At 38.9% G+C, this 67,500-nt stretch overlaps 6 protein-coding genes across 7 annotated transcripts in view; 3 read left to right on the forward strand and 3 right to left on the reverse strand.

Moving 5' to 3' along the window:
• LOC129456253 (melanocyte protein PMEL-like) overlaps positions 1 to 5,071 on the reverse strand; it is a 7,731-nt gene extending 2,660 nt beyond the window's left edge. Inside the window, 6 exon segments of the mRNA XM_055221853.1 lie at positions 492 to 653; positions 1,413 to 1,463; positions 1,466 to 1,537; positions 2,000 to 2,146; positions 2,401 to 2,496; positions 4,994 to 5,071. Coding sequence (XP_055077828.1) covers positions 492 to 653; positions 1,413 to 1,463; positions 1,466 to 1,537; positions 2,000 to 2,146; positions 2,401 to 2,496; positions 4,994 to 5,057 — 592 coding nt within the window. The 5' untranslated portion in view covers positions 5,058 to 5,071.
• Positions 5,072 to 10,933: 5,862 nt separating this feature from the next.
• LOC117371157 (cyclin-dependent kinase 2) lies at positions 10,934 to 18,431 on the forward strand. The gene is made up of 7 exons (XM_033966781.2): positions 10,934 to 11,342; positions 12,464 to 12,541; positions 13,163 to 13,283; positions 14,098 to 14,268; positions 14,835 to 14,936; positions 15,349 to 15,552; positions 16,732 to 18,431. The coding sequence occupies exons 1-7, from the start codon at positions 11,227 to 11,229 to the stop codon at positions 16,834 to 16,836; spliced, it is 897 nt and encodes a 298-aa protein (XP_033822672.1). The 5' UTR covers positions 10,934 to 11,226; the 3' UTR covers positions 16,837 to 18,431.
• Positions 18,432 to 19,353: 922 nt separating this feature from the next.
• LOC117371156 (olfactomedin-like protein 3A) lies at positions 19,354 to 24,729 on the reverse strand. Its single transcript, XM_033966780.2, has 3 exons — positions 24,553 to 24,729; positions 20,889 to 21,174; positions 19,354 to 20,246 (listed from the first exon to the last, which is right to left on the reverse strand). The coding sequence occupies exons 1-3, from the start codon at positions 24,655 to 24,657 to the stop codon at positions 19,465 to 19,467; spliced, it is 1,173 nt and encodes a 390-aa protein (XP_033822671.1). The 5' UTR covers positions 24,658 to 24,729; the 3' UTR covers positions 19,354 to 19,464.
• A 4,168-nt stretch (positions 24,730 to 28,897) lies between these two features.
• On the forward strand, positions 28,898 to 45,842 carry LOC117371379 (advillin-like). The gene is made up of 20 exons (XM_033967047.2): positions 28,898 to 29,006; positions 29,084 to 29,161; positions 29,269 to 29,343; positions 30,206 to 30,402; positions 32,656 to 32,764; positions 32,862 to 32,972; positions 33,892 to 34,097; positions 35,508 to 35,586; positions 36,692 to 36,790; positions 36,935 to 37,088; positions 37,922 to 38,022; positions 38,680 to 38,817; positions 40,073 to 40,231; positions 40,863 to 41,042; positions 41,474 to 41,622; positions 42,337 to 42,481; positions 43,115 to 43,303; positions 43,381 to 43,449; positions 43,784 to 43,897; positions 45,475 to 45,842. Exons 2-20 carry the CDS (start codon positions 29,102 to 29,104, stop codon positions 45,586 to 45,588), a joined length of 2,448 nt encoding a protein of 815 aa, XP_033822938.1. The 5' UTR covers positions 28,898 to 29,006; positions 29,084 to 29,101; the 3' UTR covers positions 45,589 to 45,842.
• A 323-nt stretch (positions 45,843 to 46,165) lies between these two features.
• LOC117371001 (leucine-rich repeat flightless-interacting protein 1-like) lies at positions 46,166 to 52,959 on the reverse strand. The gene is made up of 6 exons (XM_033966576.2): positions 52,741 to 52,959; positions 52,413 to 52,487; positions 52,164 to 52,199; positions 51,048 to 51,209; positions 50,194 to 50,277; positions 46,166 to 49,373 (listed from the first exon to the last, which is right to left on the reverse strand). The coding sequence occupies exons 1-6, from the start codon at positions 52,837 to 52,839 to the stop codon at positions 49,008 to 49,010; spliced, it is 822 nt and encodes a 273-aa protein (XP_033822467.1). The 5' UTR covers positions 52,840 to 52,959; the 3' UTR covers positions 46,166 to 49,007.
• Positions 52,960 to 55,051: 2,092 nt separating this feature from the next.
• LOC117370723 (growth/differentiation factor 11-like) overlaps positions 55,052 to 67,500 on the forward strand; it is a 19,561-nt gene continuing 7,112 nt past the window's right edge. For both annotated transcript variants that reach the window (XM_033966245.2, XM_033966246.2), the window contains exon 1: positions 55,052 to 55,875. In XM_033966245.2, coding sequence (XP_033822136.1) covers positions 55,461 to 55,875 — 415 coding nt within the window. In that variant the 5' untranslated portion in view covers positions 55,052 to 55,460. The remainder of the gene's footprint in view (positions 55,876 to 67,500) is intronic.

A 67,500-nucleotide genomic window follows, 5' to 3' on the forward strand; every position in this document is an offset into this window, starting at 1 on the left:
GTCTAAACCAGGTCTAAACCAGGTCTAAACCAGGTCTAAACCAGGTCTAAACCAGGTCTAAACCAGGACTAGAGCAGGACTATACCAGGATAAACAAGGACTAACTAGGTTTAAACTATGTCTACAGCACCTTTTAACCACAGCAGACCAGAAACACACCACAAGATCCCCACTAAACCAGGGACCAAACCAGGACTAAACCAGGACTAAACAAAGACTCAAGCACCTCTGGTAGATACTAAGCAATGCAGACCAAAAATGCCCACTAGAGCTGTAATAAGTAAACCAGGACCAACCTAGGACTAAATCAGGACTAAACCAAAACTAAACCAGGACTAAACCAAGTCCTGGTTTAGACTTAACCAGGTCTAAACCAGGACTAATCTAGGACAAAACCAAGACAAAACTAAGACTAAACCAGGTCTAAACCAGGACTAAACCAGGACTAAGCCAGGACTAAACCAGGACTAAACCAGGTCTCTGAAAGTTACCGGTGATGGTGAACCTGGAGGAGGCGTAGCCCAGGGGGATGAAGTTGGACTTTCCTCTCTGGTGGTAGATCACCAGCTCCATGTCGTAGGAGCCCATAGGAATGTTCTCTGTCCCGATGGAGAGGGATGAGGAGGGCCCGTCTGCTACCTGCCAGAAACGACCTACAAGAAGAACACATCTCAGTCTACTGTACAAGAGATTTTAATATCCATCCAACAATAATTTATACAATAATAATAACTTTAACATTTCAAACTGAAAAACTTGTGTCTTTACTCTGAGCAGGTTTGCATCTCCACAAACCTGACTCATTTTTAGCCTTTAAGAGGGCCTTATCCTGTTAGTTTCCATGGAAATGTTGTTCCTTTGGCTATAATATTTCACAGTATGGCTATCTATCTCCACAAAGTACTGTATTCTGAATGCTTAGAATACTTTAACACTGAGTTGCTTTAAAATGATGGTGTAAAAACGTAACATAGAAACTGCTTTATGTTTGTTTCACTGTTTGTTATGCCTTTCCTATTACTAATTGGAGAAAGAAAAATCACACCTGCCTCACCATAAGATTGTTGTTGTGTTTTTCCATTTGTCTCATTAATATTGTGGAGTTTGAAGCCTAACTTGCATGATCAAATACCTTAATGTATTCCTTTGAGTTTTGAAGAATAACTATACACTGAAAACCAGCAGATGAAAAGGTAACTGTACCAGAATTCAGTTACTCAAAATTAGTATTCTGCTTTCCTCCATGGAATTATGTGATGACAAGCCACCTCCAGAAAGTTACATATTGTACCTTTAAATAGTATTGGCCTATAAAATGTTCTGATATCATACGGAAACCCAGCAATGACAACACAAATGATACAATCAAATGTGTTGTGCTAAACCCCCTCATGTGACACTTCTGCTCTCACCCCATGTCTTCCACACATAGACGTATTTCTGAGGGCGTCTCTGGGCTCTGATGGGGTCCCGTCGGGGAACATGGCTGTGCCCTGAGTGTCTGGGTACACGGGCTGCCCTGCCTGGTACTGCTGCCCTGGAACACACAGGCAACGGGAGGGTCAGAAACATAGTAGTAGCAATAGTAGTTGTGGCAGTTGTGGAGGTAGTAGTAATAGTAGCAGTTGTGGATGTAGTAGTAGTGGAAATTGTGGAGGTAGTAGTAGCAGTGGTGGAGGTAGTAATAGTGGCAATTGTGGAGGTCATAGTAGTAACAGTTGTGGATGTGTAGTAGCTAGTGCTAAATCAAATAAAATATTATAGAATACATATTATTGTACTTTATTCGTATTTGTCGTTTTACTTCAAGTTCATTTTATTTTAATTCCACATTTATGCCTTTAGCAGTAGTTGGTAGCAATGCAGCAATAATAGTGGCAGTAGTAGTCGCAGCAGCAGTATTTGTTGTAGTAGTAGTAGAAGTGGTGGTGATAGTCATGGTGATAGTAGTAGCAAGTGCAAAATCAAATGAATATTATATTTTTGTAGTGGCTGTTACCATCCACAGTGCAGTTCTGTGCCCACACCACTGTCCCGTTGGAGAGCACAGTTTGGTTTGAGGGAAAGTTTAAGTTGATGTTGAAAGTGGCTTTGGCTCCACTCAGAGTCGGGGCATCATTCTTCAGCTCAAACGTCACATTACCGCCTGAAAACAGACACAAAACAGATTATATTCAACATATAATGAAATTACATGAAATCACAACAAAAGCAGCTCATATAGCATAAAATAACATAGCATTTACTGACATATTAAATAAACCTCTTCCAAATCATTGTTCCATTTTACAACTAAATTTGCTTCTTTGCTGCCCCTTTGTCAAGTCTAGTAAATTAAACGTCCTGTATAGTAGTGGTAGTAGTAACAGCAGAAGTAGTAGTATAAATGTAATAACTCACCTTTCCAGCAGTTTCTGAACCTGGGGTCTCCCTCTTTCCAGGCTGGGTACATCCGAGTGTTCCAGGAGCGAAACCGAGTGAACTGTGACCTCTGCCCTATGACCGGAAACAAACAGACACTTCAGAAACACAGATACACACCAGAAACAGAGACACTTCAGAAACACAGAGGCACACAACAGAAACACAGAGAAACACTTCAGAAACACTGGGCTTTCTCAATGAAGAACTTTAACCAGGACAGAAGCTGTGACCCTCTCACAGTCATTCATTCACTGATATGGTATGTTTTTTCATATAATAATAATTCCTTAGATTTTTACATTGCTTTTTAACACTTAAAGACCTTTATAAACTTCACATTATGCACACTTGATACTTGGTTCAATCAATAGGGCAGGCTGGCTCTATTGACTGAACAAGATTTTCATATATTATTATTATTATTATTATTATTATTATTATTATTATTATTATTATTATTATTATTATTATTATTATTATTATTATTATTATTATTATTATTATTATTATTATTATATAGAAGAGTTTATACAAAGAGCAAGAGAAACGTCTGTGTAAGTAAATATCCATCGTACAGTGAAGGTTAATGCTGCTTTTACATTTGGTTCGTTGTATCATTTTGTAGCAGTGCATATTTGAGTGAGGTGTGTCTGAGCTGTGCAAGTCACACGACCCTCAATCCCCCACAATCCTCTTCATGTGATCGTCAGCTGAGGCCCTCGGTAATCCAACAGAGACCAGAGGAGCCAGAAAGAGAGAGAGAGATCAGGAGCCAGAGAGAGAGACTAAGAGCCAAAGAGAGAGACCAGAGGAGCTAAAGAGAGAGAGAGATCAGGAGCCAAAGAGAGACAGACCAGGAGCCAGAGAGAGAGAGAGAGAGAGATAAGGAGTCAGAGAGAGAGACATACCAGGAGCCAAAGAGAGACAGACCAGGAGCCAGAGAGAGAGAGAGACTAGGAGCCAAAGAGAGAGACCAGAGGAGCTATAGAGAGAGAGAGAGAGAGAGAGAGAGAGAGAGAGAGAGAGATCAGGAGCCAAAGAGAGACAGACCAGGAGCCAGAGAGAGAAAGAGAGAGAGATCAGGAGTCAGAGAGAGAGAGAGACCAGGAGCCAAAGAGAGAGACCAGAGGAGCTAAAGAGAGAGAGAGATCAGGAGTCAAAGAGAGACAGACCAGGAGCCAGAGAGAAGAGAGAGAGAGAGAGATCAGGGGTCAGAGAGAGAGCGATCAGGAGCCAAAAGAGACAGACCAGGAGCCAGAGAGAGAGAGAGAGGAAGCCAGAGAGACAGACCAGGAGCCACAGAGCGAGAGAGAGAGATCGGGAGCCAAAGAGAGCGACATCAGGAGCCAGAGAGAGAGAGAGACAGAGAGACAGAGGGAGAGAGAGAGATCAGGAGCCAGAGAGAGACAGACCGGGAGCTAAAGAGAGAGAGATCAGGAGTCAAATAGAGAGAGAGAAACCAGGAGCCAAAGAGAGAGAGAGAAATCAGGAGCCAGAGAGACAGACCAGGAGCCAGAGAGAGAGACATCAGGAGCCAGAGAGAGAGAGATTATGAGCCAGAGAGAGACAGACCAGGAGCCAAAGAGAGAGAGAAAGACCAGAGGAGCAAAAGCGAGAGAGAGCCCAGGAGCCAGAGAGAGAGAGAAGACCAGAGGAGCCAAAGAGAGAAAAATCAGGAGCCAGAGAGAGAGAAAGAGAGAGAGAGAGACCAGGCAGTGCCCAAAGAGCCAGAAGGGGAGCTGGGTGGCCAGGTGTAACCAGTGGTTTGGTGGTGACAGGCAACACTTTGTTGTGGAAAAATAATACTCCATTTGTGAACCCTGGTGGTTATGAAATACAGAAGGTTTATTCTGCCTTGCCACAGACCGGCAGCAAGTCTCTCCTCAGTCTCCTTCTATATATCTATACCAGAATTACAAAGCTACATACATATCAAGTTAATATAGAATCAATCAACTTGAAGACAGGTAAAACAGCACAGAGTTTCCTGTGGGACAGGGACATGGGGGCAGAGCCTTTACACATGTCAATGTCTGGTCGGGTCTGACAGACTGACACAGATCAAATGCATTTACTCAAAGACCTATGATAAGAAATGAATGCCACATAAATTTACATCACAACTCTAACCTCACAGTAGGAAGGTTCTGGGTTCGACTCCCAGGCAGCCCAGTCCTCCATCAACTAAAACCATGCACATTTCATAAAATCTTGCAGCTAAGACAGTCCTGACCAAGACGTTCCACTGCTGCTCCAAAGATTCCCCAGTGGCATTGAATAAAAGCAAGTTTAACTGTAAAACTAAAGTATAAAAAAGGATAAAAGTTTACAGTACTGGCAGAAAAATCCGCAAAATACAAATAGGACCACAGCACCTATTGGTAAGCGTGTTCTATTGGCATATAACAGCCATAAAATCAGCAAAACCTCAAACTGATTACAGAAGGTTGTAACTAGTATTAGTGAGAGTTATTTACATCCAAACACACATTCATCTTATCAGTCCGGTCACGCTCTTAATCACTAAACACACAAAATTATCCAGAACAAACTGATTTCTTTCACTCACTTCCATGGGAGGCAGTCACGGCCACAAGCACCAGCAGTTGTAGTATTAGAATCCTAGTCGTCATTTTTTAAGGATTTTGAGTCCGAATCTTCAGCGGTGTGGACCAAACCAGGACTAAACCAGGACTCGGGCCCGTCACGCTCTTTAAGCACCCCACTCTCCCAAACTGTGACATCATGAGGGAGTCTGGAGACGCCCCCTGGACCTGAAGCAGAGACAGAGAACAGTGCTGTTAGTAATATGGGCTATCATTGTACTTGGTTTTATCACTGTGAACTTTTGTTAGGTCATAAAATATGCACATTTATTTATTTATTTTAATATTTTTGCAATTTTCTAATCCTGTATCCTTGTCCAAAACATACATGGAGTTGTGTATTCCAGCATGTTTAGTTCATCTCCCTTTTACGAGCATCCAAAAGTATAGTTCAAACATAGGCTACTTTCTGTACAGTATCTAGAGGTGGAAACAATATTGAGCATTTTCTATTATCACTGTGGTACTGGAATTGGTGTTGAGTATCAAGTCTATTCCTTGGTATCCAAATCGAGTTCTGTGCACTGAAGCAGAGTTATGGAATGGGACAAGAACAAGATGCATTTTTCCCCCCAGGCTGCAGCCAAAATGTTACTATACCTGAGACTGCTATAAGAGTTTCGAAGGGTGTTTGAGTGTTTAAAAGTCTGTTTCTCCCATCACTTCATACTGTATACTGATCATTGTCCTTCCTCTGTTCTATCCTACATTTAAATGGCCAATTGATACTTGACATCAGTGACAGTGACATCATGCCGGGGGTGTTCTACATGTATGTCTATGGTGGAATGTTAAGCAGTTACCATGGAAAGACAATGCACATATTAGCAAACACTTCCAAAAAAGTTTTAAGACAGTCCTGAAAACTCAAGAAAACATTTCAGGAGCGTTCATGGTTCGGTTTAGGAAAAAGGTGAGAGTGACTAACTGCAAAACTGTCAGCTAATGCTAGCTATCTTGTGACTGTAATGTTATGAGTGAGAGACAGCACAAATCTTCTCACCTGTTGTAGTTCCACATAAGTCAACTCCTTCTGGTCAGATTGTGTTAAAATAAAACTCAGATTAAAGTAACAGAGCTTCAGACAGAGCAGTCCCTCCGGTTAGCATTGCACCCCCAGGGAATGTAGATGACATCAGCTGCAAATTATCAATAAAAAGGTGAACTCAGGTGTTGCAGTGTGGACTAACAGTCTTTTGACTGTGGTCTATACAGTTCTGGATTATTATGTGATGTTGTGGACGGTTAATTTAAGTATACAATGTTCAACTGAAATAAAAATGAACAAAAATATATATTGATTGGACTGTTTAAAAATCTGATAAATGACTGTTTGATTTCAAAATGGGAGAAAAGTCCAGCTGCCTCACGAGACAGTGGATCTGACTGTTCAACCAATGATGTTTTTTAAACGTCGAGAGCGGGATTTGAACCAGCAAACTTCAGATTAGAGGACGAACACTGTAAACTTGACTTTACTGTCCCGTAGTAAAATGTGTCCTCTTGGTCCTCTTTCAAAATCGTCATAGTTTTATTGATTTATTCATTGTACGTTGTATTCAAATGGCGTCTTGTTCTTGTTGATTCAGTCGCGTGTCGGGTCTGGGTGTCTCTCCGTAATAACACACGCTATGTACAAGAGAAACGCTCTTTACCTTAAAACACAATCATCATTTTTATATAATTTTACAGTAGTTTGCGCTCGAGTGCTGCGGGTCATGTGGCTCTGACGTCTGACCGAGCTGCAGCATCACAAGACGACACTGTTCTTTATCGTCTCTCACCTCCTTAGGGCTCCAGGAATTCAAGATGGACGCCAGAAACTCACTACAAGACACTGAACATTTGTTACTCAATAAAAATCACAATGCTCATGTTATAACTTCTTTTTACAACTTAATTTGAAATATTTTGAGATGAAAGTCTGATGGCAACGTTTTAATGCTGTTTATTTTAGGAAATAGTTGCGACTATTTTTAATCAGTAATTGGTCTAGATGTTTTCGTAAACCCGGGTGTCAAGGAACAGAAATATTCCAACATCTGGGCAAAAATTATAAACTAATTGGAGCCTATCCCAAATTGGAAATGGATAATGGCACCAGTAGGTCTATAAAAGCATTTTGCTCATGTGAAATCAAAGGAAGAACTGTAGCAACAATGACTTATATTCATTTAATAATAATAATACTAGTGTACACTGTAAAGGTCCTATATTACACAAAATTGACTCTTGTGAGTTTTAGGCCACGTTATAATGCTATTACCTCTTCAAAAACACACCTGGAGTTGTGTTTTGTTTCATTCACACATGTTTGAGTAACAATTTATTATTAGTCTATCTAAATCTCTAAAGCTCAAATGCTCTGTTCCACCTTGTGATGTCATGAAGTGGTAGTTTTCAAATTAGCATCTACGTTTTACCTTTTGTTCAGTAAAGATTGGAAATATCCAGAGCTGAAATGATCCAAATGATTCCAATGTATGGAGTTTAAAAACACAGTGAAGTACTTCCTGTATTACCACATGATGACATCACAAGGTGGAACAAAGTATTTTCTGTGTGAGAGAAGAAAGTGGGGTATGTTTTTGATGAGGAAAAAACATTATAACATAGATCAGAAAATAGAGTAATATAAGCACATTAAAAATCACAAAGGTTTCAATTTTAGTGCCATAGTTTCCTTCACAAACAACTAAATGTCCTGTCTTATTCTGGATTTAATCTGCTAACCCTGTAGTTTAGATCTGTACAAACATGTTCTGAAATGTCCTTGTGTGTCAGATGCCCTCCCTTTGTGTCTGAAATGTGATCTTTTATGACTTGTCAATTCATATTTCTGTCTTTCATAAGTGCTTGTGGACATGTTTAAAACTTTGAACTACAGAATGCTTTTATTAAAACATAAATCACAAATGTAATCAGAACCACAATGCTCGTCTGAAAAAAAACACAATCAGATATTTTTCCCAAATCGTTCATCCCTATAAACTAATATTGAATCACAGCTGTCCTGGGGCAGAGTGACAGAAGTGAGACTGCCAATCGGTACTGTCGGTGCTATCCAACCATGACCAACACTTAAACAAAACACATTCCTAACATAACAAAGGCTAAGGTTGTGAAGCGGGAATCAAACCTCCAACCTTCACGTTAGTGCCACTGTCAGACTATAACTAAAATAAGTCTTATCTCTGCTTAGACCATTTTTTAAAACTTCCCTTAGCATTTTAAGGTAACCAGTTGCACTATAAGTAAGGCAATCCCACGCATTAAAGGGCAGCGGATGTGACATATGCACAGGTAAATCCATAACTGTTACCTAGCAACCATGATGTTAATAAGGGTCAATAAATTAAACAATAGTAATCATTAAACAAATAAAAAGTCCAAAATATCCTTGGGTGTAAACTGTTCCTGCATTTAGGATCAAATTGTTCTGCATTGATGACAGATAGAGGCATTCCTTCCTGTATTTTTGTTCTTTTATTCAAAATTTTTCCCAGAAACTTGACTGATGTAAAACTATGATGTATGCACAGGTAATTGTATAACTGTTACCTAGCAACCATAATGTTAATATGGGTCAAGAAATTACACAATAGTAATTTTTAAACAAATAAAAAGTCACAAAAGTCCTTGGGTGTAAACTGTTCCTGCATTGATGACATGGATAGATGTATTCCTTCCTGTATTTTTGTACTTTTGTTGAAAATTTTCCCCACAAACTTGACTGATATAAAACTATGGTAAATATGGAACACAGGTAATATCCTACTAAACTAAGTCAGAATTAAAGAAATATGAAAACATATGCACTCTAAGTCTATGGGAGGTCACTGCTGCTTCATTCACTCGAAACCTCCAGTTCTTACACACGTCTCCAGCAGCACACGTCTATGTGGAGTTCCCATTGTCTCTGCTGTGAGGCTGTTGTACATGTGACCCCTCATGTGCTCACTGCCGTTCAGACACAAATCCTTCCCACTCGCCCCATGACCAGCACACCACTCCACTCAACTATTTCACTCACCCAACAAACGATTTCTCTTAAGACCGTTATTTTTTGGTTTTAACCAGATTTGGGGATTAACTCAAAGGATTCAGTTTCAAAGAGTCCTAATAAGTTTGAGAACATTTACAAAGTGTTTTGATATGAGATGATGCAGAAAAGTAGTATTAGAAAACGTAATTTGAGTGGATGCAATTAGAAAATCGTGAAGGCTGACATTTTTACCATAATTTCCTCCACAAACAAAAAATGTCACATTTTATTCTGCATAAAAACTGCTAACCCTGTAGTTTAGATCTGCACAAACATGTTCTGAAATGTCCCTGTGTGTCAGATGCCCTCCCTGTCTCCATGGGGTCTTATTCTGCATAACAATGGCCAACCTTGTAGTTTAGATCTGTATAAACATGTTCTGAAATGTGATTCTTGTATTAGCTTGGCAGGCCATATTTCAGTCAATATTTTCATTAATTCTTCTGGACGTGTTTAAAATGTGAACTTTGAATAAAATCCTATTATTAAAACTCAAATAGAAAATCCAATTGCAATAGCTGTCAGAAACATCACAGTTCCATATTTCAGGCCTAATTTGTAGTAGTAGTAGTAGTAGTAGTAGTAGTAGTAGTAGTAGTAGTAGTAGTAGTAGTAGTAGTAGTAGTAGTAGTAGTAGTAGTAGTAGTAGTAGTAGTAGTAGTAGTAGTAGTAGTAGTAGTAGTAGTAGTAGTAGTAGTAGTAGTAGTAGTAGTAGGCATGTTATAGCTGGCCTAGTGGAAAACAGAAGAAGCCTACATACATTTAACAACTCAAGAACCTTTAGACCTCAAACTATGAAATATAGGGATTGCATTTAGTATAATTTTTATATAGGAACCAGCAAAACTAAGACATTAAGCTGATGTAGTAGTAGTAGTAGTAATAGTAATAGTAGTAGTAGTTATCAACTAATAATCATAGTATTAGTTGTAGTAGCAGCAGTAGTAGTACTAGCAGCATTTAAAGAAGCGTATTTGTAAGAGCATAGGCAAAGTAGTAGAAAGGAAAGTACATGCAAATCAAGCATCTTTAGACCTCGAACTACTCGCATTGCATTCATAACAGCTTTTTACAAAAAATACGTATTCTGAAAATAAATGTGAATAAATATTGTATGATTTGGGAGTGGAACATGTTACTTAGCAATATTGAGGAAAGATATCAAACATTGCGAGTCAATACAAGTGCCACCAGAGGGCAGAGTTGTGCTCTCTGTAAATTTCATTCATGAAAAACTAAAGGGAACAGTCTGTCAGTTGGTGCATGCATGTATTCTTATAACGCAAATCCTTTAGCCCAGACTTGATAATTTGTCAGTTGAAATCATAGAGCTTAATACTGAAACCAAACCAAAACTATTATTATTAAGAATCTGGGTCACAAGTTGTTTGTTTTTGTTTTGTTTTGTTTTTGTTTTACTTCTTCCCGATGCATTATAAATTCGTATATAGTTTTAAAAACCTGAAAAGTTTATCAAAATTAAATAAAAAAGTAGGGCAAAAAACTCTTTGCCTGATTTGGTGTGCGTACGTTTACGTAAAAGTCGTTTACGTATAAGGTCACCCTACGTTTCCAGCGAGGTACGTTTCATTATATCCATTATATCCTTATATCCTTTCTTATTCAGTAACGTTTTTCCATTTCCGACTACTGTTAGCTTTAATTTTCACAGTTTTATTCACAAGTAGGGACAATTCTCAACTTAGCAGTTCTATATATATTCCTTAACGATGTTTAGTGAAAATAATAGCTTTAATAATTGTGAAAAACGGATAGAAAACTGTACCCGCCCGGTTCTAACGGACTGCCTCGGTCACACAATCAAACGCCTCTGTGGTAACGCGGGAAAGACCAGTGTGTTGTTTTCAGCTCCAGAAACACCTCGCTAACCCACGTCCCCAAAAACTACCGTAAACAAATGATTTAAAGGCGTATATTTACCTAAATCCTGACCGACTGAAGAGGTCAAACGTCGGACTCATTTCTCCAGCTTTACCGGGTCGGAATGTCGCGATTAAGTTGAGTTTTATGCCCGGTTTCTCTGTTCCGTTTGCCGATCCAGCGTTAGCTTCATCCCGCACAAAGAATCAGAGCAGGGGCTAAGCAGGGAACAACAAAACAGAAAGTTATTTTATTTTGAACTTTTAACAAATGGATACGTTTCAGAAAGTGGAAAAGATTGGAGAAGGCACGTACGGAGTGGTTTATAAGGCAAAGAACAAAGTGACCGGTGAAACTGTCGCGTTGAAGAAAATCAGACTTGATACGTGAGTTACGCCTTTGAGTTTCACAATTAAAAATCTGCTCAGTATTCAACTAAATGCAGCCAAATTTAGCTTTTTAATTAACCATGTAGTGTTTCATTGTCTCGTCTATGATTTTGCTGGATGGATTCACTTTCCGTTGATTTCCATTTGTACAAAAGAGTCTTTGTTTTGGCCATCTGTTCGTTTTTAAGTTCCATATGGATGTGTAATGCAGTCTTGGGTTTCTTACTGATCTGTTTCTTTGCAATTTGATCCTGTATTTGTTAAATTGGTCCAAAGTTAAAATATTTAAGACAGATCTAAAAACGTATTATTCTTCCTTAGACTAGTTCTCAATGAAAGCAAAACAAAAGCAGTGAGTAAACTTCGACCTAAACATGACTCACATAATCACTTTGGGATCATGGGGACGTGGTTTAACCCAGGAAAACACAACAAAATCAATGCACAGGTCCAGATATGCATTTTCATAGATTTAATCCCACGTGAGCCGAAAAAACAAAGATTACACTGTCAGGTTTACTTGCTGCTCTCCTGCCAATTTATAAAAAACATAGGCCCACCCAGGTGCATTCTGGTCTATCTATTCCACCCACCTATGTACCCTAGGTGCCCCACAGACTAAACCAGAAACAGTAAAGATGCTATTGTAAATGGAAAATTAGACGAAAGACCCTCGCAAAGACATATTCAGATAGTAAAATATGTATTAAACATGCAAATTATCTCCCCACATCTAATTTCACATAAAAAAAATAATACACAAATCTTAGAACAAACAAAAATGGGCAAATGACTCCTACACTAGTTATTAGGTTCATCTGGTTGAGTCCTGCTCAAACAGATGAATGCATTGTCCTGGTTTTGTTATGATTTAGTTAAAAGTTTAGAGATAAAAGGTATTCAGTTTTTATTTATTACTTAATTTTTGTTTATTTTGTTTATTACTTAATTTTTGTTTATTACTTAATTCTTATGTCACATCTGGAGAGTTGTTTTTAAAGTTTGTTCAGTTTATTTTACCAATTTTTCAATTAGACTTAGCTACACATTTGACACAAACTAAATCCGTCTCATTCTTTTTTCTTGTTTTGTAATAAAAGTGAATGTGATTCTTTCAGGGAAACAGAAGGCGTCCCCAGCACCGCAATAAGAGAAATCTCTCTCCTCAAAGAGCTCAGCCACCCCAATATTGTCAAGTAAGTTTTGCTTTTATGCGACAAGTGTAGTCTCCATATACTATAGAGTGAGGTTTATTTTTTTCCGTAAATATTCTGTTTTAATCAAAGTGTAAAGTGGGGCACTGATGTCTTTATGTTCTAGAGGACTGGAGACTTTCTGAACAGTTTTTAAAACACACTTAATATCGGTAACATTTCATTTTGTAATATACCTTTTGGATAGGGTCTGCCACCTGCTTGCCTCCATGGAGATGTTTCTGCTTTGCCTGAAATGTTTCTCAGTGTTGGTTATTAATTGCTACTTGCTAAAAAAAAATAATGAATGCATTCTTACTATGTCTGGGGTTGCCTTTCTGTAGATCTGACCTGTAACTTGGCTCTGTGGGGTCACCTACTTTCTTGTCTTCATGAGGATTGATAAGTATAACGCTATACTATGGAACATTCCAGGAAAGAAGTAACATATTCATGGATGGACAGAGCAGGTGGTGGACCTTGAATCAGTGTTGCACATTTTAATAAAGATGGAATAATGTCCAATCCTGTCCATCTTATTTAATCCATCAGAGAGGCCGTTCTTGTTAAATATTTTACAGATTGAACTGGTTTAGAACTTCATGTTAAATGTGTGTTTTTCAGGCTTCGAGATGTGATCCACACAGAGAACAAACTTTACCTGGTGTTTGAGTTTCTTCATCAGGATCTGAAGAAGTTCATGGACTCTTCCTCAGTCACAGGGATCCCTCTGCCTCTGGTCAAGGTCAGTTACACTTTTTCATTAATATTAACCATAACTTCACAACGAGTTTGCAGCAACAAGAACAAAAAATAAATATTTGGATGACTTGGTACCACAGACTTGGTGTCATTGTACATCTTTTTTTTTTTTTTTTTAAACAGTTGTAATCCTTCACTATTATATTAAAAAAAGGCATTCAAACCTAATTGAGAGAGCCTGTGCTTAAAGTTATGTTTATACTCCTAACTCTATAAATAAATATCATGACATTTTACTCCTACCTCCAGTTCTTCATGTAGAGTTTTCCCTTCCCTGTATTAATGTTTGGGGTTCCCTGTGCAGATTGAGCTTGTAGGGCTTTGGGCCTTTACTCCATTTACTTGATGGTGTCTTAGTCGAATAATTATTTTATTTAAATTAAAGGATTTATATGAGACAACAACAGAAGGGTCAGTAGGTGAGCGAATTAGCTTTTATTATTATTATTATTATTATTATTATTATTATTTATGCAGCATTTATGAAAAGATAAAATTACTACATGAAGGTGATGCATTCATCCATGCCGAATAGTTGTTTTAGCATGAACTCCCCCTGGAGGTGTAATCTTGTGAGTGCAGATCAGCTCAGATACATAAAGATACTTAGTGTGACAAAAGCTCTCAACTGTCTCTATACTACTGCCTTTTTAGTTGACTAATCGACCAGCAGGATATCTCTTTAGTCTGCCAAGAGTTTCTTAAGTCAACTACAGCCCTAGTTACTCATCTCTCCTGTATAAATGCCTGTTCCTCCTCATGCAGACTGTTAACATGTCTTTGTCTCTCCGTTGCAGAGTTACCTGTTCCAGCTGCTGCAGGGCCTGGCGTTCTGTCATTCTCACAGAGTCCTGCACAGAGACCTGAAGCCTCAGAACCTGCTCATCAACGCTCAGGGAGAAATCAAACTGGCCGACTTCGGTTTGGCCCGAGCTTTTGGGGTCCCTGTGCGCACATACACACACGAGGTGAAGAGGGCAGCTGGGAGGGTCTGAAATGAACAGCTGCTGATGTCGTGTAAAATCATGAATCATGTACTGCAAATAGAAATGGACACATGACTGTATAAATATGATTTCTTTATTTTTTAATAATCACAAAAATACCTATTCATTTTGGTGGTGACAAATTTCCATAAATGTTTTCTAAGACTAACTCTTAACTACACATTTTGTAGGTCAAAGCTCAAATCAGTGATGGGTGATTGATTAAAAATGTACTCATCATAAAGTCACAGATGAACACACCACTATTAGCGTCTCCCTGAATATACACCAAGTGACATCAGCAGAACTTGAAGACATTTTTTGTGTTGAATTGTTACCACCGATACAGCAGAAGTGCATTCTTATAAAAAAAACCAACAAAAAAAAACCCCAAAACAAATAAACAGAAGATGTTTTATACACATGGTTTCTCAAATAAAATTCTGACAGAAAATTCACTTTTTTCCAGTGTAAGTGCCCAGTGTTTTTATCCTGGTTAAATGATTATTGTAAAGGTTCATTGTTATAACCTCTTTCCTTTTCTCCAGGTGGTGACCCTGTGGTACAGAGCTCCCGAGATCCTCCTCGGGTGTAAATATTACTCCACAGCTGTCGACATCTGGAGCCTTGGCTGCATCTTTGCTGAAATGGTTAACTGCACTTTACATTTTTAGTTATTGCCCATAATCAGTCAGAATTATGTAATTTGCTGTTTTAACTGTTAGATAGCAGATGTTTTGACCTGGTTTATGATTAATATCTGTAATTTCTGGGCCTTTTCACATGAATCAAAAACTAACACAAAGGTCAATGCTGTCTCTGTCAGCATAAGTAAAGAAAGTGAATATATTTTTTGTCAGTAGCTTCAGAAAGTGGTGCCATTTTATCAACTCCAAAGATGTGATCATTATCAGTTTAGTTGACTGAAGCCCATAAGATTAATGGAGCCAGTCTCCCATAGAGTCATACAGGCCCCTGCCCTCTATCTAAGGTTACAACATCATCGACTTGTAGAAGTTGAACATGTACACATAATCTAACCTCCCCTGTGCCCTGCCTCAGATTACCAGGAGGGCCTTGTTCCCAGGAGACTCGGAGATAGATCAGCTGTTCAGGATTTTCCGGACTTTGGGGACTCCGGACGAGACGGTGTGGCCCGGAGTGACCTCGATGCCTGACTACAAACCCTCGTTTCCCAAATGGGCGCGGCAGGATCTGGCCAAAGTGGTGCCTCTGCTGGACGAGGACGGAAGGGAACTGCTTGGAGTAAGTGGATTTTTCTCCTAACCAGTAAACTGAGCAGTATTTTCCATTAATTGATCATTTGCAGCAACATTCGCTGAGGGTGTGAAGCTAACTGGAGGCATTTCTCTGTCAGAATCTCTGTTGAATAAGTTAGACGTTAGTCTTAGCATTGTTTTAACTCAGTCTAACCAAAAAGAACTGATTTAGTCATTTTCAGTCACAAGGCTAGTTAGCATTAACAGTTTTTCAGTTAGTCACTCTAATCTTTTTGTTGAAAACCAAATCCTAAACAGGACCATGAAGGCCCAGACAGATCAGACCCCTGAAAATCTGCAGTTTAAATCCATTTTCTATTTTTTCTTGTGTCAAAATGTTTTGTACATCATTTCATTTATTTATTTATTTATTTCGAGCACATATATCAGGTACACTTAAAGCACATTTCACAAATTTGTTCTTGTATAAGCTCGGAAAGGAGTGGGAAGAAGAAAACTCCACCATACAGATGCAAGCAGAACACCCACAGTGTGATGTCACTGCAGAGTATCATTAGGCGGAGACTATAGTGTCCCTCCCATTGTCTGTTTTCTACCCCCATTGTCTAAAAACTCCCTGAACAAAAATGATAATACAAATTATGCCTGTGGTTTTGTCATAAACATATAAAAGTAACTATATCTAATCTCTTATCAGGTTTTTTATCAGCAGTAAGTATATTTATACTCCAAAATGAGTATTAAATAAACTGAATATTGGATCACTTGTGCCACATACGAGTACAAACCTGTGGAAAGTCGCTTCACATAATTTAGGCATTAACTGTATTATTTTTGTTTGGGGCAGAAGTGCAGATAACAACAGGTACGTGCATTAAATCTACAGTATAAAGCCTCCTACTGTTTTAAAAAAGGTACTTAAATCACAGCTGAAGCTGGGTTGCCAGTGTCTTGTCTCTGAACACATAGAAGTTTTTCTCATTCTCAGTATATGGACAAGCCGTGCCTCAGGGGAAAGCTCAGAGCCTCCAGAATTCACTCACTGAGCTGAGTCCTTTTTAGGTTTGAACCAACTGGATTTTGTCCTAGGACCTGGCAACCCAAATAAGAGCCTAATGAGAAGAGATGACCTGTATGCGCTGTTTTGTAAAGGGCTGTAGATAGTTCATGATCGCTAATGGACTTAAAACTGTTTATTTTTCAGGAAATGTTGACCTATGACCCCAACAAGAGGATATCTGCCAAGAACGCTCTGGTACACCGCTTTTTCAGAGACGTAACAATGCCAGTGCCGCACCTCAGACTCTGAACTCAACAAAACAACAACAAAACTGAGCTTTAATCCCAAAAGTTTGAGCTACACGGACCAGTTTAAGAACCCAAGACCCTCTGTCAATCCGGACCAAAACTGACCACTCCAGCGGTCCAGCATTTTGTGGATTTTGTCTCTCCAGTTTTGAGAATATTTCTCACTGTTTTTCCAGCAAGTGCCGTCTTTGATATGGATTACATTTGGAGTTTAGTGAACCTGAAGGTGCATTATGTAACTACTGCTACCGCTTAGTTTAAAATAACCCACAGTATGGCATTGAATGTATTTATAGCAATGGCGATGAGCAGACGTGTGATGCCACCAGCCCAAGTTACAGGTCAGATCTGTGGAGAGGTGACCCTGCTCACAGTAACAATGCGTGTTTGTCAAGTTATTTTTGAGCCTGTACTGGCATTTTGCAAGATGGATACATTTAATGCCATGCTGCGGAACATTCTAGAGCTTGCATATCTATAGAGCCAAGCATTTGACAGCCTCCGCCAGAAAAGCTCCATAGTGCACCTTTAAATGAAATCTTTATTAGTTCAGATGTATTAGTGTAGATGTTGGTTAGTTAAGGTTAAGGGATAGTGCAAATATCAAAGCCAATGGGAAGTCTAAACCTCTAAAAACGCAGAATATCCAAGTAATGATAAAGATAGAAGCCATATTCTATTGTGAAATTGAACACTTTTTCATATATCATTTATTTTTTCATATATTTTTTGGCATAGTATTCACTTAAACAAGACAAAAATCCGGATTAAACATGGACTACCTTTTTAGTGTAACATTTTTGAATTTAAAGTCGCTGTACCTGATTTTTACTGTTTTGAAAATGTGAAAAACAGCACTAATTCATTTTAAACGGTTTGCAGTAATTCAGAGTTATTCCTCACTTACTTTATGCATTCTGAGCATGCTAATTGATGAGTTTATTAGTGCTTTTTACAACTTTCAGAGTTTTGCCGTGACGGTAAAGCTAACAACAACTAGCATACTAACGTGCAGCACTTCCTGATTATCAGACAACATAACGCTTTATAATTAGATGCAGACAGTACCTATTTTGCTTATACGATATATGGGGCAAGACCATTTTTGTTCAAATACATGAAATAAATTGAGTACAGGGACTTTAAAATCAATGAAATAACTTGAAAGTCAAATTTTTATAAAGCAGTTTACAAAGTCACTCATAGACAGAAAACTTTGAAAGGATGTCCAGTTTCTCAATAGTTCTATAGAATAATATAGTGATCTAGACCTTTCCAAGATGGCGGCTCCCCAAATGGAGTATTTTCATTTCTTTTAATGCCTTATATAAATTAAACTTGTACATGAAGATTTCTCAAAGTGGCACCTTTCTGTAGTTAGTCCCGACTCTGGCTCGGCTGTTTCCTGGCAGCGTTTTGTGCCGTTGCGTCATTTTTCCACAGTTTTTCCTGTACATATTTGTGACTCTCCAACGTTCCCGAAGTGATTTTACTGGAGTTGAAGTCGTTGAAAACTTCTCACTCCATAAATTTTAACAGTTTTATAAATGTTATTTACAGTTTGAAAAAAATAAACTTGTTTAAATAACTGTAAAAGGCGTGATAACTACATTCAGGGCAATTCAAGGTGTTTGGTAGATATATTTTTTTTAAAAGTGGTACACGGGCCACAAGGGGTCAGTGAAATGATAAATTACAGTGAGTTCTTTTGTGCAGCATGACAGCACCAACTTCTTCAGGGCAGTATCCCAGGTGTGTGAGAGTAAAAAGACCCCCTTATCCCAGTTTAATGTCCTGTGGGCAGGTGCTGTCCTGCCTCCATCAGTAAGAAGACAGTAGCAAAACCTGTTTAAATCAGGTGAATGGACACGTCACAGCAACATCGCATGAACGCAAACTAAACCTTGGTCTGGAAAAAGAATCTATTAAATACAGTAACAATAACTGACTACTTGCATAGAATAAGATGTCATGTATTTGTTACAGTGAAGGCCTAAAAACCTAAAATATTTTAGCTTCACACAACTAAACATTTTATCATATTTTTGCTTTGTTTATTTTAGTTTTCCCAAAACATGGTACTGCATTGAATTGATATGCAGTCATTTTTGGACATAAAAGTATCAAACAAACAGAAAAGTGAAGTGAAAAGAGTATAATTTATTGACTTTATGTAAATATCCTTGTTCTATTTCATTTCACACATTTCCGTGCTGTGTCAGAGTTCATGGTGCTAGCCAGCTAGCTTCTGCTGCAGCTCAGAGAAGCAACACTTCAGGAAGTCTTTAAACAGAATCTAAACACAGTCTAAACAAAAATTCGCTCCATGACGAACTTTACATCTGTGTTTACTATAAACTTTTATTAGTTAAAATACACTTCTTGCTTTTCTAAATTCCATTTTTCATTTGGTCATATGGACTTTATAAACCTTTATTTATACAGATGATTTCAACTTCAGAACAGGACTCCCTGACACCTCTGGCGCCCTCTATAGGAGGTCATAGACTGAGTTGAGAATCATTCATTTATTTAAATATACATGAATGCAAAACTGTTATGTGGTTTCCAACTGCATTTCCACATAGAATTTTGCAGCATGTTTCCTTGGCTTTAATGTGTAACAGTTTTAAATCTCTAGTTTTTTCTTTAGCTCCAGTTTGTAGAGGATCTGGTACCCATCATCCCACGCGTACAGCAGAGCCTCCTGTGGGTTGTACTTAAGACTGGCGTGTGCTCCGTAGCGTTTGGGGAAATAAACAAGCGGCGCTTCATCACTGCTCACGAGTCCGTTCACATCGAAAACGCACTGCACTCTGGATCGTCCTGGCGTCTGCGTGTTATAAACCACATAAAGAGTCCCACAGATCACAAACCCGGCCTCCGCATTCTCCCTCGGGCAGTTCGTGTCCCACATCTGCTCTATATCCAACGATTTCACATCCATTTTAGCTAAAGAAATATACTGATCAGCTTGTCTCGTGGCATAGATCGCCCAAAGCCCCTCTTCGTCCACTGCCAAGTCGATGAGCGTTTCAGAATTTAAGGTGTACACGGGAATGAAGTCTTGAAATGGTAAAATTGCGCTGTCCGTCATCAGAGCGCTAGTCAAGTCAAACTTAACAATTTTATCTTCCGTTTCGCTCACATAGTAGGCGAAATTCTTGTAAACGACCTGGCCAGTTCCTTTGAAAGCCATGGGGAGTTTGAGTTTTTTGGACAGGGTTAAACCAGTGGAGCGGGTGAAGTCTTGCACAGAACTGAACTCGTAAACAGTGTCTTGATCAGTGCTGTTGAATATATAAATTTTACCCGAGTTTAGGCCTGTGTCTTTGGTCCAGACTCCCTTAGGCCCGCCCACACGCTTCAGGATCTTCATGGCTTTGATGCTGGAGATCATGTCAGTGCAGTCTGAGGAGAAAAACACATGGTTACAGGTCTGTAATCCAAAAACATTCATTTTGGCTTCTTTTAACATTAGGTTCTTTTTTAAGACAATACATAGATGTTATTTAACTTGTCTACCTGTTTTGGCTGCTAGCTACAGTTGTAAACATGGTTAGCATTAGAAATATCCCATTAACACAGGAATTATGTGCGGGAAATAATAAGTCAATCTAGGTTTTATTATTATTGTGGTAACTGTTGGTCTGTACGTAGATAGTCGGCAACTGATTTGTCCAAATTAAAGCAGACCTGTTGCGATTTAATACAAAAGTGTAGTTTAAAACCTTTGTGAGTTTGTTTTTGACAGAGAAGACACTGAACGTTAAGTCTGCCCACAATGCTCAGTTTAGAAAGTTGTGGTGTCATGTAAACCAACCTATTTACTTCATGCGGCCACAGCACCTTCAGAAGTTAAGCAGGGTTGGGTCTGGTTAGTATTTGGCAAGACACTTACCCAAATTGCCTGGTACAAATGTGATGTGTGTGTGAATCACTGGTGGTGGTCAGAGGGGCCGATGGCACAGATTACCACCGCCGAGTGTGGAGTGAATGACTAAGGCGATGTAAAGAAACACTATATAAAAGCAGCAAAACTTTCTGTCCCACCTGAGAGCTGGTAGTACTTGTTCTTGTGTTTCTCCTGCACTAGAGACACTTGTTGCTCGATGAGTTTGTCGTCGACGTCGACACAGGGCTGTGCTCCGGTCTGAGTCTCCAGATAGTCCAGCTCTCGCTCCACGCGGTCCACCCTGGTCCCCACAGAGTCCAGGTGGATCCTCAGCCCCTCCTTCTCTTTGTCCAAGGCCTCCAACTGAGACACCATCTGCACCTTCAGCTCTCGCAGGTCTGAGGCATAACGCGCCGTCTGCTCCTGCCACAGTGAGATGCGGTCCTGAGAAATACAAAGATAGAGGAGAGGGTCAGTGTTAAACTCAATTATACTCAAGTCTCAGGTAATGTGCTGTATTGGATTGTATAATAGGTGTCAAGACACTATATAACTCCAGTGCATTATCATCACTTAGAGAAATGGAGATACAGGTCGAGGGTCCCAGGATTTTCAGAATGGGCCTTTGTGTCAGGACTACTACAGAACACTCAGGGGTTATGAATCTTTTGATGTGCACTTTGCATTTATAATGACCAGTGCAGCACTCATCCTTATACGGAATAGTAAATAAATATTTTCAAACTCAAAGCGTTTTTCAGTAGTCCCACAGCTGCACTTGTCCGTCTGTGCCACCATGACCCCACACAATCACACTAATACTAAAGTAGGCAAGATGTGGAACTGGCTTGCTCAAAGACACAACAGCGCAGTACAATGCTGATAGTGTGGATTCATCTGCCAACCTCTGTGTATTGTGGTTTATTTTTGCAGTGGCAGCAGCTTTACACACATATCAAACCGAAGCTGCTCCTGTGAATCGTAATGTGAGCTCTTTTCAGCGCAAAGGAAAAAGTCTGAGTGAACTGCTCTGGAAAACTGTAATCAGCCGTTTGTATGAGTGTAAATAGACAGAACGTAATGAGAAGGAGCTGTGTCCCAGAAACAACCAGGGACAGATGTGGTGAATCCGCCCAGATCAGAGCCTTTAATACAGAGAGGAGTCTGCTCCGATCTGACAACATGTACTTTTAACCCTGGGGTCATTTACAACAACAACAAACGGTTTTCAATTTTCTATTTCAAATTCTTCTACGAACTAAGGTGTCCACATGCGCTCTTGGTGACAACTTTTTAAAGCTGATTCAGTGTTCTATTGGGAAGCTTAATGATAGATAAAAGAGAGATACTTAAAAGGGGACATATTATACTATTTCTTAATCTATGTTCTAATGTTGTTTCCTCACCACAAACACACCTGGAGTTGTGTTTTGTTTCATTCACACATATTTAACACACAAACCCTGCATATTTAGGTAGAGTTATTTTCTCAAATGGAAAATTCTCTGTTCCACCTTGTGATGTCATCATGTGGTAATACAGGAAGTGCTCCACTACGCTTTTAAACTCCATACACCTTCACTAGATTTGGATAATTTCAGACCTGGAATTGCCAATCTCGACTGAACAAAAGGTAAAAGGAGCTGTTAACTTGAATATTACCATTTCATGACATCAAAAAGTGGAACAGAGCATTTTGAGCTCTGGAGATGTAGGCAGACTAATAATAAAGAGTTACTCAGACATGTGTGAATAAAACAAAACGCAACCCCAAGTCTGTTTTTGAGGAGGTAGCAACAGTATAACATGGCTAAAAGTTCACACGAGTCAATTTAGCATAATATAGGACCTTTAAAGAGGACACATTATGTAAAATAAACATTGTTAAACTTTTAATCATGTTATATTTTTTATAACATTACAGTGTTCCCTCATCACTAATTTACCCAAAGTAATGATGTATTTCTATTGATTTATGCATATTTGAATAATCCTGTATTGTCCTGTGTATAAGGGTTGATTGTTCAGAAAATTTCAGTTTTCACCTACACCCTATCTCCACCCACTGCTCCGTACTTATCTTACAATTATTCAAAAAACTTCCAACAAGAAAAAAAAGTGCATTGCTTGTTAGAGAGAATACCATTATGAAGAGGTGGGGCTTCTCAGTTCTGCAGTTTTGAAAAGGAAGTAAATGTACTGTTTCTATTATTAAGCCATTTTAGATCAATATGTTGATCAAGACTCCATCGACTAAACAACAGACCTATTGAAATCAAGTTTAAACTGTTAGTACTATGACGACACAGGACGGCAGAGAAATCCAAGTTTACAAAGCTTAAAATATGCACAATGTAAACGCTTAAAGCCCATTCACAAACGGCTGGTGTCATATTCCACTCTATTTCCTCAGTATTTTTGAACCTTCAAAGCTGCGTCTTTGTGGGGAGCTTCAGACCTCTCACCTTCCTCCTGAAGGAAAAACATTTCTTCAGCGATGATCCGTGAAGAATGAGCCATTCAGACGAGATTATGAAGAGAAACAAGTCCAAACAGTGAACAAGAGCCTCATACAGCACCTGTACTGTACGGCCTAATGTGTGCACATTTACACATTATAATATAAAAGAAAACAAGACTATGTTAAAAGAGGATACACTACTCATATACCTGTAACAAGTTATACTACGTTTAAGATCTTTAGCAGTTTATTAGCTGCTATAAAATAAAATAGAGACGTATTACAAAATTATACCAAAAAAGTAAATAAATCTATGTTAGCCCAAGTGCTGCAGCTAATTATTCAGGAGGATGTAGTGATTTTTTTAATTAAAGACACATTTAAAAATTCCCAGTGAAATTCCAAATGAAATTCCAATCTGTTTTGTGTTGATTGACAGCACATAATGAGGAGTAGCTGTTCGCAATAGTAGCACAGTAGCACAGTATTTCTAGCAGTCTTTTTAGGAATGTACTTTCTTTACTCTTTACAATATTCAAAATAAATAACATAAAAATTGTAATTATTTTGAATATTATATAAACTTGGCTGAAAAATGTATCTATAATTTAAAAAATAGTATCATATAATAAGTAATAATTATAATTTTACGTCCTGGTTGGACACACGCAGCAGATATGACACACGTAAAGGTAATTCTAGTTGTTACCTAGCAACCATAATGTAAACAAGGGACAAAACATGTCTAAATTACATAATAGTCATAATTAGACTCATAGAAATAAACGTCAGCACTTTTATTTTGTTACGTGAATGTTCAAAGTGCCAGAAAAGTGGCTTCCCTGTGTGTAAATTGTCCCTGCACTTTGGAGTTTTTTGATGACATAATTAAGAAAGACTGTGTTTTAGAACTCAGTGCTACTTCCTGTATTTTTGTACTTTTCTTCTAAACTTTTCTTCACAACCGGCCACTTAACTAATGTAAAACTACTATGAATATTTACCACAGGAGCTATTCCATCAAACTGAGTCAGAATTAGAAAAACATGAGAACTTTAAGATGCACTTTAAGATTCTGTATCTTGTAATATTGTAAAAAACAACTTGTCTTTCTTTAAAACTGGCCAAAAGAAAAACAAAAGTATGTAAAATATAATGATTTGTGTTTTCAGCTAATCCCACATAATGATCACTCCACATTTACAAGACTGTTTTACAACTGTGGCACTTTCTAGCAAATTCCCTCAGATTCTCCACATCTGTGTTTGATTGGTCCTGCCCTGGCTGGAGTCCTGGGATCAGACCCGGACTAGAACAGAACTAAACCTGGACTGGACAGAGACTTTGGAGGGTGTTCTTACCTCTATGGCCAGCAGCCGTCTCTCTAAGTAGTCTATGAGAGCCTGGTGTTGAGTGTTGGCGAGGCAGGCTAGACTCAGCAGCAGGAGCAGCAGTGAGGGTCTCATTTTGGGACGTCCCGCGTGGACAGAGGGCTGAGGGGAGATGAGACACAGACAGAGGGGTTTTAGAGGAGGCAGAGGCTGAAGCACAGTCCCGGAGGTGGGCTGGAATTTGAGCAGCGGAGTTTGGGAGGAGCCACAGCTGCGGATGGAAGTCTGGAGAAGCCATTTCCTCTGGAGTTACCTGCTCCGTCCATGATGACAGCACACACAGGCGGAATATATTACACAGGCAAAGTAACTCTATAGGTCTATAGGTCTGCTGCTGTGCTGGTCAGAACATTTTGGGTTTGTGTGGTTGTGTCATTACATTAAAATCTCACTCACTCATTCGTAAAGCCTACCTCTCACAAATGCTGCTAACTGTACTGCTGTGTTAATGGATTTTTCTGTCTTTCTTATTGTGAAACCTTGAGTCTAGAAAGGCACCTGTAAAATACAAAATACATCATCATTCTTATTTGTTTATTCCCTTTAGAAGCCCCACTATGCAACTTTTTTTGCCAGAATAAAATAAAAGCTTTTTCATAGCAATGAAAAATAGAAAAACATGTATCCATACTCTGAGCTGGCTCGCATCTCCACAAACCTGACTCTTGCTTGGACTGGAAGAGGAACTCCTCCTGCGAGTTTCCATGGAAACATTGTTCCTTTGCCTATATTCTTCCAGAGTATGGCAGTGCCCCTGTCTGCATGGAGAATGTTCCAAAGGATTGCAGTAACTTTGTTTCTGTGGAATCCTGCAGGTGATGTGAAACATCTAGAAAGTTACACTGTGCTGCTTTACGTTTGAGACATAACTGATGTATGAGTTCATTACAGGTGCACATTCTTATAAAAACGTTCTGCCCTGCACAGATGGAGAGCTTCATATTCAGGGCAGTTTGTCAATTGTCTTTCCAAAGTCTCCTCATTTCCTGTCCTGAAAAAAAGAAAACAAAAAGAAGACTGTGCTCATCCAAACCGGATCAAACTGCAAACTGAGCAAAGGTTTTAACTAAACCTAGAAAGTTCAATAGTTCTTGAAAAGAAGGAGAAGGAAGTTCACACCTTATGGAAGTAATCAGATACACAAACATTATACAAAAAACAAACACAAAAAATGCAAAACAAAGCCTCTGAGAATGATTTACTGTTAATCTTTTAAATAAAACAAAGCTATGAATATGTTAAACTAACACTGGGTGAGCTGTGCTCCTTCTAATTCATGCCTTATGTTTGGTCCTTGGTTTAATTTTAGCTCCAGGGGCGACGTGACGTCAGTGGTAATACACAAGGCTGTGATTAGCTCTGATACCTGCTGTTTGAGGACGTCTGCCTGTGGCTCTTTGAACCATAAGTCACGCCAATAAATACAAAACTCATTCATACATATTCTCAGAGGTTTCAGAACGCGAGCCTCTCCAAGAGCAGAGCGCACATCCTGGGACAATGTGAGCCAGTCATATAAAGAAGATTTACCTATTGATTACACAGTATTATATCTATGTCTCACTGCAGCAGGCGAATACGGACCAGTGGATTCACTCGGACACTGCATCCAACAGATCAGTGTGTGGATGCAACACAACTTTCTCCAGCTAAACTCAGACAAGACTGAAGCCATAATCTTTGGCCCAAAGAAACACAGAGAAAGTATCAGCAGTCACCTCCAGTCTCTCTCTCTAAAACCTTCAAATCAGGATAGAAATCTAGGGGTAATAATGGGTTAGACTACTGTAACGGCCCACTGACTGGCCTCTCCAACTGAGCCTTAAGACAGCTGCAGTACATCCAGAACACTGCTGCTCGGGTCATGACTAGAATCAGGAAGTACGAGCACATAAGTCCTGTGCGCAGGTCTCTGGTTCCTGTGGGTCAGAGAATAGACTTTAAAGCAGCTGTTTGTGACAAGTCTCTCGATGGACCAGCACCAAAGAACATCTACCACATGAACCATCTCACACTCTGAGGACTTCAGGGACCAGCCTCCTGCTGGTGCCCAGAATCAGGACTAGACATGGGGAATCAGCGTTTCAATTTTATGCAGCTAAAACCTGGACAGTCTTCCTGAAGATGTGAGACAGGCTTCTACTTTGACAATGTTTAAATCCAGGCTCAAAACAGTTCTGTTTATCTGCGCATAAGAATGAAAGGGTTTTATTCTGCACTTTTCTGTTTTAATGTTATTTTTATGATGATTATTTACGATTATTTATGTTTTGTGTGATTTTTTTGTCTTTCTTATTTTGTGAAGCACTTTGAATTACCTGGTGTATGAATTGTGCTATACAAATAAACTTGCCTTGCCTTTCCTATGTTATTAAGAAATATCCAAATATCCAAACCAAAGGCGGCACAGTGACTATTACCACAGAAAACTGGTTATGGGTTCGATTCCCAGACACGTTTCCTCATTAATCTAAAACATGCACAATAGATCAAATCCTCCAGCTGAGGTAGTCCTGACCCAGCCCGGCTCAAGATCTGCACAGTCCCACTGCTCCAGGTGACAGGTTTAACCCACTGTCAAATGCAGAGGACAAATTTTCTTATGTTACAATGAAGTAAACCTTAAATGAACAGAGGAATAAATCTAAAGAAACTCAGCATGTATCCTTTGAGCTGATTTGTTGCTGTTCTTTGTGATTTGTTTTCATTTGTCCTTCAGATCCTGTCCTTATTTGAGAAGTCCCTGGAATCACTTTGCATGTTCATCAGAAATCCTTTGTGATACAAACCTGGACTGTCTCAACTCTGGCTAAAATCTAAAATCTATATTTTTGTAAGTGATAAAAAAAAAGCTTCCTGCATTAATCACAATTCATCAGTAGCCGATAAATTCTAGTTCCTCTTTGGGATAGTGCTGCATTGTTTGAAGTGGTTCCTGTCAGGTTACTATGACTACTACTGCTACTACTTCACTATATTGTTACTAATAATCTATTAGTAGTATTTGAACTTAATACTGCTATTACTACTGCGAGTGCTAAATCTTAAGTATAATGTTTACTACTACTGTTACTGCTCGGTGCTTATCATTGTAACAGTAACTACCACAATGAATAATGCACATTGTGAAGCAACTTTGAGAGTAAAAATAAATAAAAATGTAAAACTAAATAAATAAATAAAAATAGAAAAGTCATTATTGGCTCAAATTGAAAAAAATATATATAATAATAATAATAACTTTGCTGTGATACATAAACTGTAGAGTACAATCAGACCTGTTGCAAATTATTTTTAAGTTTCAGTTTGTGATGAAAAGTATAAAAGGAAACTTTCAAACAGAATGTGATCAGTGTAAACTCTCATCCAAAACACAGGGACAGTTTGTGTTCAACATGTGTTATGGATTTATCACTTGTTTTTATTGGTTAAATATTGTGTATTGTGTATTGTTTATACGGTTGCTAAGTAGCAGTAATGCAGTCACCTCTACCACATAATGTCATCTGGGAAAATTAGGAACACATTTTAGAAATTACTCAAGTAAGAAAGTATTTGGGAAAAGTACTACACAAGTACTCAAAACTTTTACTCAAGTAAGAACAGTGATCCAACATTACAAAGTAAAAGTAAAAAAGCACTATGGTTAAGTATACATTTTAGGTATCTGTACTTTGCTTAAGTAAATTTTTAAATGTATACTTTTTACTTTTTTTTAACTTCACATTTGAGAGCAGTATCTTTACTTTCTAATTCACTACATTTTTTAACAGGACTGAAAAGTATTTTTTATTTATTGTTTGAGATCTGCTGAAAACACCAAGGGTTTATTTTTTAAACACATTCACAATTTGAGCAAACAAAATTATACAAATGAAAACAGCTAGGAAAGAATATGTGTAAGCTCTCAGTCATCCAGGTAACAAAATGGAGTACTTCTTCCACCACTGCGTAAGAATACTGTTACTTTAATGAAAATGTTAATTAAGTAGGCGTAAAAGTACTCTGAAAAATATAATTTCATTTAAAAGTGAATCAAATAAATGTAAGTTCTGCCCATGTCTGTTGTCAATCAAAAGTATGAGATGACTTCAGCGTCTGACTTTGTCCATATAAGGTGCAGCGGTGCAGAGGCTGTGGGCAGAGCTGAGATGAGCTGCTCTGTTTGAATAGTCAATCCCTTTTGTTTGGCTTATTTGCATGATTCTGTGTGCCTCACTGTGATTGGCTAAAAACACAGAGTGGAGTTCGCAAATATGCAAAAGCACGCAAATCCGTTCCATGGAGATGACGGGGACACAGACGAGGGCCTGACTGCTCTCAACCAGAACAAAATCAACCCCAGGCAGAAGATCAGAAACTGCACAACAAGTTATTACAGAAAACATAAAGCCAATCAGGAGTTGGAGCCAAAATAGTCGTGGGTGTGTATATGAGTACAAGCTAACACTGTGAAGTAGAAAGAGGGATGCATGTTTATTTTTACGCTTTATTTTTGCAGGGAGAATAGAGCACTACCATGGAGGTAACATTCAAAGCCGTAAAGAAAAGCCCTGGGATCATCATTTGGAGAGTGGAGGTGAGGGAATTTGATATTTAAATATTAATTGCATTGGTAGAAATATACAAATTAATTGTAAATGTTGTGCAATATTTAGAAATGATCATCTTTTTCTTGTAAATTAGAAAATGGAGCTGGTGGTGGTCCCAGAAAAGTCCCATGGGAACTTTTTTGAAGGAGACTGCTACATCCTTCTGTTGGTGAGCGTGAAATGGTTTTATTTTCCTCTTTAATTTGGAACTACATCCCACATTTTAAACGTTTCAAAAGACTTAAGATGAGGTTAACTTGATGTGTGACAAATTTGTGCTATGTTGGAATGAGTGTGAGCCTAGACCATGAACACTACAGAGAGGTAAGGCAGCATCCTGCTCAAGTCCAGGTCCAAACATTTCTCTGTGCCATCTCAGCTTGAACTGGAGTTTACTGTCTGTACTGTTACTGTATTCATCGGTTAGACACGTGAGTTCTTGCTGTTTTAAAAGACTTTTGCCCCATTCAAAACATGATATAATATTCTGGTGAAACTGCTTCATTAAATGTTGTTTGAGTTTCTATGAAAACTTTCAAACTGTTCACTGAGAATCTCAGGACAAGTGCCGCTACGGCGAGGTTTAGAGCCCCGCCCCGGTTCCTCTTGGGGCTCATCGTCCAGTAAAAAGCCAGAGGGACAGGTAGACATCAGCTAAAGGCAGAGCTGGTCCTGGGTCATATGTTTAGGAGTTACAATATATATATATGTATATCACAATAGTTTTGGAGAAATGCAAAATAGTAATATGGTCTATAATATAAACTCAAAAAGGCAGCGTTGCAGTGAAATATTGCAAATGAGAATAAAATAATGATGTTTCTGCACTTCTGTGTTTACCTTTACAGTTCATTAACTTTTTGTGCAATACTTCTACAACTACAACATTTACAAATGTCACAAATTTCTGCATCGCAATTATATTATTTTATTTGAATATTGTCATTGTGATAGTTTTTCTGTGTGGAGTTTGCATGTTCTCTGTAGGTAACATCTCATTACTGTATGCCCTCTCTCGTTCCCCCTCTCAGACGCAGAAGGTGGCCACTTCTCTGAGTTATAACATTCATTACTGGATCGGCTCTGAGTCCAGTCAGGATGAGCAGGGGGCGGCTGCGGTCTACACGGTCCAGCTGGATGACTATCTGGGCTCCAGTCCAGTGCAGTATAGAGAAGTGCAGGGACACGAGTCTGACACCTTCAAAGGGTACTTCAAAACAGGCATCATGTGAGTTACTACTAGTCTACTTTCACTATTACTGCCACCACAACTGCTAAAAACATTTAAGTCATATGCACAGCTAAACAGAACTGTTTTTAGCCTGGATTTAAACATTGTCAAAGTAGAAGCCTGTCTCACAACTTCAGGAAGACTGTTCCAGGTTTTGGCTGCATAAAACTGAAACTTTGATTCCCCATGTTTAGTCCTGACTCTGGGCACCAGCAGGAGGTCAGTCCCTGAAGTCCTCAGAGTGTGAGATGGTTCATGTGGCTCTAACATGTGGGAGATGTTCTTTGGAGCTGGTCCATGGAGAGACTTGTTCAGAGGCAGAACTGCTTTAAAGTCTATTCTCTGAGCCACAGGAGCCAGAGACCTGAGCCACAGGACACATGTGTGAAGAACTTCCTGGTTCTAGTCAGGACCCGAGCAGCAGTGTTCTGGATGTACTGGAGCTGTCTTAAGGCTCGTTTGGAGAGGCCAGTGAGCAGGACATTACAGTAATCTAACCTACTGGAGACAAATGCATGAATAAGTCTGCCATGTTTTTTAGATGGTAAAAAGCTGCAGATGTTACTGATTTGATGTGGCTGTTAAAGTTCAAGTCTGAGTCCATTATTACCTGTAGATTTCTAGCCTGATTTGAAGGTTTTAGAGAGAGCGACTGGAGGTGACTGCTGACACTTTCTCTATGTTTCTGTGGGCCAAAGACTATGGCTTCAGTCTTGTCTGAGTTTAGCTGGAGAAAGTTGTTTTGCATCCACACACTGATCTGTCCGATGCAGTGACAGAGTGAATCCACTGGTCCATATTCACCTGCTGCAGTGAGACATAGATCTGAGTTTCATCTGCATAGTTGTGGCAGGACACATTATTGCTGTGTATTAACTGACTTAAAGGCAGTATGTAGAGATTGAACAACAGGGGTCCCAGAATGGACCCCTGGGGCACCCCACAGATCAGGAACATTTTATCTGAGCCACATTTTCTAATTTCAACAAAGAACTCCCTGTTTTCTATATAGGACTTGAACCAGTTAGTGCCGTACCAGAGATGCCCACCCAGCCCTCTAGTCTTTGTAAGAGGATCCCACGATCCACAGTGTCAAAGGCAGCACTCAGAGAAAGTACTACTCCAAATGCTACCACTACTACTACTACTACCACAACTTCTACTGCTACAGCTACTTCTACTTTGTGAGATCCTAGCCCAGAGTTGCCAAGTGAAAAAAAAAACTGTGCCTCAAGGTTGACTCCAGCAGAATCCTACTTGCTTACATGTGCTTAGACTGTTACTACTACAACTGCTACTACTACTACTACAACTACTACTGCTACATAATAATAATCATATTTATATAGCCCTTTTTGGACACTCAAAGATGCTTTACTGTGCATTATTCATTCACTCTACACTTGGTGGTGGTAAGATTCCCTCGGACCACCACCAACATTTGCCTCAGTTACACACATAGCAGTAATATATATTAGTGCTATTATTAGGGGACTTTTTATATTGAAAGAAATGTTTTATTTAACAACAGCAGGACAAAGCAATCCGGCTATCCCTGTTCCTAACTTTGTGCCACTGCTGCTCTGACTAACACTAATAACTAATCACTTCTCCATAGTGTTAGTCGTGTTCTATCAAAAATGACAACTGGAATCGGTCAGTTCAAATCATAAAAATGTATTCCCCTGACAAATACAATCTAATACAGAGCTCTGGGTCAGACCGTTATCCCTAACAGCCTACGTACGCAGGACTTAATCCAGGAGCTCTGACTGCCTGCCTCTCCCTAGACCCAGAGGTAAAAAACAACAATTATGTATATGCAAATAGTATGTTGAGCAGGTGCATGCCTTGGTTCCTCCTCCAAAACCTCTTTATCTCTGTAAAGGAGTTTCTGCAAAGCACCCAGCTGCCTCCCATTATTCAGAACATACAATGTTGCCTTTAAAGGGAACTATTACAATGATTTCAGCGTTTAAGCATCAAAGCAGTGTTCAAACCAATGTGTGACTTCAACAAACAGAATTCAAACTAATATATGAATTAGTATAAAAACAGTGCTCAAATCAATGTGTAACAGTATTCAAACAAATATATGAATATAGTGTTTTGATGTAGACGTGTGATGCACCTAAGAAGCTTTATTACTTAACATATCCTTCAGTAGACTATGACTTCTCCAGTCTGCTACTACACGAGCATTTCTTTTTCTCACTGTTGCTGATATTCAAATATTGTGTGTTTGTGTAGCTATAAAAAAGGAGGTGTAGCATCTGGAATGAGACATGTAGAAACCAACACGTATGACATCAAGAGACTACTCCAAGTCAAAGGCAAGAAACGAGTCTGCGCCAAAGAGGTCAGTCCTGTTTAAGACTGGGGTTCACTGTCATTGTTATGTTTAAGACTCATTTATCTGTACAATTTGGTTAACATTTTTCTCTGTGTGTTTTCAGGTGGATATGAGCTGGGAGAGCTTCAATTCTGGGGATGTGTTTCTTCTGGATCTTGGTCAAACCATTGTCCAGTGGAATGGACCAAAGAGCAACAGACAAGAGAAACTCAAAGTAAGAAGTCTGCTAACATCCAGTCTCTCCTACTTTCTGTTTGAGTCTCCAGTGCAGATAGCCTAATTTTCATCCCCATAGTCTAAAAATTAGCTGAGCAATAATTTCGTAAATCAAATGTATGCTTGTAGTGTTATCATTCAGCTTGTAGTGTAACACATTTGAATCTATAATCAGTGCTTTTTATTGAGTAGAGGCAAACAGTGGCATTTATGCTCCAAAATATGGGGACAACAGTATTTCAATTGGAACTGAGTCTTCTGATTTGAAGGTTAGCAGTTCGAATCCCACTCTCGATATGAACGTCACTGGTTGAGCGGTCAGATGAACTGACCCACAGGTTGGTTAATGAGATTTTAGGTCCCACAGGTAAATGCTGTCGTTGTGTTCTTGGGCAAGACACTTAACCCACCTCGCTTCCAGTGTCTGCGTCCACTGATGTTTGAATCTGTGTGTGAATGGGTAAATGGTTCCATGATGTAAAGCATTTTATTTAATATTAGATTAGAGAAGATGTTTTTTTAATATATTGTAAAAAGTGTGGCTGGCCAGGCAACTAGCCCTCTCCTCTGCCTCCTCTTTTCTCCTGCCAACTTCACTAATTACTGTTTCCCCGTAGTTCTAACCACAGTCAGATGTATTCAGGTTGAGATGATTTGGATGGAGGAGGAATTGTACATGTTGTTTTTGTTCTACCAAACATCTACAATTCCTCCTCCGTCCAAACCATCTCAACCTGGATACATCTGACTTCAACAAAAAACTTGTCCCTTTGATACACTCCCCTAGACAAACTTTATAAATCCTATCCAGTCATGTTATTATGAATACAAACCAAAATATCTTCAGTTATGCTCCTATTCTTCATTCTAATGTTCCTCCTTCTGTAGTTTTCATTACTGGCCTGTTGTGATTGTAGGGCATGGTGATGGCTAAAGACATTCGTGACAGGGAGCGCGGAGGCCGGGCGGAGATCCGGATCATAGAGGGAGACGCAGAGGATGAGGCGCCCAAAGTGATGGAGCTGATGACGGAGGCTCTGGGGGAGAGGAGCGGGGACCTGCCTGACGGAGCCCCGGACGAGACCGCTGACCAGGAGCAGAAGTCACAGCTCACTCTGTACCAGTACGTCACACACACACTATCATCCACCTGCATCATCCAACCAAATCACTGACATTCCCTAGGGGTGTGATGCTAACTGTGGGCACTGCTCTGTCAGAAGCTCTATTAGACTTTAATCTTTGTTTTAACACAATCTGACCAGAAAGAGCTGACTTTGTTTTCAGTCAATCTTAAACTTTTTTGACAGTGTTTGCTAATGTGTGCACTATGTCTCTGTGTGGTAGATTCCATAGTGATTACCAAATTAAAACTAAATATTATATCTTTTGAATGGGGAAAGTCCTCAAAATTATTGCATATAACAGGAAGCTGAAGCCCATGAATATGAACTCTTTGTGATTTACTGTTTTTGAAAGAAACATTCAAATTTATGATCCACAAATGTATTCATAAAAAAATGCCCCATTAATCTTATGGTTTACAGACCATTAAACTGACAACAATCATGTCTTTAAAGATGAATAATGGCACCACTTTATGAAGCTATACTTTTTACTCACAGAGAAAATGTTGAACCTTGTGCCAGTTTTTGTTTCATGTGGATAAATTCAGTAAGTACAGATATTAACCATAAACCAGGTCAACAAATCTATGATCTGACAGTTAAACAGCAAATCCCACCATCGGATTCTGACCCGTCTCTGGCACAATGTTAAACTATGTGGATTTTAGAAAATTGTGATGTCTCATGAACACAGCCAGTTAGAACATTTTAAAAAGACACTGTAACGTGAAAGAACTATTGGATCTGAGCAGCAAATAAATCATTGTTTCCACACCTCATGCAAACGAGGTGTGGAAACAATGACTGAATGAATAGGCTCTGTGTCTGTGTTATGACATTTTACAGTACTATATTACAGTACTATTTTACGGTACTATATGACCACGCTCACTTGGAGTTTGCATGTTCTCCCTGGGTCTGGGTTAGCTTCTGCATTCACATTAGACTATTCAACCAGTATAAATACTACAGATAATTATAATGTTTTAGTCAAATACTGACCTCTCCATAGCAGTGGTGGTAAGTTACTGCTTCCACTACCACTAAGCGCTCACTTACACACCACATTCAAACACAGGCGATGTGGGTGAAGTGTGGGTGAAGCAGGGACTGAACTGACAACCTTTGGGTCACTGTTGCTTGTAAAGCTCACATGTTACCTTTAAAGGTCCTATATTACACATTTTAAGCCATGTTATATGTTGTTAGCACATCAGAAGTATACCTGGAGGTATGTTTTGTTTTATTCCTGATTATTAGTCTGTCTACACCTCAAAAAATGTAAAATGCTCTGTTCTACCTTGTGATGTCATTAAGCGTGGCTCAAGAAAGACAACAAACACGTCCAGAGTAGTGTTCTAAAGTGAACCTGTACATCATATACAGTATCTCTTTTCTGTGTGCAGTGTGTCGGATGCAGACGGTCAAATGAAAGTGAATGAAGTTGCCTCGAGGCCCCTGGTTCAGGACCTGCTCAACCATGATGTGAGTCCAGTCTTGTGAAATATGAGAACATGCAAAGTTAACCAAATGATGCTGTAAAATGAATGTACTTCCAAGTTTACCTATGCTGTAAGAGTATACGACAGGTAAATATCTCTGCATAAGGTGTGTTCTGTTGAGAGAGTGAGACTCGCAAGAGTGAGTCTCACTCAGCCAACTCAGCTAATGCAAACTTGGAAAGTAATGTGTAGTTCAATAGAAAACTTATCATTAAAGGCCCTATATTACACAAAATTGACTCTTGTGAGCTTTAAGCCATGTTATAATGTTGTTACCTCCTCAAACACAGACCTAGAGTTGTGTTTCATTCACACATGTTAACCCTGTATCCTTTAGTATTAGTCTGAATAAATATCCAAAGCTCAAAATGCTCTGTTCTCCCTTGTGATGTCATGAAGTGGTAGTTTTCAAGTTAACAGCTACCAGCTACAGACTGGCAAGGCTGAAATCATCCATCTAATTCTAGTGAAGGTGTGTGGAGTTTAAAAGCACAGTAGAGTGTTTTGCATTTGAGAGAGCCTAAATATACAGGGTTTGTGTGTTAAAAATGTGTGAATGAAACAAAACACAACTCTAGGTCTGTTTGTGATGAGGAGACAACATTATAATTTAAATCAAAATATAACATAATATAGGCCCGATAAGGCAGTAAAAATGTCTTGGTGCACGTTGCTGCAATGTATAGTTGGGTCGTTGTTTAGATATTTAAAGCTGAACTATGTCACTTTTCAGGTGGGGGAACAGCCACCTACTTGTCTCCATGGATTTGTTAATGTCATACTATGTAACATTTCAGGGATAGAAGAAGCAGGTGGCAAACCAACCACCAGACAAATTACACAGTGCAACTTTGAAGCTCAAATAAAACCAGAAATTAAAGCCATTTAAAACAGCATTTTTCTAATAAGGAATTTGAACAAATCTTGAATATTTTGTTTGTTTCTCAGTTTGTTTGGGGCATAATACTTTCACTTTTTCATTTTTAAATGATTTGATGATGATCCATCATGTCTGTACATTTCTACTGCTTTTCATAGTTGTCATAGAAACAGTTTATTAATTATAGCTTTTTTGTTTTTGTTTTTAGGACTGCTACATTCTGGACCAAGGAGGAGCCAAGGTGTTTGTGTGGAAGGGCAAGAAAGCAAACAAAGAGGAGAGACAAGCTGCCATGTCCAGAGCTGTCGTAAGTCACACAAATAATCAAACTAATGTAAACTTCAGATTTAAAGTTCTTCATGTGCCATTTCCGCTTGCACTGTATTTTGTGTGAATTAAATTAAATTAAATTAAAGCAATAAAAACAAGTCTTAATTAAATTATTTTACAGGAATTTATCAAAACAAAGAACTACCCTCCCACCACAAACATCGAGACGGTGAACGATGGTGCAGAGTCGGCTCTGTTCAAACAGCTGTTCCAGAAGTGGACCGTCAAAGACCAGACTCAAGGTCTGGGCAAAGTCAACTCCAGAGGCAAAGTCGGTACGTACTTACAGTTTTCATTATAAATACTTTCTAAAGCTTAAAGATCCTATATTACACAAAATTGACCATTTTGAGCTTTAAGTCATGTTATAATGTTACCTCCTCCAAAACATACCTGGAGCTGAGTTTTGTTTCATTCACACATGTTTGAGTCACACTTTATTATTAGTCTGTAACATCTCCAAACCTCAAAATGCTCTGTTGCACCTCGTGATGTCATTAAGAGGTAGTTTTCAAGTTAAGAACTACCTTTTACCTTTTGTTCAGTAGAGATTGGCAATTCCAGGGCTGAAATTATCCAAATGATTCTAGTGAAGGTGTATGGAGTTTAAAAACACAGTGGAGCACTTCCTGTATTACCACATGATGACATCACAAACAAAAGACAAAACGTAGCTGTTAACTTGAAAACTACTTCATTACATCACAAGGTGGAACAGAGCATTTTGAGCTTTGGAGATGTGACAGACTAATAATAAAGTGTTACTCAAACATGAATGAAAAATTAGTGAATGAAACAAAACACAATGCCAGATGTGTTTTTGAGGAGGTAACAGCATTATAACATGACTTAACCCTTATAAGAGTCAATTTTATGTAATGTAGAGCGTTTAATCAATGACTCGATGAATCAGCAGCTTGCACGGTGAATGTAATCTTGTCCTTTAGTGAAGTACAGAGACATTAAGCTCATTAAAACATAGAGATTATAGCTAAAGTCATATAAGGATAACCATAGGGATTTTAAATTAGCACATAACGTCTTTCTATCACTGAATGCACAGTAAAATTACTACTAAAATTACACTACTGTTGTATTTTGTTCCCAGCTCAAATCACCCCAGAGAAGTTTGATGCTTCTCTGATGCACGTGATGCCGGAGGTGGCCGCTCAGGAGAGAATGGTGGACAATGGATCAGGTCAAGTGGAGGTAAAACACAAGGGCAGAATGAAATAGTGATAAACATTTATATTCACACCTGCTCCTGTGTTAAATGTTTTAAATGGACCTATGTACTTATTTTGTTTTTAGTTTTTTTAGTTTTTGTTTGTATTTGTCTGTAGCGCGCTCATTGTATATACAAAGAAAACTGAAAATATGTGGTTCACTTTATTTTGGAATCTGGATCTAATCTCAGAATTATTATCGGAACCTTTTTAAATTTCTTCTAATTTGAATTCTTTATTCTGCATTTTTAATACACTTTTTGCCTTGAAATTTGAATTTGGTCACACCATTGATTAATAACTAAACTGAACTGAAGGTTGGTGGTGCAATTCCATCTCCCACAGATGACTGCTGTAATTGTGTCCTTGGGCAAGACACTTACCCCGCCTTGCCCCCAGTGTCTGTGTACACTGGTGTATGATGAAAAGTGCTTTGAGTGCCTTGAAGGTAGAAAAGCACTATACAAAAATGTGACTATTTACCATTTAAACTATTATTTCAATAGTATTACTAAACAGCAGTTACTGTAAAGTAATGTAAAGAAACCCCTCTCCTCCAAATTAATTTTCCCAACTAAACAGCGCTCTCTAGTGGCATCTGGTGACACTGATGCGTTATCCCTCGACTATTGTTCTACAGGTGTGGAGGATTGAGGATCTGGAGCCGGTACCAGTGGATCCAAAGATGTATGGGTACTTCTATGGAGGGGATTGTTACCTGATACTATACACGTACCTGGTCAACAGCAAACAGTGCTACCTGCTCTACATGTGGCAGGTGAGGAGTCTGGTCAGGGACTAAAAAAAATTAAATAAGCTCCATATTACACTGTTTCCTAATCTATGTTATAATGTTGTTGCCTCGTTAATATATTGTCATTTACACATGTTTAACACTCAAACCCTGTATATTTAGGCTGAGTTCTTCTTTCAAACTGAAAACACTCTGTTCCACCTTGTGATGTCATCATGTGGTGATATAGGAAGTGCTCCACTGTGTTTTAAAACTCTGTACACATTCACTAGAATAATTTGCATAATTTCAGCCCTGGAATTGGAATCTCTACTGAACTAAAGGTAAAAGAAGCTATTATCTTGAAAAGTACCACTTCATGACATCACAAGATGGAACAGATCATTTTGAGCTTTGGAGATGTAGACAGACTAATAATAAAAGGTTACTCAAACATGAGACAAAACACAACTCCAGGTATGTTTTTGATGCGGTAACAGCATTATAACTTGTCTTAAAACTCACAAGAGTCAATTTTGTGTAATATAGGTCCTTAAAAGTACCGTCATGGTGTCATTATGGTTAGCACTTCTGCCTACCATCAGGTCCTGGGTTCAACTCCCGGACTATATGAGGTCATTTCATCAATATAAACATGTACAAAATGTTCCTTCTACAGCCTCCTTAAATAAAAATAAATACTACGTTTTGTGCACATTGCAAAAATCACTTTAATTGCAGTAATCTTTCCACAAACGCAAAGTTGGTTACTTCAGTTGTGACTCAGATAATACTGCTGTTGTGTCTTTAAGCAAGATACGCCGCCCACCTTGCTTATGAATACTGAATATCATTTTTGTATTTTTGCTTCTATTTATGTGTGACATGAATCAGCACATGTAAAAATACAAACTAACTAAGAGATAATAACAACTTAACAGCATTTCTCAGACTGTGCTCCTTCTGGTATCCAAAGTCCTCTAAATGTTTTATATTTGCTTAATTTAGAGTAAAATGTATGCACTTTTTGCTCCTCGTTTGGGCAGTTTCTTGGTTGTAGGTGCTTTAGCAATGATGTAGTACAATTTCACATATAATTTACCACTAATTTAGGTCTGCAGTAGTTGTGTTTTAGACCAGGTTTACACTGGTGGTACTCGGAAAGCTCTATAATTCCTTGGTGCTTGGTGTGAAGCCACTGGCCTAAAAACTTAAACAGCCATAAAAGCAGATTTCAGAGCATAGGCTGCAGAAGTAGAGTATAAATATAATGGGTTCTTTTTTTGTGTTTTTTTTTTAGGGTCGTAATGCCACTCAGGACGAGCTGGCGGCATCTGCGTTTCAGGCTGTGGAGTTGGATCAGAAATACGGAGGCGAGCCAGTGCAGATCAGGGTCACGATGGGAAAAGAGCCAAAACACTTCATGGCCATGTTCAAAGGCAAAATGGTCTTGTTTATGGTAACTCATGTTTTACTTTTTTGCTTTGTATTTAAATTGTAATTTACAGGTAATTATTATTTTTCATATTACTTTCATTGACGCAACATTTTTTCAAAAGTCTTATAAAACTACAGTGTTTAACATATTTAATAACAGGCTCCAATGGCTCCAACTACAAAGCAGAGGGAATAACATCGGCCATGGTCCTTTACATTGTTGTTATTTTTAAATTTATAAATCTTAAGCCTTTAGAACATGAACATAATCAGCACTACTACAGTTTGTAAGGGCAAATTTAGAAAACAAAACATATTTACTCAATGAATATTATAAATTTGGATAGTGAGACTTCAATCAAATGCATCCTTAAATTTGGTGATTGTTTCTATTATATTTATTTATTTATTTTTAATTATTTGTATTATTTTTTTAATGTTTTTATTTATTTTGTGATCTAAATCTAAGCTTATTTCAATGTATGACTTTGTGCTTTGAAACATTTTTTATTTCATTTTACCGATCACTATATGATTTTTTTCCCTGCGTGTAAACCTCTGGAGGAAGCTACTGTAGTCGTATGATGTATAAGCAGTATAACACACCTGCTCCTGACCCCAGTGTGGACGTTCATATCTAATTGTGTTTACAGGGCGGTACCTCTCGCAGCAGCGCCACAGAAGAGGAGCCTCCCGTTCGGCTGTTTCAGATCCACGGCACCGACACGTTCAACACCAAAGCCATCGAGGTCCAAGCTCAGGCCGCGTCCCTCAACTCTGGAGACGTGTTCCTGCTCAAGAGTGAGACTGCTCTCTACCTGTGGTGTGGGAAGGTGAGGGCAGAGAAAGGAGGAAAGCGTGTAAATGAATATTGGTCCATGTTGGAGATCAGAATATATAATAGAAGATAAAAGAGAGCAGGGGCCAGTAACTACAGTATCTTTAAGTGAAGTCTACTTTACTTGTGCTGTGTATGTACATAGGTTTTTTGTTTTTTAGTTCCTTATGTTCCTGGTGCATTGACTAGATCGAAATTAAATCAAAATTGCAATTTGAGTTGAGTATTTCGATAACAGAATGTAGTCTAAATTAGTTTTGGCAGTTCATATTTCAGTGTTTTATCAAATGCTTCTGAAGTTGTTTACAATGGGCACTCAAAAACAGAATCCGACTTTTTAAACTTGTGTCATAAATACCACAAATTGTCATTTTCTTAGTAAATGGTGCAGGTTTAATGTAATGCATTGTTTTCTGGCCCCTGCAGGGCTCGAGTGGTGATGAGCGGCAGATGGCCCGGGAGTTGGCAGCTGTGATCGGGCAGAGTGGCTCAGAGGAGCTGGTGGCCGAGGGGCAGGAGCCGGTGGAGTTCTGGGAGCTGCTCGGAGGAAAGGCTCCCTACGCCAACGACAAAAAGTCAGAGCATTTATATAAAACTCAGAGTACAAATCAATACTTAAGCAATTATTTTTTTCTCATTGGTTCTCAATCTTTGGTCTGGACAAGTGCATATGACAGGTTTTTGACAGGTTTTCTTTAAAGGTCCAATATTACACAAAATGTACTCTTCTCTACTATACTCTCCTCTAGTTCAGTAGTGTTGAGGAATTCCACTGCTGAAATTATCCAAATGATTCTAGTGAAGGTGTGTGGAGTTTAAAAACACAGAGGAGGTATGTGTTAAACATGTACGAATGAAACGAAACAAAACTCCAGGTATGTTTTTGATGAACAACATTAGATCAGAAAATAGTGTAATACGGGCCCTTTAACATGGTGAAATAATCAATATTTATCATAGTTTAACATCAGTTTGTGAAAATGATAAAGTAAATTACAGAAAGTAGCGCTTAATAAAAAAGGAATCCCTCTATCTATGTCAACAATGTACAAAATCCCATCTCAAAGCAAAAATGTTACATCTAGGCATGATTTTAGTCTGACCTGTTTGCACTTTAAGTCAGCACCTGTTTGACGTAGTCCAAGTTTAGTCCAGGTTTAGTTGAGTTTTAATCCTGGCATCATGTTTTAACTGACTTATTTTCTCTGCGTTTATTTATTATTTTCATTATTTTATTAAGTATAGGAAATACCATACATCGCTTCCCACATGTCCTGTATTTTTGTCAGGTTGCAGCAGGTCGTCCCGGACCACCAGCCTCGTTTGTTTGAATGCTCCAATAAGACGGGACGCTTCATCGCTTCAGAGATCGCTCAGTTCACTCAGGATGACCTCAGCGAGGACGATGTCATGCTGCTCGATACATGGGACCAGGTCTGACTCTACAGGGATAACAATCAAAAAATACATAGATATACAATTAAAGGGAAACTGTGTAACTTTTCTGTTGGAGGCTACATCATCTGCTCCATGGAGATGTTATTGCTTTGCTTATAATGTCTCACAGTTTGGCATTACAATTATCTGTCTTCACGGAGACAAGAAGCTGATGCCATCAAGCCAAGTTACAGGTCAGATCTGTGAAGAGGCGACCCTGCGCACTGTAAGAATGTATGTTTTTTTAATGTGTTTTTAAGCAATAAAAAAAACTGTAATGTAATAAATGGTAGGTAGAAACGTTAAAAAGTTGAATGTCTCACTGTGGGACATTGCAGGAAAAGCAAAATCATCTCCATGGACACAAGCTGACAGCAGATCCCACCAGAAAAGTTACATAGTACATCTTTAATTCAATACCCAGCAAAAAAATGTTGTCTTCAATTGTTACGTTAGATTAGTTTATTTCCATAACTTGTAGCAGATTTGTGTTTACAACCACCAAAGGTATTCCATGCTTCTCAGTAAGGAGGTTGTGGGTTAGACGTCTGATCCCTCTGAGTGAAGTGGACATGTTCTCCCTGTGATATTCAGGCAGATATAGTTAATATCTTATCTAATTTCCTGCAGATTTTCTTATGGATTGGTAAAGACGCCAATGAGGAGGAGAGGAAGGAATCTGTACCGACCAGTCAGGAGTATCTCCGTACACACCCAGGAGACAGGGACCCAGAGACCCCGATCGTACTCATCAAACAGGGATTCGAACCCCCGACCTTCACGGGCTGGTTTGCAGGATGGGATCCAAACAAGTGGAGTGTAAGAGGCCAAGAATATATGGGACACAATTATCATATACTGCAAGGATTGTACCTTAAAATATATTTTGTTTTTAGGGCGGAAAGACGTATGAGGAGCTGAAGAAGGAGCTAGGAGAAGCAGCGGAGCCCGAAGTGGTCACTGAGGTATTTAACATTTGCAACTTCAGATGAAGTGGAAGAGTAAATGAACTATATTGTTTTGTTTATTGTATTTAGAAAAACAGATATATCAGGCACTCATTTCTTTGTTTGGTTTTTTAAAGTCTTATTTACTGACTTTACTTAACTTGTGGTATACTATACTGTTGTGTCCTTGAGCAAGACACTCCGCGGACCTTTTCTGCACTGGTGGCAGTAGAAAAGGCATCAAGGGACAAGGATTTGCATAGTTCAAACCCTTTCATCAACGTGCTTCATATTTGTAATGAGGGAAAATAGAAAAGTGCTATAGTCCCTTCTGTTGCTGCGTCTATTCCAGGATGCTCAGGACGTCCCTGAAGAGGAGAAAACCTATGATCCTTTTCCTCTTGATGCTCTGCTGAACAAACAGCCCGACGAGCTGCCGGAGGGAGTCGACCCATCCAAGAGAGAGGTACTTTATTTACTTTATAATCCGGCATAATATTATAACCAAACTGGTAAAATAAATATGATTATCTTACCATCATGAAACTTTTTACTCAGTTGGATAAAATGTAAATTAAACTGTGTTACAACAAACTTAAAGTGGGACTAAACACCTTAACTCCACCCACAAACTACCACTGCTAACTGCTAACTTGGGGACAGTGAGGGGAGAGGAGGGGTGGAGTCTGGACCTATGAGGAGCAGTGTGATTGGTCTAAAATGTCTCCACACTTTAAACTCCACCCCTGCAGCCAGGTGTTTGTGATCAGAAACACCTGTCTGTAATCAAGGCAGTCATGTGTGATGTCACGTAGTTCAGAGGTCACTGGAGGCAGCACACACACTTTTTGACCACAGACCTGCAAATGTACCAAAAGTAGCAAAAATGACAAGGAACAGTAGATAATACTATTAAAACACCATAGACAGAGTTTAATAGCAAAAAAAGGGTTGATTTAGTGTTTAGTTCCACACTTTAAGCTACAAAACCCAAGTTTGAATGTAAATATCAAAATATCACAGGTGTTTTAGACTTGGTTTAGTCCTGTGTTAGTCCTGGTTTATTCTGTGTTAGACCTGGTTTAGTTCTGTGTTAGTCCTGGTTTAGTTCTGTGTTAGTCCTGGTTTAGGTTTAGTCCTGATTTAGTTCTGTGTTAGTCTTGGTTTAGTCCTGGTTTAGTTCTGTGTTAGTCCTGGCTTAGGTTTAGTGCTGATTTAGTTCTGTGTTAGTCTTGGTTTAGTCCTGGTTTAGTTCTGTGTTAGTCCTGGTTTAGTTCTGTGTTAGTCTTGGTTTAGTCCTGATTTAGTTCTGGCTTAGTTCTGTGTTAGTCTTGGTTTAGTCCTGATTTAGTTCTGGTTTAGTTCTGGCTTAGTTGTGTTAGTCTTGGTTTAGTCCTGATTTAGTTCTGGTTTAGTTCTGTGTTAGTCTTGGTTTAGTCCTGATTTAGTTCTGGCTTAGTTCTGTGTTAGTCTTGGTTTAGTCCTGATTTAGTTCTGGTTTAGTCCTGGTTTAGTTCTGTGTTAGTAGGTTTAGTCCTGGTTTATTCTGTGGTTAGTCCGGTTTAGTTCTGTGTTAGTCTTGGTTTAGTCCTGGTTTAGTTCTGTGTTAGTCTTGGTTTATTCGGGTTTATTCTACGTTAGTCCTGGTTGAGTTCTGCCTAAGTCTTGGTTTAGTGCAGCTCTTGAGGTTTATTCCTGGTCTGCACTGGTCATGATCAGGTGCTTTAAACCTTGTTTTGTCCTGGTTTTGCTCTGGGTTAGTCCTGGCTTAGTTGTGGATCAGTCCTGGTTTAGAGCGGTTCTTTGGAGTGATCCCAGTCTGTTGTAGTCAATATAATTGGGGGGTCCACTATTTTCCACCATACTGTAGTAAAAAATAGTAACAAAGTCAGTAAACAAGGCCATGCTGGTTCTAATAAACAGCTGTTGTCTGGTCATGTGACTTGTTATTACGCAGGCTCTAATAATGTGCTTAATCAACAATAAACCATGTTATATACACACATTTACCTTGTCATCTTCTGTTCTTGTGTCGTTTCACAGAAGCACCTCTCGGATGCAGACTTTAGTGAATTATTTGGGATGACAAAAGAGGAGTATGATGCCATCCCACAGTGGAAACAGCTCAAACTGAAGAAAGAGAAAGGGCTTTTTTAGAATTCTTGCTATTTTTTTTTTAAATTTATTTTGCATTGTGTGCGACAGAATTCATTAACTCCATATTTTAGATTTCAAGAGCAAATTTTGAATCAACATTTTCAACATTTTATGTGTCAAACAAGTGTAGCTCAGGGTGTTCTTTCTAATAGGCAAAGCTAAGAACCAACTCAAAAATGTACATAATAGTATCCATATGTAATACCTGCATGTTTGTACTGACAAAGGGCCAAAGCACTTTTAATAAATCAGTGAATGTGATTATGGATATGTTCATTTTCTAACAATAGTAAAGCTAGACAAAATGTGAAAAATAATAAGATGAAACTTTAGTTATGCAATGTTCAAATATTTGAGTAAGAAGAGGGCAACAGGCAAAGATGAATTCAAGGTTAATTTAGGATTAAAAAAAACCCAAAACAACTACTGCTCATATTTTTGTAAATAACGTCAGATGGAAAGATAGTGAATATATGGTACAGAGGAGGAACAGTGAATCTCTGGGTAAAAGAATGCAAAACATAAGTTAGTTGAAGCAATTAAACCAAACATCATAAAAGACCAAGGAGTCAATATGTTCTGATCTGTTTCTGAGTTTTAATTACAACTCCATTCATGTCACAAACAGCACATTTAAGTGAGGCTTGGATAAAGTGATACAAACACACACATTTTCAGTGATTTGGTAAGTAATAAAAATGACACATTAAAATCATGATATAAAATGTGAGGTCAGGCAGATTCAGTAGTAAAACAACTGTGATAAAAGTGAAAATCAAATGACAAAACTGTGGATTGTCTCAGAGGAAGTGTCCCAGCAAATGTGATTATTTCATACATATGCTTCTTAAGGCAGCGTTGTTCCTTTAATGTCACCAGCATGTTATTGGATCACATGTAAACACAACTGCTAAAGATGTAACCAACCAGAATTGACAGGCCAGCCGTTCATAAGTGGTAAGGTAAAAATATTTGCTGAACATAGGGACGGAAAATTCATCAAATTTGATTTAAGATTTAAATGTAATCATTTACAGATCTCATTTGTTGGCGAGGAGGTATATAACCAATCCTCTGTCAGTAAAGGCATGTAGTTTAAATGTATTGTAAAAAAGAAAGTTTTTTTTCCCATAAGAAACCAATGGATCAATACCAGAAAAGATTTTTTTTTTAAATTTCCATATTGCCCAGCCCTATTTGAAAAAGAAATGCAGGAGTTCAAACCAAATCTACAGTGAAAACAAAACCTAACATTTTCAAAGAAGCATTAGTAAGTTAAGCAAGTTAAGACATTTCACTTCCTCCTCCGAGGCTTGGTCAATTCTGATACAACCCTGGTCAAAGAGATGCTCCGAGGAGAGAATTTAAAATTCATTGCTTCTTTTTAAACTTCTTTTTTGTATCTAATATCATGAACAAGTTTAGCTGAGTCTTGAGGTTGCTGTTGTGAAACCAGCATCATAAAAAAAAAGGCCTGAGGTACATAGGACCCAGTCACATGACCCACAGCTCTCTGCATCAATAGGTTCTACTAATTCTGAACATCCACCAGATGAAATGACATGACAGTGGTTTGGCAGTAAATGTACTTAAATAGAGTTATGTTAATATTATTGTAGTATTGAGTCTTATGGATCAGGCTGCACAATATCAAAATAAAAAATATACTATTTAATGTTCTTTTTTTAACAAAATTATCACATACGCTTAGAATCGACAAAGGAACCAAGTTTAGGCTATTTTGGTGCATCTTAAATCTTAAACACTACCTAAACATAAGAATTACTGATTTGTAAAGATAATTAAACGATATAGGTCATAACTTCATAAACCTTTCTCAGATAATCCTGGTTAATAGTCACTAAATGTTCACACATATTAAACCCTGATTTATATACTTACTAATCTAATATTATGCAGCCCCCATGATAAACAGGATCTGTTTAAACTGCGTGCAAAAATATTGAGAGAACTCATTACTTCATGACATGCTCTGAAATCCACGTACAATCTTATGTGCTCATGCAAACCGCTACAAAGTGAACTGTAAAAAAAATCAATATTATATAAAACATTAAAAACTGATATTCAAATACAAAGTGTTACAGCAAAGATTATTATCACTGCAATTGTGCAAAAATGCAGGACAAAACCCATCTTTTTAATCATGTTTGGTTATTATTAAAGGGATTTAGGAATGTATTATATATTTAAGTTACTGCCACCATTAAAAAAGTGCTTATGCAACCAATATCCCTAAAACCTAAATAAAAAGTATAATGTCAAGCAGATAAAATTAAAACCCTTTTAAACCTATACAGAAATATCTTGGAAAACATTTTGGCCAAATGAAAAGCACTGGGCAAAAGTGATGATAAAATAAGATTTAGCTTTAATAAACACAACTCTGATTGTTACTTTACTGGAATTCCAAGGAACAAGATTTCACCTCAATGATAAGAATCTTGGTCTATGTAATGTGTACATAGCTGATTAATTGCGAGATAGGACCAGTGCCTTGGCATATACTTATCTTCAAGACCTTTGCTCAGTACTGTACAGTGTGAAAATTCCCTTGTTTGATATTTGAGGGCAGAATACCTTTGGAGCTTAACTGTGTTTTGGATACACTTTAATCTTTTGTTTCGTGTCCCTGATCGCTCCAAGATCATCAACCCTTAAAAATGAAAATCCATAAAAAGGCAAAGGAACATTTTGTTCTACAAGTAAAAACTTAAAAAAAAATCTTAAGACACATTAAAAAGATTAAGTTGACAAATTGACAATTTGGCAAGTAAACAAATTTGATCCTGAGATTCATCGTAGGGAAGGATTTCAATAATATATGCTTATTATTAATATACAGTGAAATTAACAGTCTTGGTACAATGTAAATTTAAAGAAACACTTAAGTCTGAAAAACATTAGGACCACTGTAAAAACTATTAGTAGGGGTAAGAAAAGACAGTTAAAAAAATTCTTGAAATTTGGTCAGAATTATGGCCCCTGCAATTCAGTTATTTTTCCCTTAAAAACATTGGTCCCTTATTATTTTGGCTTCTTTGAAAGAGAAGAGTATTTATGAAACTAAAGCTATATGGTTCATTGGTTCTTCTATGGTACACTATATATTCAGCAAAAACAGCGTATTAACATGTTTTCCTTTGCTCTCCAGGCTAAGTCACTCCTCCCTATAGGGCCCAGAAGAGATCGCTAGATTACTGAAACATGCAAGGATGACATCTAAAACCTCTTCAAGCATGTTTTTGATGAAAGAACAACGTTATAGCATGGTAGAAAGCAAAAAAAAAAAAAAGATTTCGCATAATACTCCCTCTTTTACTAAATTGCCCTGATACAGTTTTTGCAGTGGCCCTTCGTCTGATATCAACAAACAAAATACAGACCAAAACATTCCCCTAAGAAACCACACACGCCTCTGGTTGCTTTTCAGCTGTGTTCTCTGAATCGTGGGGCAGGTCTGCAGTGGCGTCCTCTCCTGGAAACAGCCTGTCGTTGTCAGGAGTGTCGGAAGGAGCGTCCTCGTAGGCACTAATGCTGTCCGAATCCGTCTTTTCATCATCTACACCATTTTCACAAGGCCTCTGCAGAACGCCCTCCTCAGACGCGGGCCTGTCCAAGGCCAAAGACGGCACACGCATCGGAGACATACTCACAAACTTTCGAATCTTTTCCACAACAATCTCCATGTCACCAGCAGAGGGCAGTATGGGTCTAATGGTGTCGTTCTGACTTCCTTTATCAGTGAGAGTATTATTTCTTTCCTAAAAAAGAAGTTTTTTTAGGTATTTAAATAAGGAAAAGTTCTAAATATACATACAAAAAATGTGAACCAAATGAAGGCATGACGAAAGTATAAGATTGTTTTAAAGTAAATCAAACCAGTGAAAGATACTAAGTGTTCTGAATAGACATGCTGATTCTTTTTCATTCTGCATTTTAAAAATATTTGATATTTGATAGTTGAGTATCGAACCATAACATATGAAGATTTTTTTGTTTACATTTACTTTTGTTCATTTTAAACAGCAATACTGAGTAGCATTTCAGCATAGCAGTGGACTAAATATAAGCAGAGAAAGTGGGCGGGGATAGGAGGAAAGGTAAAATATGAAAACTTTCTGAGACATCACAGGATTATACAAGCATGAATCAAATCAAAATACAACATATTTGAGTAAACTGGTGATGAGGGAACAGTTCTATAATATTGGTAAAGACTCACAAAAGTAGATTTTGGATAGGTCTCCTTTAACTTTAGTGTGATATTGAAATTGTAGGTGTGGAATGGTTGTTGGCAATAGCAATTGTTCTTTCTGCCTTCATACTCAGGCACTCAGCTACTACATGATTTTTGATTTATACAAGTGGTAAATTGTTATTTGATCAGCGACCAGATTGAGATATTGAAGCCAAGTGTTTACCATCTGCAGTGGGACTTTCAAAGGGAGGTATTGTTAGAGATGCATGGTTTTGTGGAAATGGCACATGAATCATATTGAACTCTTTCCAAACGTTATATAACCGGCTTTATGCAGCTCCTCTGTATGCATGTACTGTGTGAACTGTACGGTGTCACGTTACCTCTTTCAACCTCTCCACTTCTTTCATTAAAGAGCTGACCATTCCCTCCAGTTTCCTCCGGGCCTCTCGCTCTCTTTCCAGCTCCTGAAATTCAGAAAATTCAAAACATTATTACCGGTACTGAGAAAAATATTAAAATTCAGAGTAGCCTTTTATGGTTGAATAAACTTATAATTAGGATTCACCTGCACCACATTGGAACCAAGAATAAACTAGGGCAGATCAGGACAAAATGAGGTCTGCACTAAAACTCTACAGTTCAAATCCCAGCATTTTTATTACATGAAGTCTATAGACAGTGCCTTTCCATGTACGCATGCATGTACCTAATATTAGGTGTGGCTAGACTGCACACCTAATATTAGGTACAGGTGTTGCTTAAAGAGACTGCCATTTCTCAACAACACTGTTTACAGATCCATTTTTGTAGTATTTTGGGATTTACTACAGTACAAAACAGTTTCACATGTGTGTAAGTTAGCATTGGGAAAATTGCTACAGCTTGTTTTGGCTCTTTTACTTCTTCAGCGTATTTTCATGTGTCTACACCTGAGTACTTCTTGAATTACCAGGACTTATTGTGGATTTAACCAGGTCTAAATCTCTCAGAGCCTAAAACCAGAGTAAACTAGGACTAAACCAGGTCCCACAATCATATCCCATCAATATTTATCATTAATAATAAGAACAATAATAACACATCAAACTTTTATACTTTTATATTTTTTCCAGATACTCAGAGACACTTAAGAAACAAACAAAAAAACTCAGTAAAATATAACAACAGTGGAAAGTTGATGCAAGTTTGAACAGGTGAGTTTTAGGGTAATTACTATGATTAGTAGTGCACTTACAGCGTTGGCCTGCCCTGCCTCTCTCTGGGTCTCTGCCAGCAGCTCCTCCACTCCCTCCAGAGAGTCCTGCAGCACGTCCACCTGAAACAGCAGTGTGTCGCGCTCCACCTCTAGCCCACGCAGCTCTGCCACAGCCTCCTCGTAGCTTGCCTGGAGCTCCAGCTAAAACACAACACACAGATCAGCCTGGTCTCAGTGTGGGCTAAAGGAGCACGATGCCAAGCGTGAGTGGGCACAGCTCAGAGCCAACAGTGGGAGGATCTATGTGAACTCATATGACAGAAATAATGGGGAGTATGGAAGTGTAGGAGCCCTGTATAATGAGATGTCAGGAGAATATAGTAAGAAAGTCAAATAAGAAAAGTTATTTAAAAATGGTCACATAATGGAAAATGTGCCATGTCATAACAATGTTGGATATAATGTATAACTGGGGTCATTACAAGCACCAAGGAATGTAACAATATTAATATTTTACTACATGGATCACAATATCACAATAAAATGCAATGTAATTGTATTATGTTCTAGGCTACAGAAGAACAAAACATTTCCTATATATTTTTCAATTAACAACATTTTAGATGATTTTGCTATGGCATGGTGCCATATGACATGTAAAAAAAAGAGTTAGAGCTGGAATAATGGTCAAAAAAGTATTTTACTGTATTAGAAAAAAGTATTGGTTCCATGTTTACAATCTGATTAAGACTGCTGCAACTGGACTATTTCTGTTCCTCTTTAAAAATGTGTTAAACTTATAGTAGTTATTAGTTATATGTTTGTGTAACTCCTTATAGCATATACTGTGACACTGACATAGTAAACAAGTACTGAATTCTATTGGGAAACACTGCCTTATTGTCACTGGCCAAACCACTTTTGAGAAGTAGAACACAATGTGATTTTTTCTGATTGGCTGAATGTGTTGACATAGAGTGGTATGTATATCACATAACCTGAAGTAATGATATCCATTGCTATTGTTGAAACCCACATTTGAGAATTTTGTTCAATTGTGCCAAAATTCAAAACTCGTTTGTCTAGCACACACAACACGCAGATACATGCAAGATTCAACAGACTATTAGATTAAAGTTAAACAAAAACAATTACCATTTCTGGTAGTCCCGTGAAGAGTTCTTGTTCAGTCTATGAAAACACAGCAGTATGTTAAATATGTTACAAGTTAAACAGCAAATGACTATTTTAAGTCATAAACATGTCAAATACCCAAGAGATCCATTTCATAACCGAAAATATTCCTGTTTTCTTCACAGATCATACAAAAGTTCTCATTTTACCCATTACAAATGATCATAACATCAAGCTTGACACGCATTTCATTGTAGTCACATGTAGTACCTGACTCTCAGTCCTCTTTTTCAATGTCCCTGCTCGACTGTCACTTCGTGCCAAACGCCTGGATGAACTCTCAGCCTGAAAATAGATTTCAATTAATGACTGTAATAATATCACAGTTTAAAATAAAATCAAGTAAGAAAACACAATACGATGAGAACTACTAACAGCCATAAGAGGAAGTAGCAATGCAAATATGACATCATTTACTTACAGTTATTATAAACTTAACTTGATTTGTCAGACACTAGCTCTCAATGACTAATTATATATCATCATACAGACAAAACGAGTCTTTCTCCATGAAGCTAGACAAAAACAAATACATTACCTCCTTTATAAAGCTTCGGAGGGACTCGTCTTCGCTTACTGCCCGAGAAAAGGCTCGTTTCTTTGGGGAGCCACTGCTGTCGAGCGTGGCCGAAAGCATTTTGATAAGTTATATTTCTTTTTTTACGTAATAAACCCAGATTTGGGTGAGTAATGTGATGTTTGGTTCCTACGCAGCAGACGTGAACGCGCTGCCGACGCCCAGGCCTGAAGTACGGGGAGCCGCGGGGACCAAACTTCATATATGACCGTAATGACTCCGCCTACACAATTCAGCCTACAGCCAAAAGTCTTAGAACAACTAAAGATAACATTTAGCGTACGACAGAATAAAATAAATGATTCAGTTGAATATTGATTGAATTAATAAAATGAATGGATAATAAAAATACCAATAGACCAGGCCTTTTACACCACTAGTACTACTATTACCAATGCTTGTTCCATTTACTACAATTTACAACATTAAATATGTAGGCTACACTAATTTTGTGATAAGGAAATTCAATAAAAAAAATTAAAAAAAAAGTTTCCTTGCATTTACATGCGTGATGAAGGTACTCACTGCATAAAACATACATGACTTTGTAGGCCAAATCCACCCAGTGAGACCACCTCAAATTGTACAAAAACAGGGACCCACTTTGTTGACTGTGGTAGGACATGGACAGTGTTGGAAAGTAACTGAATACATATACTGAAAAACATATTCTGAATACTAATTTTGAGCAACTGTATTCTGGTACAGTTACTTTTTCATCTAGTGTTATTCAGAATACAGTCACTTTTCTAAAATTAAATGAATACTTGCTGGTACATAATCATGCAATTTTGGCTTTGGACTGCACGATATTAGAAAGGAAAAAAGAAAACACCTCTCTTGCAATGTGTGTATGTGCATTTTTTCTTCCTCTAATTAGACATAAAGTGATGCATAACAATGAAGAGATATGAACAATAAAGCTGTTTGTAATTATATGTCATGTTTTTACAATATAATATAATGCAACTCGGTGTAAAAGTACTCTAAATAATCAGAATACAGTACTCAGATTAGACCATGTAATGAAATACATTACAAAATACATTTTAATTTGAGTATTCAGTATTCTATAATACATTTTCAGTATTTTAATTTATTCTTCCCATCAGTGCACACAGAGGAATGTAAGCTCTCGGATATTAAATGGAGTAACACTAAAAAAAAATTTTTGTTTTTATAAATTGGAATAGCAATGGATGTCAACATAATATAACCCTGCAAACTAGTGCACACAAAAAGTCTTAAAAAAATATTACCATGTGTGAATCTCACTTTTATTATTCATGTAGCATCAAAGAAAAAGTGGAACATTCTCTAAATGAGTAGGATGAGAGACAGGAGCTGAAACTGATGTGCAACCTTTTACACTGCACCCTTTACTATACCTATAATCTCAGGAATCTATCAATTCCACTGATGGAAAATGAAGATGTAGGCTACATTGATTACTATGACAGGGACAATAAATATGGACATCTGCATGGTTTCTTTCTTTCTAGTTTCTTTGTAGGCTACTCACTGTTTGCTTTAGTAACCTTCTTGCATAAAACATACTTTTTGTTGCCTTTTTGGGACTTTTTGTGTTTCAGTCTATATCCCACAATCTCTACAGCTGCACCCCCGAGGTCGTCCAGCAGGTGACACTGCTGAGTCAATGATGTTCAAAGTATCACAAACTCCTGAACAGCCATCAACAGCACTGCATCTTTGCGCTGACCATGTCAAAAATAAACTTACAACATTTCACGATGGACCTGAATTTATATTTTTGCACAACATAAACACATCTGAGAAATATTTATTTGCATGTGAAGAGTATCAAGTATCAGATATGATTAATTTAATGATTCAGAAATATAAATCAGAAAAAGTGTCATTGGTACGAGCCTTTCTGTATATCATAAGACTAATTTTATGTGTTCATCACCAATCAGATAAAATCGCAAAATTCAGGGACAACTTGCATAAAATGCAATATAACCTATACTGATCCATTTCAGCTTTAGTCTCCTTAACATGAGCAACTTGTAAAAAATATGAAGAAATGGCACCTCAGAATCAACCAAAACCCCCTGCGACTTTACATTTATTTAAACCTACTTTCTCTGCAGGGAGCTGGAAAGGGCTGAAAAGTATGTAATAATCATAAAAGCCTAATTGGGCTGTATCTCTAATGGAAATTGTTTGTGTACTGTAAAAACATTTCTCCGCTCCAAAACAGTGCACGCTCCCTCCCTTCGCTCTTGTCCCTCTTGACTTGGTGACCGACCTAAAAGCCTTTTGTTGCAATCTTAGCCAATGGAGACGGATTACGACACGGGGCAGCTGAGATATATAAAGAGCCCCCTTTTTGACCGCACTTGCACATTTTTCAGTGACACTTCTCCAATATCCACAACACCTACCGTGGACTAAATTGTACAGAAAACCAACCACATGTTCACGAGAGAGATTACCGAACGCATCAAACAAAGTGGGACGTACTTTTTTGGATAATTGACATCAAAAACGTGCAAGAACAAGACCATCGTGCAGGAATAAATGCATGTCACTTGCTTGCTGCCTTTTGTAGGATAAGGCACACGTCCAAGACAAGGGATATTTAACGACCTACGGTGCATCAAAAGACACACTAACAAAAGGAGAAAAGTTGCACTGGCTCTGCTGCGCGCGTCAACATGCCGAGGTACAACTTCTTATTGTGCGTAATGGTGCTCGTGTCTTTGGGCCAGTCTGGGAGCGACGAGCCCAATCTGCTGCTGCCTCCATCCAGTGAAGCACCCACGGACGCCGGCTTGTCTCTGCTGGATGAGGACGCAGGCGCTCACGAGTGCTCGGCGTGCGTGTGGAGGGAGCAGAGCAAAGTGCTGAGACTGGAGACCATCAAGTCACAAATCCTAAGCAAATTGCGCCTAAAGCAAGCGCCCAACATCAGCCGCGAAGTGGTCAACCAGCTGCTGCCCAAAGCGCCGCCGCTGCAGCAGCTCCTGGACCATCACGACTTCCAGGGGGACGCATCCTCCCAGGACGAGTTCATGGAGGAAGACGAGTACCATGCCACCACGGAGTCGGTCATCACCATGGCGTCCGAGCGTACGTACATCTTTACGCGCATATTTAATGTTCTATAAATTTATGATACAAATGTTTGAATACACTTTTTAAAGTTTAAAGAAAAGACTCACGGTGTGCCAGCGCTGTCACACAGATGTTTTGTGCGCAACACGCAAAAAATTGAATATTTTGAACAGCATTCATGCAGAGTCATTGGTCTCTAGAGTTAACTATAATTAAAACAGAGTAAAGCGCAGTGAATGAAGTGGCACCAATTGGCAAAACCAGTGACGACTGGACGGTCACCGCTGTCAGTACCCAGTGTATGGCCACCGCTGTCAGTAAAAGGTGCGCCTCCTATCAGCACGCTCAAACACAAGACGCCCAAGTTACGTTTTGCATTGTGCTTCACAGTCTTCATAATCAGTGCTTGCTCATACTTGGCAAGCAAATTTCCCGTTGACATGGGAGTCACTAGCGTTACACTAGTTGGCAAGGTTTATTTTGCAAATTCATTATGCAATATCTCCAGAGATTTGTGATTTAAGTATATTTGACAGAGACACTGATGTGTTCCAAGGTAGAAGTGGTTTGGAATTGATTATCTGGCCATCAGCAACACATTATCACGCGTAATGGTCAATAGCTGCTTCTTACTCCAATTGACCCAAATTGCGTTAAAAGCAGTCTAATTGTTGCCATGCCCACATTACTTGACAAGCAACGGTCAAATATAAACTTCCCTATGTCATTACAACACCTAAGAAAATGCTCACTCAGCACGAGGACCACTGGTTGCCATGGAAGAGCTATTTAAGGGGCTCCAGGTGATAAAACGTTGCTCATAATTTGTAGATTTCACGACTTTATAGTTGGTAAGGTAATTGTTTCTGGGGTAACTATGCGTGAAATTTTATGACTTAGTACTAAAAAGAAACTTGGGACAGCATTTGTGACGCATCAAACGTGTCTTTGAGCGAGTGACGCACGGATCTTGGTGCGTTCTCGTGTAAAAACTCTTGTACCTCGCGCTGTCACCCATTTCAAACTGTTTTACTGTCTCCCTCTGTTACAGAATTGGTCTTATAACATAAAAAGGACATTGTCTATCAACGCATGTATAGGCCCTATTCATCACGCACAATCTGACAGGCGACATATAGCCAATCATAGTGTGTGTAGTGCGTAAAAGTTAAGTTATGGTGCCTTCCAATTATTTTACTTTTTTGCACAAGCTACTATGGCCTCCTATAAAGATACACAGATAAACCAGCCCCCTTCGGAGACATTTTAGAAAATTACTGTTGGGCCCCGGCAGCTGTGGTCTATCCTTTATACGAGGCTCTACCGGTTTCCCTGCTGTTCATCGCAGTGAGAAAAAGTGTGTCCAAAAAGCTGCCATTGTTCGCCTCATGCAGCGGCCCCCCTCGGCCGCACTTGCCTTTTAAATGTGGAGTTTATAGGAGCAGCTCGTTTTTTTCCCTCCACGAGTACACAAAGACGCAGAATCACTTAGGGTCGAGGGGAGTGTGTGACCTTTGCGTGGGGAATAGCAGGGTTCAACAACATTTACACACGTAATATATTCTGCACAAGGGGGACCATGAAACGCACTGCAAATAATCTATCCTTTATGTCCACCAGTGGACAAAGATGAGCTTTTGTGCCACTACTTTTCGCGTTGTCTGTAAAATCTTTAACATCATAACTGCCTCAATTGGCATGTTGTGTTAACATAAGGCTAATTTACTTCTTTGAACGCTGACTGCCTATCTTAATTGGATGGCCTGGTCTGCCTACCCCCCAAAATAAAAATCAGATGACAAAAATGCATAACATTAGGCATGATATGACAGTACATGGCTGTGGCACTGAAGGCACAGTCAGTTAAAAAAGTGTGCAAGGTGCCTATCCAAATCTAAGCAAATCAGGTGCAGTGATGTATGGAGTATTATTTGTTCATTTCCACTTTTGTTATTTGACATCAAGAGCCTTTGCTAACATTTGTCTACTGACTCCTCAAAGTGCCTTTTTGAGACAATTTTTAGTTCGGTCAGACAGGTGGAGGGCACCACTTAAATGGCATCACTAAAACATAGAAACTTAAGTAGTGTGTGGAATTCAAAGTATAGTTCAACTCTATAGTTTTGTCTGAATCACATTTGAGTGAGGGCATATTGTATGCATATTTTAGTGATAATAAGTTTGAGTTTCATTTTGAAAAGTACTTCATAAAAATATATTTATTATTATTATGAGATAAGTTGATTTTAATTTACTCAGTAAACAATCTGAACATTTTCATTGTTATCCTGGCTCTAGATTCTATTGTACTGTGCAGTGTGCGTGTGCCATGTTGCAGCTAAGTCCCTCTCCTCATCAGTGCAGTAGTTTTATCTGTTTCAGCCCCCTCACTTTCTCCCGTGCAGCGAGCGAGTGCATCTCTTTTGCCTGTGGCGTCTTCGTGATCCCACTGGATCAAAAGTGCCATTTGTGTCTCTGATAGAAGCAGCACTTCAAACAGCATTCCCGGTTGCACCTCGAACCCGGTCACCCTCTCTGTGCCTTTGAAGGCCGTAGTTCACGTGGTACATACTGAACTGGACTACAGCCAGAGTGGCTTCTTAGTATTCACTCAAGGTACGTGGGTGCCGCAGTGGGGGTTGACAGGGTCCGTGCTTGCTTCCTGGTCTCTAATTACGATGAAATTTCATGGAAAAACTACAGCTATTTATATCATAGTGCGGCACTTAATGTACTAACACATCCAGCTCTGTACTGTACGTGGTGAGGTGCTGCATCACAATGGTCATCGAGTTCACTGTACAGAAATAGTGCGTATGGGATTGAACCTGTTACACAGGAGCACAAAACACAAAATATCAGTGATTGTTTGACTTTGTGGTCAGATTGACTAAAGCTACAACGCTAATTCTCAAATGCAAGTTTAATACTAACATAGCCACAGAACCTCAGACAAAATCATTATAGCCACATGGAATCTTTTGTATGAAATAATACAGGCTGTGCTGTTTGTGCATGTATGAGTTCATACCTGAGGTGAAAGTTTCATCCTCATAGTCATCTGTTTGACCAAAGGCCTTCTCTCCTGGTAGTGAGGCTCTGTACACATAACGAGTACTTCAATTAAAGGTGCACTATGTAAAGATAAAAAAAAAAACAACACCTGTGATTGAGTAAATGAAAGATATTTACATATATACCATATGTTTGGAACATTCCAGGCAAGGCCCGAAATCTTCATGAGACAAGCAGGTGAGGGAACCTCCCTCAGAAAATGTACAGAGCGCACTGCTAAGCCTAGGAGTAAAAAGTAAAAACAACAACTAAAAAGATGTTAGTGGATTGTTTTGTTTTACAAATACTTATACCACTTGGCTCTGATTCCTTGTGATGCGCATACAGTATACAGTACAATTGTCAGTAACAGACATCAAAACCGTGATCATGCCTCAGATGGCCAACCATTGAATACAATAGGAAAAGACATTTAGTGTAACGTAATAAGAGCAGAAGTAGATTCTAGACAAGCCTCTTCTCTGAAGACTAAATGGTTCGTTCTTGTTATAGTATAATTTAAAGTCACAATGGATGGCCCAGTCTCAAGATGTTCAAGAGGACACATGATGTAACATATTATAACAGTGTTCCCTCATCATTATCTTATTCAGAGTTGTATGTTTGAGTAATCCTGTATTGTTCTGCTTTCGAGACATGAGTGCTTCGGTTTTCACTTACCCCTTATCTCTGCCCACTGCTCTGTACTTACAATTATTCAAAGAATTGAGACTCCAGGTCAAACAAGAGCCTCGATCCACTAGTGTCACTGCAGAGCTGAAGAGGTCTATGCGTTGTGGTGTTGAGATGTGGGGGCTGTGTGAAGAAACACATTAATAGTGTAGTGCATCTCTAAGCATCCTCAGTCCACCTGTATCCACATGTACAGAGACACATGTTGCCGTGAGGAGGGAGGGACATGCTGCTTACTCACCTGCAAACGCTGAGAGCTCAGAGACTGTTGACAAAGAGGGTCACGGAGTTCACAGCTACGTGATAGTTTGGAAAAAGGACTATTAAGCTCATCGGCTTTTCTTTAGCTGCACCGGTAGTAACACACAAGCAACTCCTCCCATCAAAACAAGACTTTTACTGTGTTGACACTATAAAGGGTCATTTCCTGAAAGCCCAGGAACCATAAAAATCAAGAGAGCGCTAAAAGGACAGCACACGTCCGACTGTCTTTGACACACTGACCAGTGCCCATAACAATGCAAAAATTGACAAAATATCAACTCATGTTTTAGAAAGCCCTGTCAAATTTGCCCCATAGTATGTCAGTTCAGGTTACAGTTCAAGGCACAAATTACAAAGATGGCGATACATTTTAATCATTTACAACAGATGTTTTGTCGTAGTTGTTAAAAGTATTTTAATTCTAAGTTTTCTTGCATAATTTTTTACCTTTACTTTTTTTTTTTTTTACAACTCTTGTGCTTTATGTTACAACACTGAAAATTAGTCACTGTGGAACAAATAAATCTCTTACTTTATTATCTTGTACATTTTTACATTTTATTCAATCCAATGGCTATTTAAAATTTGTGTCTATAGAACTCATGACCACTAAGGACAACACGTGAAAGAAGATGATTGAAACAGTCCGTCAATTTGTCAATTTGAGTATGGCACCTGGTGCCATACTCAATTTGTCAATTTGAGTACGGCACTATGGTCAATGTGTTGGACTGGGAACTTTTGAAAGGGAAAAATAAACATTGTAGTTGATTTGTTTGGACACTGAAAGAGCCTAAGAATGCCCTGTCACTTGCACAACATACTGTCAACTTTATGGCTAATAAAATTTCAAAGAGACCAGAGTCTATTAATACAAGGACCGAATTTCCCCAGGACCTCAGGAATCTCTCTCCTTCCTCCCTCCACGGCCAATTCCCACGCTCCCCTCACAGTCCCTCTGCTCTGCATTTTCTTGGAGCATCTGAGTGGACACTGAGACCATAGCAGGGTTAGGGTGAAGTATAATACCTCTTAGACATTTATTTATTGCTGAGATATAGAACATACAGAAACAATTCCACTTCCAAACCCCAGGAACAGTTTGACTTGAAATTTATAACTTGTAACAATCTTGTTATATTTATTATATATTTAATGTAATCTCATTAGGGCTGATCGATTTTGGAAAATTATCTAATTGTGATTTTCCTGACAAGTAAGATTATATTTGCGATATATTTATGTTTTGGGATCTGTTCATATTTTAAACATAACGAGGAGCATGAACATTTTGAAATATGAACTGCCAAACTAATACAAGAATCACCAGTCTATACAGTAAGGAAAGGCTTTATACGTATTAAGAGAGGACATTTTGTTGTAGGAAATCATGTTACTATAGTTTTACTATAGTAACATGTAAGTTACTATGTAAGTTTCCATTTCGATTTGATGAATTTTGAAGCCCTATATCTAATAATTCAATTTTAATATATTCTTTGAGCAATTTTTGAATGAACGGTACATTCACATTCCAATGAAGTAGTCATCTCATTTAAAGTCCTCAACCTGTTGTCAGTGATATCCACTGCAAAATCTTTAAAGGTGCACTATGTAACTTCTTTGGTGGAGCGTCTGCCCCCTTGTTGTTTCCTCGGAGATGTTATTGCTTTGTCAAGAATGTTTCACAGTATGACATTAAACTTATGTATCTCTATGAAGACTAGCAGGTGGCGCCACTAGCTCAAGTTACAGAACAGATCTGTGGAGAGGTGACCCCACTAACTAAGAATACATGGTTTATAGTATTAAATGCCATACTGTGGAACATTCCAGGCAAAGTAATAACATCTTCATGGACCATCCACCAGACAAGTTACACAGTACAGTGTGTGTGTGTGTGTGTGTGTATATATATATATATATAATTATTATTTTTTATTTTTTTATTTTTTTTAGAACGTCTCAGTGAAAACTCTATAGTAGTGGTGGAGGCAGTAACAATAACAGTTATAGACTGGTACCATTTTCCCCATTTCAAACACAAACATCTTGCCCTGTCTTGTGCAATATTCAACTTTTTTTTTTTACCTGTTTTGGCCAACTAAGCATTGGTTCCTCATGTTTCTACAACATAAAATACTCTATTTGTATGGACAAGAAACAAATGGCTTGTTTTTGGTAAGGAATTGATCATTTTTGCTTTGGTGGGTAATTGCTCATTACCCACCTGAGGGCTCTGACCCACAGTATGAGAAGCACAGCTGTACATGAGCTGTGCTGGAGCTGGTTGCATCATGCTCTGGTCCAGGACATGCAGAAGGAGGGGTGAGAATGGGAGGGTCCAGGGGGAACAGCAACACAGGCCGATCCTAAAGGGACAGAAATCAAGAAGCCTTTTATAGGTACAATTACAATGACTGAAAACAGATGTTGGGTTTCACTAATAAAGGCCATAATTACTTCAGAGCAGTAATTAAGGCTTGTGTAGGGACGGAGCGAGGCAGAAGCCCGAGAAGAAGATGGAGATCATTATTGTTTATGGAGGAGTCCATTAAAGCCGTTTAAGCAATGGAAATGCTGCACTGGCATAATATAAGATCCCACAAGGGACAGAGCTACAATTAACGATGGGTTAGCTCACGATTATAACATGAAAATTTAATTAGCCTCTTTTCTGTGGCAAAGTAGAGCAGCCATTTTGCCATTTTTATCACCTGTGGTTTAGCACATCATCAGGAAGTTCATTATGGACAGTTACTTCAGGGACAGGAAAAGAGTCAGTGATTTACAGATCCAAAGAAGAATACAGTTTTATGTTGCAAAAAGATGAACAAGCCCACAGAAAGGAAGGCTTCCTCGTGGATCTATCTTTATCCCTGTGTTAATCTTTGCAGGTAACTCTTGAAGACAGATCTGGGTGGCCTAAAGGATGTTTTTAGCTTTTCACTGAATGTTCTCAAAACAGAAGCAGCCCCTATAGGACACAGAAGATGCTGATAGATGACTTTCTGTACTGGAGTACACCTGTAATACTATAGGCTACAAAGGGCAATAAGGAGATCCAGGTTTGATCCATGAACCAAGGCATAGTGTACATTACACAAGTTAAGGTCTAGTTACGTACAGTGTATTAGTATTTTGTGGTCACGCTAGGTTAAAACACTTGATCAAATGCATTTGTAATACTCTTATTGTCTCTTGTGGAAGTGTCTTGTTACATAATATCATGTTGCAGATTACAGGTTAGCTGACTGATAATCAACTGCCAAAGGCTATGAAATCACACACCACTTATGTTTGTGCCGATATTTTCATCTATGTAAAACTATTGAAGCCTCAGGCCTAGAAACAAATGAAGCAATTACAAAGCCTCCAGTTACTTACATGTTCTACATTGTGCTAATGCTATGCTCACTTACTGAGTGTGGGCTGTGAGGCCACTGTGCTGGAGGTGCAGGTGGCGCCTGTCACAGCACTGTGGATTGGGCTGTAATGATGAGTGACTTAAAGTCAATGAGATCGCACAGCTGTGTGATCTGCACATTATAAATGACTCCAGTGTCGGATCACAGTTAGACTCATTTTTCACTGTGCAACATGGACAAGAATCAGTCACAACACAGGGACAAGGAACAAGAGGCTCTGCAGTCAAAGCTTCTTTTCAGGTTAATTTGTTTTTAAGATGTTTGCCAAAGTTTGACTTTAGAAACAGGGCACCCTCTGTCCCGTTACATTCATGTCCCATGCTTCTGTTTGGATGCACACAAACAGTGGCCCTGGCAGCGCTGGGCTCTTCCTGCTGTCCAGCTGTCCACCTTATGCACTTCACTGCACGCTCCTTTCAGCGTGTCCTGCTCCAAGTATCCCACGATCCTGCACTAACACCACTGCAGATAGGACTGTTAGCACTGGAGCTTATAGGAGCGCTGCACAAAGTGTTGTGCTGTGGTCATATCGTTCTTTGTATGTTATATGTAAGTGTGTTCGCTGAGCCAGAACCAGCCTTTTTACGGGACTCGTTCCTAATGGGAGTCTTGTGCCTCCGTTGTCCCAGGGGAGAGTTCCTGAAAGAGGGGCTCTAACTTCACAGCCCCCCTCAGTTGCAGCTCGGGCCTGGCCTCCCCCACCACCCCGCGTCCCTAGGGACTGACCCTGAGACAAAGAGGGAGCAGGCTGGGCTGGGATGGGATGTTTGGGGGGGCGCACTGTGGCCCCTGTCTTATTAGAAGGGTCGTGAACGTGTCACAATGATTAATATGCTGAGGTGCGTGGGGATACCCTAGAGTCACATTCATTCAGCACCAAGCCTCCCAAACACACACTCAACAGAAAACTGCACATTTGCATTTCCCATTAAGAAAAGAAAATATAGATATATATGCAAATGAAAGTCCTCTTTAGCTTGATATCATTATGCATTATCCATTTGGACTTTCACAATGGAGGAGCATTGCTGTCCCCGCCCCGGCCGAGCTGTGCACTTCCACCTGATTGGCATATGTTGCCACACATGTATACAAGGCACTCGCAGCTGCATGACAAGAGCCCGCACTGCGCTCCTTTGTCTCCGGAGATGGAAGTGTGAAGGTCAGGTTTAAAGCTGAAAACTATTGTGATAAATTGGGACATATTTGTGCAGTCCCCCTAAACTTCCCCGTGTGGATTTAAGGCTGTTTATTGGAATAAAATTTGTCAAAGCAGTTTCCCAATGTAACCAACAGAAACTTTTCTGTTTTATCTCAGGATTACTTTTATAAGTATTGCATCCCATCTGTTTTTTTTAACAATCTCCTGTAGCGTATTTCTGTAAATGGTCATTAACCATTCCACTCTTTAAACCGTTGCCTGCAGCCATTGAAAACTGCACAGATAGCACACAGCAGGCCTCTTCTATAGTCTCCCTCTCACTTTCACCTATAGGACGCAGGTACCCAGGGAGCCAACCAGATGTTAGATTTGCTCACCTGCACGCCCCCCTCTTGCACACTGGCTGTAAATCTCACCAGCTACATATGCTGCAATTATACCACAGGGAAATAAGCGGCAGCAATAATAATGAGAGAGCTGGAGGAAGCACGAGGAGCAAAAGCAAACAGCCATGCTTCCTTTGGAAAACCTCACAGGCTTCTGTTCACGGCTATTTTAGTTTGGCTCCAGTTTTGGTACTGTACACCTCTGATTTTTGCTCCAGTAGGGGGGGCTAAATGCATGATTTTTAACTCATCAAAGTTAAATAATATTTTATAAGTTTCTGACTATGATTTTACTTGTCTAAAAATATTTATATTATACTTTACATTATACATTATTCATTCATCCAACGACCCGAAGGTCAGCAAACTCACCTTTGGGTTGTGCGTACTGTTGTGTCTTTGCGCAAGACACCTCCTTTGCCTATGTATGAATGTGAATGTCTGTGATTGTTTAGTGATCGGAGGAGCTGATGGTGCACATTGCTGTCTTGTTTATTCCCCCTGGGCTGCTGCAGCTACATAGTAGTTTACCACTACTATGCATGGGGTGAATTAATAATGCACAATATTGTACAGCTATTGTATAGCTTTTGGCGTCTAGAAGAAGACAAATGCACATACAGTCAATCCTAAATCAATGTTTTATGCAGCCGTGCACAACTTGTAGAATATTCTTGTAATGCTAAATCTTACATCATGGTTTTACAGCAGGGCTTAAGTGGTCAAATTGTCCAGGAAATTAAATAATAAAACAGCCAATGTAGTAAAATTATAATGCTCTTAGCAGTAATATGTTATGACAGCGGGGCACAGTGGATCAGGGGAGAGGATTAAATGTCCTGTTTCTTTACAAGTGCAGCTGCTTTGGCACCAGGCAGCCGCTCTGCCAACACTCGAGCTATGCTTTAACATTGCTGAGGACTTACACTTGAGCTATGCATTCACATTACTGAGGACTTACAGGATCTATAAAGACACAGGTTGATTTGGTGCCTATCAATGCATTCATTGTTTAGCATGAGCGGCTCATATGTGCTACATGTGTGTTTAATAACAGGCTCCTAAATGGATTGTGCTCTGGGCTTCTCGGGTTACTCCTTTTGTGGTCACTCAAGTAAGGCCTCCACAGGAGCAATTTAACAATTTCAGCCCCTCAATCTTCAGCAAAACCCAAAGTAAATTGCACCACTGTGTTCATGACTTAATACGTCCATTTAAACAAAGACTATAGGAACCCAGAAACTAAGAAGAATACTTTTAAACTTTGTCTTGTGCTTGTTTTTTATACAAAATATTTTGTGACACATTTGTCTCCAACCATTAAAGACAACCTAAATATTTGTGATGAAATCTGAACAGCAGCAGCAGAATCACGCATTCCCAGTTCTGTGTCGATGAGCAAACACGTTAATTGCCGTGACCCCAGCGAACCACCAAAAGGAACATTGACATATTGTTTACACTCACTAATGACTGTCCCTGAAATACAAGCTGAAGGACCAGGACTGTCCGCGCTTGGCCCATGTTCAACGCAACGGCCCGGGACCCATCTGTACCACAGTCACATTCAGATCCCCCAATGCATGACCATAATTCAATTACAACACCATTGGCTGGACAATTCCTCCCAAATCAAAACAAAAACAAAGTGCCTCATCTTAGACCTGTCCCTGGACGACTCAAGAACAGCAGAAGGGCTACCATGACAGAAAAATGTTTGTAAGGTTGTGAAAAAAAGGTATCACTATTTATTTTGAAAATATTCCATTGTAGAAAGTGTAGTTTCTGGGCCAAGCAGGGCTTTCCTGTGTACAGTTTGCATGCTCAGGGGTAAAACCCATCTATGTAATTGCATGAATATGGCATGGTAGGTAGTACTCACACTTCACACACATTCAAGATAGTCCTGACCAAGCCCAGCTCAAGATCTGTATTTCTCACTGCTCCTGACAGGTTGCTCCAGCAGCATCGAAGGATGAATGAATCTCCCTCATGAGGGATTATTAAAGTAAACCTTATCCAAACAGTCAGGAGGAGAGTGGGGCTAACATTCTCCATCATTTGCTTCTGCTCTCCATTCTGTTACAATGGCCAGGTAAATGCACTGTATTATGTTAGGATCATTTATGTAACCAAGTCTTTTTCTGTCCATCTGCCTGTGTGTGCCTGCTGTTTCACACTGTGCCTGTTCACTCAAGTTCACATCAGTTCTGTTCAGTTCTCGTTTGACTGAAGATACACTTCATTGTCCCCTCAACATTTGACCCATCCTTCAGTGCAGCATGGTCAACTTGTTAGGAGCAGTGGGCACCACAGCTGAATGTCCGTGGACCCATCTCCAGACCTTGAGCTTGACTTGGTCTTAATTACCTTAGCTGGAGGATTTTGTATATTGCTTCGGTTTGATAGCCAGAGTGCCTGAGGGAAACCCACCCAGACACAGGGAGAACCATACAAATTAGGTATGAGAGTCGGACCCTAAACCATCTTGCTGTGAGGCGAGTATGCTAGCCACTCAGTCACTGTGCCACCAATGCCAATAAGTCTGAGAGACGGCCTAATGTAGCAAATGTGCTAGTGATACACATTTGTCCAATCTTAGTTTAGAAAACCAGAGAGTAGATTAAAGTGTAACCAAGCCTGACCGCTCGTG

This window comes from Periophthalmus magnuspinnatus, chromosome 5 (genome assembly GCF_009829125.3).
Source record: "Periophthalmus magnuspinnatus isolate fPerMag1 chromosome 5, fPerMag1.2.pri, whole genome shotgun sequence".
NCBI lineage: Eukaryota > Metazoa > Chordata > Actinopteri > Gobiiformes > Gobiidae > Periophthalmus > Periophthalmus magnuspinnatus.

What these genes read in the sequence shown, in the direction of transcription:
- LOC117371157 (XM_033966781.2), top strand. Translation starts at nt 11,227, where the DNA reads ATGGATACGTTTCAGAAAGTGGAAAAGATTGGAGAAGGCACGTACGGA. An exon ending in TGCGCACATACACACACGAG is followed by an intron (nt 14,269 to 14,834) that starts GTGAAGAGGGCA and finishes CCTTTTCTCCAG; the next exon opens with GTGGTGACCCTGTGGTACAG. An exon ending in ACGGAAGGGAACTGCTTGGA is followed by an intron (nt 15,553 to 16,731) that starts GTAAGTGGATTT and finishes TTTATTTTTCAG; the next exon opens with GAAATGTTGACCTATGACCC.
- LOC117371156 (XM_033966780.2), bottom strand. Translation starts at nt 24,657, where the DNA reads ATGAGACCCTCACTGCTGCTCCTGCTGCTGAGTCTAGCCTGCCTCGCC. An exon ending in GACGGCTGCTGGCCATAGAG is followed by an intron (nt 21,175 to 24,552) that starts GTAAGAACACCC and finishes TGTATTTCTCAG; the next exon opens with GACCGCATCTCACTGTGGCA. An exon ending in CAAGTACTACCAGCTCTCAG is followed by an intron (nt 20,247 to 20,888) that starts GTGGGACAGAAA and finishes TTTTCTCCTCAG; the next exon opens with ACTGCACTGACATGATCTCC.
- LOC117371379 (XM_033967047.2), top strand. Translation starts at nt 29,102, where the DNA reads ATGGAGGTAACATTCAAAGCCGTAAAGAAAAGCCCTGGGATCATCATT. An exon ending in CTGCCATGTCCAGAGCTGTC is followed by an intron (nt 36,791 to 36,934) that starts GTAAGTCACACA and finishes ATTATTTTACAG; the next exon opens with GAATTTATCAAAACAAAGAA. An exon ending in GGGATCCAAACAAGTGGAGT is followed by an intron (nt 43,304 to 43,380) that starts GTAAGAGGCCAA and finishes TTTTGTTTTTAG; the next exon opens with GGCGGAAAGACGTATGAGGA.
- LOC117371001 (XM_033966576.2), bottom strand. Translation starts at nt 52,839, where the DNA reads ATGCTTTCGGCCACGCTCGACAGCAGTGGCTCCCCAAAGAAACGAGCC. An exon ending in TCCGAAGCTTTATAAAGGAG is followed by an intron (nt 52,488 to 52,740) that starts GTAATGTATTTG and finishes ATCTATTTTCAG; the next exon opens with GCTGAGAGTTCATCCAGGCG. An exon ending in AGGCAGGGCAGGCCAACGCT is followed by an intron (nt 50,278 to 51,047) that starts GTAAGTGCACTA and finishes TCTGAATTTCAG; the next exon opens with GAGCTGGAAAGAGAGCGAGA.